Source organism: Lissotriton helveticus, chromosome 1_1 (assembly GCF_964261635.1).
Source record: "Lissotriton helveticus chromosome 1_1, aLisHel1.1, whole genome shotgun sequence".
NCBI classification, from domain to species: Eukaryota; Metazoa; Chordata; class Amphibia; order Caudata; family Salamandridae; genus Lissotriton; species Lissotriton helveticus.
Window position 1 is genome coordinate 1,770,525,129 of NC_136057.1, and position 72,089 is coordinate 1,770,597,217.

At 43.7% G+C, this 72,089-nt stretch overlaps 1 protein-coding gene and 1 long non-coding RNA gene across 2 annotated transcripts; both read right to left on the minus strand.

Moving 5' to 3' along the window:
- Positions 1-478: 478 nt before the first annotated feature.
- On the minus strand, positions 479-31,131 carry MRPL4 (mitochondrial ribosomal protein L4). Its single transcript, XM_078640109.1, has 9 exons — positions 31,002-31,131; positions 25,236-25,317; positions 24,067-24,235; positions 23,277-23,328; positions 21,897-22,014; positions 6,029-6,135; positions 5,331-5,440; positions 2,204-2,277; positions 479-707 (listed from the first exon to the last, which is right to left on the minus strand). The coding sequence occupies exons 1-9, from the start codon at positions 31,047-31,049 to the stop codon at positions 562-564; spliced, it is 906 nt and encodes a 301-aa protein (XP_078496235.1). The 5' UTR covers positions 31,050-31,131; the 3' UTR covers positions 479-561.
- A 21,645-nt stretch (positions 31,132-52,776) lies between these two features.
- Positions 52,777-53,546, minus strand: LOC144774404 (uncharacterized). Its single transcript, XR_013600242.1, has 3 exons — positions 53,497-53,546; positions 52,986-53,046; positions 52,777-52,899 (listed from the first exon to the last, which is right to left on the minus strand). It is a non-coding gene; the product is annotated as an uncharacterized LOC144774404 (long non-coding RNA).
- Positions 53,547-72,089: the final 18,543 nt, after the last annotated feature.

Below are 72,089 nucleotides of genomic sequence, written 5' to 3' on the forward strand. Positions count from 1 at the left end.
AACTCAACACCGAATGGCAGAAAAAAACAGTCAATCTACAGTGAAGTCTTTGTCCTGGTGCATTGCGGATTTAGGAAGGAGTCACGAGAACTCGAGACTGAAGCCTTCGTTGAACAAAAGCAACTTGCAAACATCAGCACACAACACTAGATGGCAGGAGTAGGCAGAGCATGCGAACTACAACAGTGCATACTACAAACACAGTGAGATAACAACTGCTTTTGATTCTCTTATGATATGATAAAAGAAGCAGTCAATGATCAAAGTACAAAGTAATGAGATTTAAAAGCAATGTTGTCAGCAATAGAAAGAAGTGATTGCAATTATCTGTTGTCGTATCCAGTTTCTAGCCCCCTGGCCCTATGCAGAGTGGTCCCTACTGGTGAGCAGATTCCGGCTACTGCCACCTTCCTAAAAGCTCGACATTCCGATTTCTTTGCCCCAATTTCCCACCACAAATCTGCTTTAGAGACTATTATCTTTATTTAAACCTTTTTTTTTATTTTTTATTTATTTACAAAACATGATGCTGGAGCCTCCCCCTGGAGGAACAAGCTGCTCTTATGGAAAGTCACTGTAGGGGAGTTTGTAGGGATAGAGGGGGGTGTACCGGACGTCATGCCAAAGCAGCTTCTGCTCCAGAAACTCCACTGTCTGCAGAGTCAGCACTAAGGTTTCATGCTTGAGAATACTGTGGACGTTCAGGCCTAAGGAGGAGACAAAGAAGATCATGTTGAGGATGCGCACCCACATTGAACACTTGACCAGATGGCACTTTTACTGCACCCCATTGACAGTTTACAGCCCAAAACTGCAGAGCAGTTGTTGCCCTCATTGATTTTTCTGTTTAAGCAATGAAGCCATAGCCTATTCTCGAAGAACCAACCCGAGAACTTGAGCAGAGATTGTTACAAAACTTAAGTACAAAACCTGGGGTTCAGGACGTGCTCCCTCACCGCCTCCAAGTCTTGGTTCTGCAGACAGCTACCACTCAGTCTGTGACTGAGTAGCCGGTGTTACTGTAAAACCTGCAGGAAGCTCTCAGTCACACAATGTGCAGGAATAACGTAGGCAGTAGGTAGGTAGGTGACGCTTTGCCTTTTTTTCTGCCACGGTGCAGGTTTCAGTGGTCACTGTAAGATCTGCAGGAAACGCCCTCTCACTGTGTGTGCTTTACGACTCGTGTTAATTAGGCTACGACTCGGTGTGAAACTTGCCTCACAGGAAGCTCTGCAGGAAACACTTTAAGCCCAAGAGTCTGCACCACTTATATTACTAATGGCTCTGTACAGACCTCCCAATGCCCCATGAGCAAGGATAAGCTCTGCACGCAGTGCAGGGTGCTTTCACTCACCCTTTGCATGTGTGACTTGTGTTACTGAATGTCTGCAGGGTGCTTGCTACCTATCAGCTTGTGTGCTTCTAAGGACTGTATTAGTGCAAGCCCTGCAGTCAGTTCCCTATCCTAAGAGTGCCTGTGCGACTGATGCCACTGTAAGCCCTGTGAAAAGCTTTCCCGTCCTGTGTATGACTTGTGTTTCTGGAAGCTCTACACTTACCTATATGAGTTGTGTTACTCTTGGCTCTACTGTGCACTCACTCTCCTGAGAGTGCCTGTGTGACTAGTGTTACTGTGAGCCCTATATAGGGGACTCTACCCCGTACAACTTGTTTAACTGAAATCTCTGCGGGATGCCGCCCCTTAGCTCGTGTGCCTGTAAGAATGACGTTACTCTTATGTCTACAGTGAACCTTTTCTCCTGAATGTGCCTGTATGACGGATATTACTATGAGCCCTGCAGAGAGCTCACGCACACTGCACGTGTGTCGCGGGTTAGTGAAAGCTCTATTGGGAGCTCCTGAAACTTGTGTGCCTTAAGAATTGTGTCACTCTTTCGTCTGCTTAGAGCTACCTCTGCCCTGCATGCCCACACAGAGCTACTGTAAGCCCAGGAACTCCTCCTTGCCTCCTCTGCCTAGAAGACTGGAGCTACGGTACCTTCTGCCTGTAAACTTGTGTCATTACGTTTTAAATGATTTTGTTTCTAGACGAATTTCCAACAATAAATGTATATTTGGATTAATATCCTATAACAAACTGCCTGTGAAGGGTGCACTGTCAGTGTCCCATAGCCTGCTGAAGATATGGAGACCTCAAAGCATATTGGTAGATGCTGTTGCCAGTAAAGCAGTTTTTGGTTACCTATAGCGGGCACCAGGTTGATGGTTTTCAATGTGTCAGTCGCTTGGAGAATATTTTCAGGCATTTGTTCATCGCTGCAAGAAAAGCGCAGGTGGCAGAAGATTAGCAATACATAAGAGACTATTCGGAAAAACGAAAAAGCAGGACCAAGAGTTTACATGCTACGCGTATCTTACTTTACGACAAACTCAAACTTCCTTAATCATTAGCCATTTGGACAGTTAAAACAGTAAGACACTGCAGTTACCTTTTACAACTTAAGAGAAACATTGTGACACACAAAACATATGCATTGCAAACACCCGATTAACACTAGATATGTAAACCAATTGAGTTGTAAGGATTACATTTCTAATGGAGCTGGTAATTAACCTGTTGTCTTGGGATGGTAATCCTTTGTGTAGTCCTCTAAAGTTTGCCTCAAAGCACTGTAGGAGGGTCAGGAGAGATGACAATTTGGAACTAGTAAAGGAGGTTTTTTAGGTTAGTATCTCATATGAAGCACTGATATTATGCTGTGGGTAGCTACCCAAAGGCATCTGGTCGGCAGGCAGGGAGCTTGTGCTTAATTTGTTAAAAATAAAATAAGTGCAAGGACCCAACCTTTTTCTTACAGACAAGCACCAAGGCTCTCTAATACCAAGGGTGTCTTCTCTTGGGTCCACCTCATGCCTTTTTCTTCACCACCCTAGACTTCTTGGTTCAATTTTACCACTGCTGTGTTTCCATCTTTGCTTTCTTTGCTCCACCTTTATTTTTTGCCTTTCTCCAACTTGCTGTCGATTCAAGTTTGATAATGAAAGATAACTCCTGATCCTCAAAAATTAATGCAGGTACCCCCCCCCCCCCCACCTGCAACAAGGCACACAAATTAAGCATTATTGGAGCTGTAAAGGCGAGGTGAAACAAGGTAGCAGTTATATGAACTGTGGGAGGGTGAAAGAGCCTGACGTGGAGACAGAATTCATGGAACTCTATTCAAGTCATCTCAGATCTGGCCATTGACAGCTTCTGCGAGTCAGGAGTCAGCCTTAATCCCCTACCTACAGTGTTTGAGGTCAGACCTAATGCAGTCTCTCTGTAAGGTGCTCACTGAAGAGGAGCTTACAGGAGAAGGGACTGGTGAGTTATACTAGGTTTAATATTTTTCCCCTTAGAATTACTGCTGCATGCACATCTAGGCAAAGCACATATGCAAATTGACAGATTTTAAAGGTTAAAATTATTAATGATAAGAGTGATTTTAGTTTTTAATGGGCACTTTAAACAAGCACTGGCGTTGCCAATAGGTCTCGCATTAGGAAAGTTTAACCTATTGGTATTGTAAATGACAAACTTTCCTAATGCGAGACCTATTGGCAACGCCAGTGCTTGTTTTTATTCCATTCTCTCACTGCCTGGACGAGCCCAGAAGTGCTGGGGTCGGAGGCAGAAAATCAAGGAGTGTGGCAAATGGCCGGAGGGGAGGAGAAGCCGCAGAGCGCACGCTGGGCGAAGCCCTTTGATGTGCTGTGCGGCCTGGGGCAGGAGAGCTGAGATAGCGTGTTAGGGGAGGAGAAGCCGCAGAGCGCACGCTGGGCGAAGCCCTTTGATGTGCTGTGCGGCCGTGAATGCGCGTGCTTGTTTGCTCACGTGATTCACGTGAACTTAAAGAAAACCGCACTCGTGAAAGAGTTTTTTGAGCACTTGAATTCTCGCTCCCTCAATGCGCTTGCGCGCATTGATAGGTCGCGAGACCTAAAAAACATCAATACATTTACAATTTGTATAACAGGCATCGAGAACAAAGAGGTTCCCGAAAATGTCACGGTTTGTATGTCAGTGGTTAGCTCTACAGGCAAGGCAATAAAACAGCAGAACACAACTCACCTTAGTTGCTTAATTTGAGTCGGTGGTTTCCTGTGCTCAGCACCGGCACTCAATTGTCAACGCTGGCACTTGTGACAGTCTGCCACATGGTGGCTCTGTATGTCTAATTTAGAAATGAGCAACACAACCGTTGTTTATTAACCCGTTTACCGCGGCGGCAATTGCGCCGCGGTGCGGGCGCTCTCTTACGCAGGCGGGGCCACGTCGGCCAAAGGACGTGCGCAGCACTACCAAGGTAGTGCTTGCGACGGCCGTTGGCCGACAGCAGCACGCAAGGGGTTAATTCAATATACATTAAAAATGACTATTAACTACTGCCCAAGTCATTCTTAAAGGTTTAGGGGCCTGGAATAATCTGAATTGTCACACTTGGAGTGTGATGGTTAGTAATTGTGTTGGTACTATCATTGGCATTACTGGCAAGGACAGTATGTGGTGCAAGCTGTAGTGGCATCCTAACGAGGGCCCTGGAACTTATTATAATTGATTTAACAAATTAAGCACCGATTACGTGTAGCAAATTTGAGATATTAAGGGAAAACAACGAACTCAAAATGTTTCATATATTATTGCACAACTCAACAGGGAACAACCTTATGCAAACACATGACAAATCAAACTGGCAGAGAATACAGTGACCAATAATTTGTAAAGACCTCGAAAGAGATATTCTGTTGTGAAGAATATGCTAGAATCCACGACCCTGGTTTGTGTAGGAATTTTTGACAGTAGAATATATTTGCTGCAAAGCACTGCCACCTTGTGGACTTAGCTAGAACAGTAGTTTGAATTTTAACTTCTATCAATAACCCTTAGTGGGCCGCAACTTTCCTTTCCACAAAACACGCATATTAAAAATGCAGGTTTCTTCCAGAACGAAAGATAAATAAATATGTTATGCAAAAATAAAAGCTGCTAGTTGGATATATTTAATACAAATCAATGAGATCAGTAAGGTATCCAGATTCGCATAATATTTTTCAGGAATTTGGAGATTACTCAAATAATTATGAACAAATATACAGAATAAAAATAATGGAGTTTAAAGAGGTGACAAGTATGTATTTAGGATACGGACCCCTGCTCTTTTAAAGCCCCTGGGATTCCAAATACACTAGGCATGAGGGATTTTAAAATAATCAAAGTTCAATGCAGAATGAGTATGTGTGGCAATGGGACGCACTGAGATGCAGCCGTGAGACTGAGGACGGCAATACTGCAATCTAAAAGTCATTCTGGGATATTGCCGCATACTCACACATCTGCAATCAGCACAGAGTTCCCCCAGTGCCGGTATCTGGCCAGCTCCACAAGGTACTGGGGGTCATCGGTGGGAATGTCCAGAGAGTCGATGACATGGAGATCCCCCTAAATGTGAAGAGAGAGCACGAGGTCACGACCTTTGAGGTCTACAAAGACATTTTCACTGTCTTCTGCTGGGGTTGGCGTCTAGAATGCTTCAGTGGCACTTTAAGCTTACTGCATCTTCTTTGCTCAATGAGGCATTTCACAGCTCTGGAAACCTCAATATGTTAGCTAGCGCGGGAAAATATGTCTGCAAGGAGCGTACCAAGTTTTTAAACAATCTAAAAGTAAACTTCACCCTTAACTCAGCTTTGAATGTAGTCAAAGATGGTCACCCCTTTATCATAAACACATTAAATAAATCCATAGTACTGCCTTTTATACAGATATGAATAACCTGGCTCTTACATCAATAGCGCCCCCCAGCGCCTTGAGACCCTCACGGGTATGTAGCCCGCTTTAGAAATGCAGTGATTGATTGAATGTCATGGCAATATCTTCTGGGGAAAAAGTCAGCTTGTTGTAGAGAGTGCTTCGGTCTCCCTGCGTCTTTTAGAACACATCCTTTATGGCAAATGGTCAGATTCTGACTTTTTTTATTGTGCCTCGAAAGCTTGGGCAGCCAGACCCAGCAACAAGCACAGTACCCACCTGTGCCAGTTTTGTAGTCAACGCCACCTTCAAACCCAGCACGCGCACTTTCATCGGAAGCATGTAGAAGTAACTGGTGGGGCCCCGGGGCCCGTGGGCCAGACCACCTGAAAAAGACAACAACCAATCAAACGTGAAGGGAGGTTCCCAAGGCTGTGAAACCTTCTCATTTTGTCAAAATAGAAATCTGTTTAATTACAAACCTCGGACACGGCTGCAAGGCGCTGGAAAGGGCGGAGGCAATGATAGTGCACCTTATTTATATTAACACTGAATTACAGAATGATCGTAGGTGCGTAACCAATGATCCGCATCTGGGGTGTATTTTCTATTTTGTTAAGCTATGATTATAGCCACAGAGCGAATGCTAAGATGTCAGCCACGGTCCCACAGTTTGAAGCGAAAACAAACTGGCTCTGACTAAAAATGTCACACCTGAATCCTCATTGCCCTGTTTAGTCAGCTTCTTTAACACGGTCAGCAGCCAGTGCATTTATTAGGTTCAAAATTAAGCTGCAGACAATCTATGTTAAATTCCTTAAATACTAAATATTAGCTGTACACTTCATGTTAAAAGTTAGAGATTGATACAGTTTGTAAAACAGTTTTTATATATACCTGCCTTTTTTTTTTTATAAACAAACGTGTTGTAATAAATGCTGATTTACTAATCACATGCAACTATCACAATGTTTTTTTTATTCTTTCACGTTTTATAAGTTTCATTTATATGCACAAATATACAAAAAAAATTAAAGCTGCATAAAGGGCAAATACGTATTTGTTGCTTCATTAAATGTCAGAAAAGTAGATTTCTCCCACCTGTAAATCTCATCTAAGGTACAATGCATAAGTCCTCATCACTTGAATACCAAGACCTGAGTATCACCATGGTGTTCAACATCTTCCAAACAGTTGCTGTGATCCAAGCGGTCAGCTCCAGGCCAGTCTCAAGAGAATCTTTTTTTCTCTTTCAGACAGTAGGCTTCCATTTCATTACCTCAGCTATTAACTTCTGATTTAATCTGTACTGGTTAAATGTGAACCAATGAGTGTGTGTACTGTCAACTTGACAAAGCCTATGAAGGTGGGAGAAACGGTGAGTGGATGATTGCCGTCACGCACTTTTAAAATGTGTGTTTGTGAGATACACTTTAAGCTTTATCTGAACGTACACAACATTCTGCAGCATCCTGTGTATTTGGTACAGCTATATATTGAGCCGATCATTTGAACCCATCATCTCAGAATCACAGGATACTTGAGTTACCACTATTAACCTGTAGTCCAGGCCCTTGTCACCTCTCGCATGGACTACGGGAACATTCTGCTTCTGGGTGCTTGTAAGGAGGTAACAAGGAAATTTCAGGTGGTCCAGAATATGGCAGTCCGCCTCCTCTGTAACTTGCCGGCCAGGGCATCGGCCTCTATCCATCTGCGCAAGTTGCACTGGTTGCGCATTGAGAACCGAGTAAAATTTAAAGCTCTATGCATAATGCACCACATTAAAATGGGCAAAGCTCCCAAATATCTTTCCTCTTTAGTCCAGCACTATGTCCCCTCCCGTACACTGAGATCCTCCACTCAAAACAAATTTCTGATCCCTCGGGTCAATAGAGCTAAAATGGGCGGCCGCTCGTTTGCTCTATTGGCACTGTCCCTATGGAACTCCATGCCTCAATCTTTACGATCTGAGTGCTGCTACCTTACATTCCGCAAAGGAATTAAGACCTGGCTTTTTAATACTTAGTTGTGTCCTGATCTTTCTTTTAAACTTACTCACTCTCTGTCTTTCTTTAGCGCCGGGAAACCTTCGGGTAGCTGCGCGCTTAACAAATGTAATTATAATAATAATAATAATAACCTATACAAAGATCCTATCGCAGAAGCCACATGTTACTTTCATCGTTCACGGATACAATAAGCTGTCATCACAAAGTATTAACTAACCTACTCTGTTTTGTCAGAACCAGAGGAACTAATATTGAAATGGATACAGTGGGTTAGATCTTTTGCAAATTATTTAGTCACAAAATAAAATAAAAAACTGGTGCAGAAAGATTTTTTAAAAACAACAACAAAAACAGCGCTGTTCAACCACTTTGGGGATAATGGGCATTTCGATTATTATAACTTACTGAGTAGTGGATTTGCCATGTAGGATATGTACTGAGCATTAGTGGCAAGGTTGGAAACAGATTTTACTGAGGAACCAAGTAACATTTTAGAAAGAGCCATTTCTTTAAAACTAAACAAGTACATTATGATATTGAAATATCCACCACGTTAGCATCAACGTGCCAATCTGAAAAAGATAATTATTTATACTGGAGAGACTCATTTGAGTTTAGCTATTGCTCAAATACAAGAAAGTTTGTTAAGTTACCCATACCTAACACTAGAAGTGTTGGCCATTGCTAAGGGCTTCGAAAAGAAAAGACTCACAGTAACTGAGGAGAGCGGATCGGTGTGCGCAGAAGAAAGTTAGGACAAAGGGATATACACAGTTTAGCAAAAAGGGGACCCTGTGTGTTCCATTATGTTGCTCAAAAAAAAAACCAGTGGTGATTGTCCAGCGAAGGCCTAGAGCTATAAAAAGTGCAAGAAAATCAGACATCATTATAGTACGGTAAGAGTTATTTTTAACCATAATACTGATACAATTCTGAATAATTTAGCACAAAGGATGATGGCTTAATAATTTAATTTTAACTGTGGAAAATAAGGTAATAAAACCAAAGATCAAAGGACTATGGTGTTGGGTGTGTACTGGCCGAATGGAATTTAACGTCATTGATGATTCTGAATCACCCAAAATGTATTCTCTAATGCCATATTCACCAAGTTTTGGAAAGGCAAGTTTTAATTAAATCTAATGCCGGCTATAAGGCTTTTGGTGACTTAGAAATATTGGTTATCTCAATGCTGCACTGGAGTTTTAGGTAGGATGAGTGGGAGAAAAATGTTAACATACCAGGTAACTGCAGAAATATCACGGGGTGGCAGGATCAAGTAGATTTATACATAATTTTGAAACTGGGTGGTTCTTGTCCAGCAGGTTTGTGCAAATTTTCTAAATCTCCAGTTGGGCATGAAAAGTGTTTAAATGTGGATGATGATTTGAAGATCACATTATATTGAAAACCACTGCTATCAGAGTAGTCCCCAAATTGAGACCAGCACCCTGTAGTGTGCATCACAATCTTTAAAAAAAAACTACTTGGTCCACTGTGTAACAAAAACGTTATTGTTCCTACAAATGTATCAGAATTGGTTTCTACTGTAGTCATTGGACGCAAAAAGTTGATCGATATCAGGCTGAGTGGATTTGCATCTTTAGACAAGAAGATTGTGATCATCTACTTAGAATATATGATATGTTAGCAGCGATAGGCAATGCCAAGTGTTTTTCATTTATAGATTGGAAATCTGCATACCATCGAGAAAAATTATCTTCTGAATCTCAAAATCTAACCACTTTTGTTCCATCATTTGATGCATCCAGGTTCTTGAGATTACCTTTGTGGTTAGCCTTAGCTGCCAAGATGTTTCAAAAGTTAATGGACGTGTTTTTCAAAAAAGAGGATTATATACTGGTCTGCACTGACATGAGTTTTAAACTCAACGTGAGGCTGTCCTGAATAGTAGCAATACTAAAAGAAAATAGCTTAATGATAAGGGAAACATTCAAGTTCATGGCAGAAACTGTAGATTATTTACAGTAATGGGCAGTATTAATCCTAAAATAAAATTTCTAGAAGCTATTAAAAATACTCTGCTATCAATGGCTAAAGAAACACAAGGTCATTTTTTTGGACTGAGTAAATACTATGCTAAGTTTATTTTACGATATGCCACTATAGTGAAGTCATTGAGAGATGTGTTGGGTACGAGAGAGTTGTTTATCTGGGGAGGCACTGGCATGTGCTTGGGCAGTCCACTGACTGAAAACTGTGGGATTCACAATTTGATCTTTATACTGATCACAAGTCACTGACTCACATGATAAATGGGAGAGAAATAAGTAAAGTCTCAGCTAGATTGGTACAGTGTATTTCAGAGTTGCACTAGTATAACATTCACATAAAATATGTGACCGAGAGAAAGAATATAGGTGAGGGGTAAGCGTATTGGTCGATGGAACCTATTTTGAGTCCGAAAATGCGGGTTTTTTTGTTTTAAGTATGATGGATTAAACATTTAAGCATTGCTTTGCACAGTCCTTCCAATGACCTAGTCCAAAGGACTAACCGTTTTTAAAAGGAAGGCATTCAAACTGCTATGAGTTCCGCTTAAACTTTAGGTAATAGTGAAAAGATAATGAATGGTCTTATTTAAACATACCACATTACACCATTGAGAGTAGCTCTTTTTTATTTTGTGAGAGGTTGTGAAGCCAGAACCAGGTTGGTTACTGGGTGCATAAATAACAAGCAGGGTGTTGGGGCAGGTTAAACCTCAAAGTTGTTATGAATTATGAAGAACAATATTGCAGCATATTAAAGCAATAGTGTGAACAGCAGAACACCACTAAAGTGCATCCACTGGAGGATATGCGATGGTGTGATTCTTGGGAAACTGAAGGGTTATTAAAGAGGAATCTAAATTTAAAGGACCAGCCAAAATCGTGACAAGCGATTCTGTTTCCCTGAGAGACAAGGGATGGTGGAACAAAAGAAGTGTAGAACATTACAAGGAAACCAATTGAAGTTTTTAAATTCTGATTTGTTGGTATCATCTTATGTTTGGACAGATTTTGGGAAAGATCTGAGAACAAGAAGGTTAAAACTGTTGAAGATAAAGATTGTTCCAGTAGTAAACTAGTGGAGGAATGTTATAGTTAAAGAAGTTCCATCTCGATCCCTTTAGGTAGGTCATCTAATGTTGCCTATATTCTACAAGTCTATCTAGCTCCAGAACTAAAGAGTCTCACACAGTCATCATTACATGCCTCCATTCTTGAGTTGTCGTCAGGCTTCCATTCCACGGCTGCACACCTATACTATACTTCAGCCAAATGTTTCTGTCAGTGGCAATTGATTTCCAGGACATGGCTACATGCACTTTGCTACAGGAAGAGCCAAGTCTGCAAACCTGCATTCCTACTATAGTGCTTTGAGTCTGGGCACAAGTCCCAGTAGACATGTATCGAGTGACAGTCCACTGTTTTGTGTCAGAGTATATTCAATGTGTCTGCCACCCACAACTAATATGGGAGAAACACGTAAATGTAATAAAAAAAATATAGAAAAATATAAATACATTTCACTATATATTATCACTTTAATAAAGTAGTAATAGGTAGGGAACAACACCCAAACCTACTAATTACCTATATCTAAGGCTCTAACCCAGAACACAGCGAAAGTTTGCTAAAAACTTCATGGCTGCCTTTTATGTTTGGTAAACACAGCCTTTAGCCTAGTAGCATATACTGCCTTGTCATCGGCATGTACTGCAACGTTACTAAGGCACAATATCTAACTATGTATTTTCACACTTATAGGTGTACCACACTACTTAAACTATTTACACGTACTACAAAATATTTCCATTTACGACCCATAATCTATATTTATGCCACATTACATCTATATCCGTTCACTTGCTTTCACTCTATGTATTTAAACTACTGCACTCCAAGCCACTGTAAGCAACTGCACTTTACAACACTAATCTCAAAGTTATTCCACTCTACTTTACGCCACTACACTGTAGGCTATTCCACTCTGTTCCACTCCACAGTACACCACTCCAGTCTAAACCTTTCCAAATTACGCCCCTCCTCTCTATGCTATTCTACTCTACAGGACTCCACTCTAAACTATTACACTGTATGCCACTACACTCTACGCCACACCACTGTAAGCGACTCCAGTGTACGGTACTCCACTGTACACTCTTTCACTGTACAGCACTCCATTATATGCCGCTCCAGCCCCTACACTCTTTGCTATTCGACTGTACGCAACCCACCTCTATACTATTCCACTCTATGCCACACCACTCCACTGTACAACACTCTAGTCTATGCCACTCCAATGTACACCCCTCTATGCTATTCCACTGTATGCTACTCCACTGTACGCTTCTTCACTCTACAACACTCCAGTTTGCGCCACCTGTGCGCTATTCAACCGGTACCACACTCCACGCTATTCCACTGTATGCCTCTCCTCTCTACCCACTCCACTGTACATCGCCCACACTTAATGCTATTCCACTCTACACCACTCCACTTTACTCCACTACATGCCACTCCACTCTAGGCCACTAAACTCTATGCTATTCCCCTCAACGCCATTCCACACTATAACACTGTACGCCACTACACTGCATCCCACTCCCCAACTCTCCACTCTACGCTATGCCATTTTACACCTCCATACTCTATGCTATTCGACTGTACGCAACTGAACTCTATATTATTCCACTCTATGCCACTGCAATGTACACTACTCTATATTTTTCCACTGTACGCAACTCCTCTCTACACTATTCCACTGTAAGCAATTCCACTGTAAGCCTTTCCACTGTAAGCCTTTCCACTGCACGCCATTCCACTCTTGAACACTTCAGTGTGCTATTCCACTATACTCTACTCCACTTGATGCCACTTCATGCAATTTCACTGTATGCCACTACACCCTACCCATTCAACTGTACGCCACCAAACTCAATGCTACTCCACTCTACTCCACTCCACTTTACGCCACTAAACTCTAAGCTATTCCACTCAACACCGATCCACACTATGCCACTCCACTGTACCCTACTGCATTCAACGGCCACTGCCCTCTAGGCACGTCAGTGTTTGCCACTCCGGTCTACACCACTCCATAATATTCCACTTTACGGAACTCCACACCATTCCACTCCACTCCACACAACTACATGCTATTCCACTCCACGCTACTCTACTCCACACAACCACAGTCTAAGATATTCCACTGTATGCCACTACACGCAACTCGACTCTACACCACTCAAAGCTATTCCACTTTACTGTACCTCACTCCACTGTATCTATTGCACTGTACGCCACACCCTTCTACACCACTTCACTGTACGCTATTCCACTGTACCAAACTTCACTGTTCTACCCTACAAAACTACACTCTGTGACACAACAATGTGTGACACTCTCCTCCACTCTACGGTACAACACTCCACTCGACACTAAACTCTACAATTTGGAACACATTTTTACTTGAGAAAAAAAACCATTACATTTCAATGACAAAAACAAAGGTTGAACCGTTGTTATAGTTAGGAAAACGTTATTCTTTCTATACAATCCAAACCATACAAACATTACAAAGTCTAAAGTTAGTTACACCTTACATCTACAATTATCCACCACCTTTAAATTACTTTAACTTTATTTAATCTTTAAATACAAACCAAACTTAAGCTACATAAAAATCATACATTCTAAAGGTATACTTACACCTTTAAATTACAATTTATGCAACACCTTCAAGTTATTATAACTTGCACACGTCCAGACACAGTGTATTGAACCAGGCCTTGAGAAATCTACTCGCACACTGGCTATAGCAAGTCAGATTTTATCAGGGCAAGCTTTGTTTGCAACATACTTGCCCGTTTATGCTAGCTCATGAAGAACAGGTGTTCCGTTTTCTCAAACAGTGAACAAGCAATAAAGATGCCTTTAAATTTTACTTTCATCTTGTCACATGTGCTCTGTATTCAGAGATCGAGGTCAAATGTCGACCTGTCTTACAATTTGCAGTCTGAGAAAAAAAAAAGTAAACATAATCTTCAGGATGAAATAAGAAGCAGCAGTTGAGGATTTTGTAAAGTGAACTGTTTGACATCTGTTCTGTACAAATGGCTTGAAATGAAAGGATGTAGGATGCCAGGTTTTTGTCTAACACACAACATTTAAATAGCTTGTAAATGAACTGTTCAAACACTGTATTTATATATTTTAGTAGTTATGAAAGCACTTTTTTGTAATTATTTGTAAAGAAGTTTTAATGGAATGAAATACGTTCAAATGATGAACATTTTTCTGACACACAATTTCCACAGATTGTTTTATATGCTATATAGTTTTATCAGTAAAACTGCTTGTAATTGGGAACGCGTTTGCCAGTTTTAATGGAAAATATGCTGTTTGAAAATGACAGTGCACTACCAAATCGTGCTTTAGTAATACATTCATTAAAAGTGAGTTTTTAAAACTTGAACTGAGAAACATTCCTGCCTCTGGCCTGATGACAATGCTATTAGTGAACTAAAAGGCACGTCAGGGGTTATTTGTACCCTATATATGGGATAAATTCTTATTAAACATGGAGCAAAAGTTTAGTCCATTAAATCAAACAAAATAGTTTTTTTTGTATGGCATATGAACCTGCATACTTGAAGGTGCTCTCATATGTGATAATGAAGAAAAAGGCGGCTTGTAAAAAAAAATATTTGCTAAGATCACACAATTTGAGACCAAATTACGGATCAAGTACATTACAGTTAGGTTGAGTACTCACTAGTCACTAGACATGCATGTTTTTATTGAGGCCTGTGAACTCAGTAGCCACACAATATTAACTATAACTCGCGCCTACCCTGTGCAATGATTATACCCTTTTATACTTGTATCACTTATAACATCTAAAATAATAGCATTTACAACAACACTTATGACCTCACAAATCACATCAATTGTGAGAACAGAATGCATAGTGGGGAGTTATATTTAATATTGTGTAGCTACTGAATTCAATACACTGTGCATGGAGGTGCAGGAGTTATGATAATTTGAAGGTGTTGTGTATATTATATTTTAAGGGTATAAGTAGAACTTTCGAGGCAGCATGGCGTGCAGCCAAGCATGGTGGCTGATTTCTAAAGGAACACAGACCCCGCAGTATAATCGCCCTTCAGGGCGGCCTGGACGATGGACGTGTCCAAACTGGCAGGGAGCTTGGTGGCCGAGAGGTGTGCCGGCAGACTTTGGACTCGGACTCATTGGTTGTGAGGAAGAAAGGATGACTCGAGACTGCTGAACAAGAATGGACCACACTGGGCAGACTTTGGACTCGGACTCATTGGTTGTGAGGAAGAAAGGATGACTCGAGACTGCTGAACAAGAATGGACCACACTGGTAGACTTCTGTGCTTTGTTGGCGGGGTGGTGAGTGCGACACCGGCCACGGGGACATACTGTGGCCCAAGGGAGGGATGGCTCCGAACAATTAGACCAGACGTGAAGGAAGGCGGGGCAGAGGCGCCCCCCAGGGCCAGTGGTACATGCCTAGACTGTATTTCTACCCAAGGGGGCCCCATAACCATCTGAGTGTTGCCTAACAGTCGATGTGAAGAGGTTGACCATGCGTAACGAGCTGACTAGGTCTGACCTCGTGGTGAAGAGCCAGCTCCGGCGTCACCCCCGGGGGAGCTGTGGCTGACAGTGCAATGGCGGCCATCCCGCTGTGGCAAACAGGGGACGTGCCACATCGTAGGATATGACCCTCATCGATTTGGAAGAGCGACGGTGGGCCCCCAAAAAGAATGCATGCTGGACTGTAAAGCCTGCCCTTGGAGCGAGAAGGGCCACCGGATTGACTGGGCTGTAAGCCTGTGCCGCGGTGCCAGTGAACGCATGAACACCAAAAGGCTGCAGAACCCCCCCAATACCAAGTAGCAGTGACTAGCGTGGCTTCGCACACGACCACCAGGCCCGTGCGAAGAATTTCGAAATTGGGGCCCGGGGAGCGTCTCTCTGGTTCATGCAAGTAAGCAACTGGGATCGCATACTTGTCCACTTTATTCTGTTTAATAAAATGGACAAGTATGCGATCCTGGTTGCTTACTTGCATGAACCAGAGAGACGCTCCCCGGGCCCCAATTCAAATTCCAAACCTGCTATACCGAAGAACACACTCAAAGAAACAATGACAGCCGTCTAGGGGATAAAGGGAACCCTGAAACCTAAAACAGACTCCTTTGTGGTGGAAATGTCCCCATTGCGGACTAAAGTTAACACCTCAGGGATCGCTAACCCAGAAACCAAGTGACAGAGATCGAGGGCTCCACTGTTAATCTCCGGAAACAGGTGGATCGCCTGCAAAGACAATGTCACACTACAAGCCAAGCTGGATGCCATGGAGGGGAGGCGAAGTGAAACAACCTGCGCCTGGTGGGAGTGCCGAAGAAGGCAAAGTGCCCCAGTGTAGACCTTTTTGTTGAACATTTATTTCATCCTTAACACCTTGCAGCCTCAAAGCCTATCAAAATTCTTTGCCATGGAGAGAGCCAATATAGAGCGGGTGCCTTTGCCCAAACCAAGTGTACCCCTGAGAACAATAATCACACTTATTTTCAACTATAGAGACTGCGAGGTTATCCTCCAGGTGGCCCGTCAGAAACCACCTTTGAAATTCTAGAACACTACAGTCAGCCTCTATCCAGACTTTACATTCAAAGTCCAGCAACAAAGATGGAGCTTCACGGAGGTAAAGAAGACTCTTGGGGCCAGTACATTGAAATACATGATGATCTTTCTGGCCAAGTTGAGTGTTGTTGCAGAAGGTAAAACCTGCCACTTCACTGGCCCCCAAGAGGCTTGGGAGTGGTTGGAGGGCTGGCACCAGGCACCCACAAACAGAAACATAAGGATACTATGGGGCAGAAAAGAGCAACAATCAAGATGTTATGCGCCAAAGATGCCATCTTCCCTGTGAAAATGGAATGGGGCTGCACCGAGGACGACCAAGGCATGACTCTGGGAACAGTGGCAATTAGGAGGTCTGTAGGCAGTTGCACATTCATCTGTGTCTGTTGTGTCACTATTAGGGGTGGCTGGCCTCTTCGAACTGTACTAATGACTGCATGGTTTGCCTCAAGCGCTGTAAGGTACGGAAATGCACATTATTGGCTGGGCTTTCCCTCAGTAAAGAGTTACACTAACATGTCAGGGGTGACAGGCGGTCTGCAAGTTGGAAGGTGGTGGGCAGTTCTGAGCTCACCATGCAGGGTTTAGGGGACTTTGTTCTTAGGGTATGTTCGATGTTTATGTTTACAGGCAGGCTTGTGTCATATTACATGAGTTTCATTCAGAGAACACGGGTTTGCGCACAAACTGAGATCAAGGATTTACACAATGCATGAGACTCAGGTGCCCACAGGCTCCAATTGCCGCCTTAAAATAATGTACTGGAAAGTGAATGGGTTGGGGGACAGACTGAAGAGAGGGATGATTATGCAATATATAAAGCGACAAAACACTGACATTGTACTACTCCAGGAAACCCATCTCCTGGGTAACTCATGTAAAGCCCTGGCTAGAGGTAGCTATAAGATGTCCACCCACATGCGCTCAATTCCGATTCTTAGGGGTAGGTATACTAATAAAAATCAATGTCCCATTCACACACCATAAGACCTGGGTGGACCCTTGGGGAACGCATGTGACCCAATCTGATTCCTGAAGTGGCATAGCTATTAATATCTGCTCTGTATATATTCCGGGACACCAGTGGATGACTTTCCTGGCATGGAGTGCTTGGATACTGCAATGGCCAGTAGGCCTCTTGCTTATGGGGGGGTGACTATAACACGGTAATGTAGGAAGACATGAACAGACACTTGACTGTTCAGTGGTCTGGGGCTGAGAGCACTCTTGCCACTTTTGCAATGGCTCTTGGCCTCACCGACGGAGGGTGGCTCCGTCATCCAGAGGAAAGTCAGTATACTTTGCTGTCTGGGGCACATTATAGCTTTTTTGACTTGACTACATATTCACACAACGCTCTCATGTGACCAGAGTATTTGCCGTCAAACACTTGGCCTGGGGCATATCTGAACATTCGTCGGTGTGGCTAGAGCTTCAGGGTGACTCGGGGGAGCGTACTGGAAGAAGCGACTGACATATATTTTGAAACAAATGTTGTGTCGGTCTGCTCTGAGATAACGCTTTGGGAGGCCTACAAAACAGTAGTCAAGGGCCATGCATACTCCCCCATTGCAGGGAAGCAAAATAAGGCAAGGGAAAAACTAGAACGGTTAGAGAGTGAAATTGTGGACCTGGACCAGATAATCCCTAGTAGCAAAACTGACGCCAACACGAACACTAAGATTAATGCAAAGGGAATAGAGAGACCTAGCCTAAGAGTGCAAAAGGACACCCTACATAATGTCCCAGAGACAACTATATGAAATAGGGAAAAAGGCTGGGAAATTATTCACATGCCTGACCAAGCCCAGAACTCGGTGCTCCAAATAACAGATGATGAGGTGAAAAAACTAACCAGATGCAATAGCAGAGGTATTTGCAAATTACCATATGGATCTATATTCAGTGAGGGGGCGATATGATCTACAAGACAGTCAAGATTTCCTCCATGATATCAAGACTCCTAAGTTCGCTGGAGAACACAGATCAATGCTGGATGACGACTTCCAGCTCAGTGAGATTGATCAGGCCCTTCGATCTCTCAGCTCTGGAAAGGCAATGGGACCTAGCAGGCTTCGCATCGAGCTTTTCAAAGGACTTTCGACCAGATAGGAGCCTAGACTACTAAATATGTGGCAAGAGGCCAAGTCCTCAGGTCAACTTCAGGTTGACCAAAAACAAGGCCGGATTGTGGCAATTTACAAGGATGGTAAGCCCCCTCACTGTTGAAGGTCTAACCGACCGATATCACTGCTGTACGCAGAGATCAAATTCGCTGCCAAGTTTACTAGCAAACAGACTCAGACAGGTGATTACATCTCTGATCCATCTAGATCAAGTCTGGCTTTATGCCCAACAGGGGGACCAGGCTCAACCTCCGAAAGCTTTTTACGGTAAAGGAGGGAACTACAGACGACAATGGATCTACGATAGTCTTGGCCATGGGATACTTCCATGCCAATTGATACGCTTGAATGGCATTACATGTTTGCTGTGTTCAGGAGGTTGGGATTTGATTTGGCCCCAGCTTCATGGGGTGGATCCGTCTTCTCTACCAGGGCCCAAAGGTCTGGGTCAGGGTGAAAGGCATGCTGTTGCATGCATTTGGCCTGCATAGAGGGACTAGACAAGGCCAACCAATTTCCCCACTGATTTTCACCGTGCCCCTCGAGCCGCGTAGGATATGGGTTGGTGGTAGTGGTGCATGGTATTAGCTGGGGGGAGGGGGGAGGGGTATGGGAGCGTCCTGGGAGGAGCGTATTTCTTTATATGCAGATGATATTCTGTTCTACATTACAGACACCGCACTCCCCAGCTATATTCAGACTGATGCAGAGCAAGCCTCCAAATGTTATAGAAATACTCAGGATACACAATTAATTGGAATAAGTCTCTCGTGCACTTAATTATGGGCCCCAGACTCCGCCTGCAGGGAGGCGTACCCATGCCGATGGTCCACGAGGGGTTTAAATATTTGGGAATGCAACAAACAAAACCCTAGCTTATTACTAGAAGAACCTTACCCCTATCGTAGACCGTTTTGCAGTTGATGTTCAGCATTAGCGATCCTTGCTGCCCCTACTGTTAGGCAGAGCAGCATTAATCAAAATGATGACAGTACCCAGGATGATCTATGCCCTCCAGAATACTCCTTATTTGGGCCCCAAAGAATTCTTCCTTAAGAAGGAGGCATTGCTAGTTTTGAACATTTTTCTAGTTGTCTTTGTAGTAAGTAACAAAGTCCTCTTATAAGTAGTTAAATAATAAAACTGTCTCTTTTAAACTTCTATCAAAGGACTCTGGTTCAGGTATGTACACAATTATCCTTTTTAATGAACTAGTAGCTGCACAGTAAATTATATTGGGTGATAACCAGTCCATTTCTCTTAACAAATACCAAGCTACATTGACAATCCAGCTCAAGACCTCAGACAGAAGCAATTGACTTGCCTCACCACTCAGAAGATTCATCAGTCAGTTATGTAAATGTAAATGTGACCAAATGCCACATGAAATGCTCTCTAGTCCTACTCACAATCAAATATAAGGTTGGCACTCATATTGGCAGTGACATGTCAGAGTAGAGAAGATTATATAAAATAGGATTATACATTAATAATTAGAACATTAATCAATAAATGTAATCCAAAGTAAAAAATAAAATTATAATTAGGGTTCCCGGTTTTATGCTATTTATTTTTTCAACATTTCTGTCTGTATTTATCCATATTTCTTTTTTTGCTAATTTTGTCTGCATTTGTCCATTTTTATATTGTGTTTTCTGTATAAATGAAGGTTGAATGGGTATTTTTCCATATTTAATTGACTGATAAATGTATATTTGCATTTGAATGTTTAAATGGTTGCAGCAGTATACAGTGCAATATCGTTATCTGAAAATCCTTGCATTGTGAATAGCATAAATAACTGTAGATCTGCGCTTAATTAGGCTTAAGTAGGAAACCTATTGTCTTTTTTCATCTCCCCTACCTCTCAATCTGTACATCTACTGAACTGGCACTCGTGATTAACAACCGGAAAAAATATCCAAAGAAAACCATTTTTTCTGTATTTAAAAATAAATACAGACAGGAAAAAATACTTTTTGGTCTGTATTTATCTGTAAAAACTGAAAAATGGGAGCCCTAATTATAATATAATGTAATGGCTCTTCCTTAATATGACATACAACCACATCAAACATAAAATTGATTGCCTGTATCCTCTTCACACAGTTTTGAGAGCTATGATGACACACTAGCCATGGTTGTGTGCACTACAAATGATAGATCATAACTTGATTAGTGGACAGTAGTTACAGTCCGGGCCATCCCAGATTATTTACAGTAGATCCACACAGGAAAAGCATACATTCATGTATACATTAATGGCAGATCACATATTGTCAAGAGGGGGAAAAACACATTAATGTCTAAGCCGTTCTAGCGCGGTAAAGTGCTGGACTCCAGGAGTTGGAATCTTAGAAAATAAATGTATCAGTGGAGTACCGTCAAGTTTGATAATAAACGAAACAGTAATTTGAGTGCCAAGAGAAATTCAGCTTGTGAGATGCGCAACATGAATGAAATGAAAATACAATTTATATTTAAAATACAATTTTATTTAAAACTAGAGGACATTTCTCCAAAACTAAGTTTTGTCAGGCTGACATTCTTCATTTTGGGTATTTGCCACAAAGACAGAATTCCGATCAATATGTGTCGCAAATTAGAGGATAGCAATATATGTAAGTAAATTCAGCAATATGTTTTGAAAACGTGAACCAGTGGTCAACAGTGAAAGGCAATGTAACTATACATTTCTCGTTCATGGTTTTATTTAGTGATTAAACAACTAAGATACTGGGATACAATGACAAAGAATGACCAAGCCACCCTGCGCATGCAAACCAGGAGTCACCTATCATCTGTGGACACAGTATTACATCATTCTGTCCATCTAACAAGGGCAATGGAGCAGAAGAGAAATGGACTCATTCTGGGTCAATGCTCATGGAGGTTGTGAGGCCCCCAGATGTAATTTACTCTTAGCTTCTTCGGACACTCTTTAGATATTTAGATATTTTGAATGCTCTCCCACTTGTACAATTCATCAAATACAACCTACACAACATTTAAGTAGTTCTCTTGAAACGGTGTGCTTACTCGAAAAGGAACCCTTAAAAGACTGATATTATATGACTGTTCTCCTTTGTAGTTTTCTGCTGGTAATCTGCTCAGCGAGGCAAAGGACAGAACGAACATTGTTTTCAAACTACCTGTTCACCCTCATGAACCGAGTGATCCAACACGAAGGGTAGTGTTTGGATTTCCCAATGTGGCTTCAGTATCTGGTGCATAAGATCCAGTGCCTGTATTCTCATCAACACCCAGAGGTGCACTGTGCAATAACACTAACTCAATTACAGAGATCGAGCCTCCTTACCGCCTCTCCAAAGCGGGGAACGAATGCTGCCTTGACGAGCACGACCACTGCCCTTTTGTTGCCAAGGTTTCCTTCCCCCACCTCGCACCTCAGCTCTCGACTTTGTTTTCGCATGGCTCTAGAAAACAAAAAGATATGTCTGGATAACTGCTACAGAAATTGTGAAAAAATGTCATATAGCACCTAAATCGAATACGTGCCATTGTGGATGGTGGAAATACCTGCTGTCACCCTTTGATATCAAATCATACAGCGGTGCTCATTATCACCAGGAGGAAGAAGTGAGAATGCTTGCATAAGTATATGAATTAATTTGGTTAATGGCTGCAATTTTGTTGTTAATATGTCTATGGTAGCTATTTTTTTCGATCAGTTAAAACAGCCTTAATTTCCATTTTAAAAACTGTGTGATATTTGCAGATAGACTTCGGTACATTGCTTAACTCCTGTAACTCACAAACCCCTGAGTTTGGCTAAGACCTCAGAAATGCTAAGACAATTCAAATGTAGAGGTGGCCAAAATGTGCTCTTCCATGGCTGGATGGGACTCAGAGGAGTAACCCTGCACAAGAACGACTTGTTTGTAAAGACGCTAAGGGGATCTTGGTTAATCAGAATCAACAGAGGGGCTTAAAAATCTGGTGAAGTGCTTAGGAGAACATGACGCAGTGGAGGGCTAGCATAAGGCAACACCCCGGAGCAACTAAGAGCCCAGCTCAGGAGAGGGGCGAAGAGGCCCTTGCTCAGAGGAGGAACATTGAAACTCCAGCAAAGAGAAGAGACTTAGATATGGGATCAAGGCAAGGAATGGAAGGAATATCCTCAGGAGAAGGGTTATCAGCTCTGGAACAATGAGGACCTCTTGTTAGGGAATAGGGTAGGAAACTTTGACTCGGGCTAACACATCCATAGGTTTCTTGAGATTTAAAAGCATGTGGCACAGTTCTTCCATCTGCAGGGGAGCAGGTTTATACAGGCAGGGAATGGCACAGCTATTAAGTTGGACAGGTGGGGACTGTTCTTCCTTTTACAGGGTGAGGGCTGTTGCATCATCAGGAGGTTGAGGTGCAGTTGATCCAACAACTGGGTCAGAGACAGTTCTAATATTACCAGGATGGATAGTGTATGCAGCTCAAAAGTCACATACACTGAATTGTCCTGTCCTAGCTTTAGAATGCTCACAAGCCCTATCGTGAATGATAAACAGTGCGAACTCTAGAATTGGAAGGACCATGCTTCTAGTCTGTGGATATTCTAAATAACCTGAAATACTTTGCTGCCGGCATCGATTATGCCTCTTTATGATGAACACTGGATGAAGGAACCAGAGAAATGATCACCATCCTGGGACCTGAATTCTATCGAACAAACACAACTTACTATTCGCTTAAAGTTTCTCTGCCACACTGCCACTTGATGAAGAACATCAATCCTGAAAAAGGGCAAAACATGGGATTAAACATCAGAAAAAAGGTTATCAATTTTTCCTTTAATCTTATTTGCCAATAACAATATTTAGAGCCATAGCCTGTGCAGAAAGAGCCTAGTGTCATAGGGATTCATCGTTTATACTAATTATGAATCTTGGCAACGAAGAATCAATGTGGGACAAATGTAGGGTGCTTACAGAAAACTACTAGAAAAAGTAAATAGCTTCACTTATATGCTGACTCCAATAGAGGTGCCGAAGTCGTCAATGCAGGAGAATGCTCTCTACAAAATGTTTACGTTGAATGCTGAAGGACTTTCTTCATTCACCTGGGTTATACAGGCTTTTTTTTGCATTTGTGTTATAGTGGCAATTTCTATTACTTGGTTTCTATCGAATAGATGTTGCATTTGTATGAAGCATCTGCAACTAGATAGTTACTTAGCATCTTTAATTTTTATGATGGTGTGGCTTTCATACCCACCTGCTCATATTCCATGACAGCTTGGCCCGTAGCCAGTGTCCAAATTCTCTTGCCCTCTCCCAGATTACATTAGCACCAAGTCTTGTTAAATATTTATGAGTGAATGTTCCGTTTGAACTTCCTCAGCCCTCTGCAGCTGCTTTGGGCTGCATTTCAGAAACAAATGATCAGAGTGAATCTGTCAAGTGAAAGGTGTGTTGTGTCCCCTTTAAGCCTTTATGGTATCTTCAGTCCTCTCTGCAAACCTACAGACTAACCTGGGCATGACAGTGAAGACATCTGGGTGGAGGTCGACCAGGCCTAAACGTTCATCCTCATAGCTCCTCAGAGACTCCAACCAGGCCTGCCCTGGCTTTAGGTGAGAAGGAACATTTATGCTGCATTTTCTGATGACTGGTAGATTTGAGCCAGCTGGAGATGGTTTCACTAACAAAACAAAAGGATCATTAATTGTAATCACATCACAAACCGCTGGTTTTCTTCACAACGTTTAAGCACTATTACTATTCACACCTTGTCTTGCATCACTAACTCTACTGTAGCTTAATGACAAACACTAAAAGTTCTAAAGGTCAGGCAATGATTAGGTTATTAAAGTTGCTTTCCCAGGATCTCAAGCCATTTTGCGCGAAGAAGCAGTGTCTTCAACAGATGGCCGGTAGGCCCTATTATAGTTGCTCATATCTAAAGCGTGCAGACACATATGGTGGTGGAATATGTGCTTTAGCAAAAAGGTGGAATAAATACAGAAATATTAAGCAGAAAGGAAGGCTGTAAGAATGAATCTACAACAGGGAGGCCTTCATGGGGCTTGTTCACAAATAAATGGAGAACAAAGAGAAAATGTCATTAGAAAAATAGTACCACAAAAGCCTGGCCTTATACAAAAGAGGGAGATCCGATAAGCAAAAATTCCTGTACCAGCAATGGAGCCACTTGATGGCCTGATGCACAAAGAATCGCACATTCAACAGAAGCGGTTGTTCCATACATCTTAAAAAGTATGCTGCATACATGTAGTATAGAACAGATTGCTGTTAATATTCCGAGACCAGACGTTATCTCACACAGGTATGCCAGGAAGGACATTAACTAGTATACCCTGATTCAGTGAAGCAGTCAGATGCATACCGGCGTCACCAACAACAATCTCCTTTTTTGAACAAGCACGTAAGGCTCAATTGAAAAAGGGAAGTCTAAATAGTGGAAAACGCTGGTATGACTTCGACTGCCCCACTGAATCAGAGTATACGAGTTAATGTCCTTATTGAAGGTACACTTGTGTTAAATAATGACACGTTGTATCAGGGCTGCAACACTCTAAAATGCATGACGTTTTGAAGCACAAAGAATAAAGGACCAGCAATCATCATAAACAGCAAAACATAAATGTTCCCGGGACTACTTAATTGATTAAGCCACTTACCAATGGAAGATGGGTCTACAGTATCAGGAGGTATGCTGAGGTTCGGTGGCAGTGTTGTTTCCGAGGACAGGGTCGACAGCAGCTGTTTACAGAATATAAACATTAAGAAATTAGTGTTTCAAACACACCCAAGTATTCAAAATTGTTTTCCATTCATCTGCTCACTTTTTATGAGGATTGTGTTTCATATGCAAATCAGTCTGACCCTGTGCCTCATGGGAACAGTCCAGCATATGGCCATGTCTGAACTGGGGTGGCGGAGTGAGCTAAAGAATGGTGATGGATTAAACCCAGATCAGTTGACTGGGGGTGAGTGTTTGATTTGCTCAAGCGCTCCGTCCATCATTCCCTTTTGTATCGCTTTGTTCGCCCTAAGTTGGCAGGGTATGCTCAGACGTGAGTCCCTTGCTCACTTTGCCACTGGATTCAAGCTAGCCTGGCTGATGACGGCTGAAATGCCAGAAACCGGTCCCAGGATGCTTGTTTCCGGTCCAGAGAAGACATGGCTTTGGCAGTTTGGGCTGGACTGTTCCCATGAGGCACAGGGTCAGACTGATTTGCATATAGCCATGTCTGAACTGGGGTGGCAGAGTTAACTAAAGAATGGTGATGGATTAAACACAGATCACTTGACTGGGGGTGAGTGTTTGATTTGCTCAAGCGCTCCGTCCATCATCCTCTTTTGTATCGGTTTACAAAAAGGAAGGCAGACCTACCAGTTTACCCAGTGCAGTGGTGTGACACAATGTTGCTTCGTGCAGCACACGGCAACATGGTTAAGAGCCACTAACGCACTGTGAGCTGCTGCAAACCCTTGCAGAGAAAAGGTTACCAGCTGAGGCATGCACGCTCTGCACAGCTGGACCACAGTCATCAGGACATGTGGGGTGGCTCCAGATGATGTCATTCTTGCGGGAGTGGGGAGGTTCAGAAGGCTGTGTGACTCCTTGGGCAGTGCAGGGGTGCACAACCCCTCTCTCCATGATCCAGCCCCCTGTACGATCACATGGTGAACATTATACTACAGTTGGAAGGTATGTAAAGGAGTATATGCAGTTTGCATAGTCAAAGGGTACCCCCGGGCTAGATTCCCAAATTTTGCTTATACAATCCCCCAAAAAACAGTGCAACCTGCAATATGTAAAGGGAAGTCGGTACTAGTTTATGGTGACCGGACGTCACGGATTTCCTCGGACAGTCCTGGTTTTCAAAGGACTGTCCGGGTGTCCTGGCGCTTTCCTTAATTTAAATACATGTCCCGTTTTTTGGGACAAGGTCAATTCCTCCTGCAAACTTGAATTAGTTTTGTTCAGGCAGCACAGGAACAAATCGACTACATGCATGCTGCAGCAGTAGTAGTGGGAAGACAGAGTGGGGCTCAGGTTAGAGGTTCTGCCACAGCTGATGGGATATATATAATAAATATTTTCGAATTACAACTCCTACCACTTCCACACGCAGGCGGCGAAGAAGGAGGAGAGACGGACCACTGAATCCAGGCAAGATGTTTATTTCACCATTACAACCAGCACGGTCTGATGACGTGTTTCAGACTTACGAAGCCCTTGATCAAAAAAAAAATATATATATTTTTTTTATTTTTTTTTTAATCTGAGGTTCATTAGCAACATCAGTGATACCTCAGTGAACTATCTGGACCTAGAGGTCTATGTGGTAGGTAATCCACTCCACACGAAACTCGACAGAAAGCCCACGGCAGGCAATGCTGTACTACATGCGGCAAGCCACCATCCCAAGAGCTTAATTAGAAATATTCCATTTGGAGAATTACTTCGCCTGAAACGCAACTGTTCAGACAATGGAGAATTTGTGAAAGCCCGGGAGGATGCCACTAGGAGATTCAAAGAAAGGGGCTATTCCGAAACAATACTAGGGAATGCAGCAAGTAGAGTAGACCTGATTGACAGGTAGAGTAGACCTACTGTTAGACAAGAGCAAAACAGAGCCACAAAAGGAGCTAACTTCCAAATCAACACACTGAGGAAAATTAAACCCTTCCTCCCTGCCGAAGACTTCCAAACTGCTGTACAAGCCTTAGTCATCCCGCGAATAGACTACGGAATTGTGGCCCTCAGCGGACTCCCGTTATCCACAACGGCACCCCTAAGAGCCTCCCTGATTCGCTGCTGCGAGACTCATTACTGGCTCAAGAAAACACTCGCATATATCCCCAGATTTAAAGTCTCTAAAATGGCTGCCTTTTGAAGCCAGAATACAGCTAAAAATTGCAGTTATGACACGCAGCCGTGCACCACAATGCACCCAACTACCTCGCTCAAAAGTTGTCTATATCAGGAGGTTCGAGATCCAATAGAAGTACAAAAAATCTACTCCTGAAACCTCGTAGATTCCGGAAAGAGAAAACATACAAGCGCTCCTTCTCAGGAATGGCACCTAGGATCTGGAATGCGCTCCCTCCTGAAACCAGGCTTATCTCCTCCACTGCACTCTTCAAGAAAGAGGTGAAAACCATCCTTCTGGCCAAGATCTCCTGAACTTTATAGATACTGGATCAGAGACTCTGCCTCGCTTTGTATCACTGTTCACCTTGTCCATTGGCACTATACTTCTACTTGATGATGACACTACTACGCTACCCTCTTACTACCGACCAACATATGATACACTTTGGTCCACTGAACCACCCTCCCGATGCCCCACTCAGTGTTCTCTCTAGCCTAAGAATTTGGTATAAGCCATCCACACATCCAAGGTTTACCTGAAAACTTCTGTAGTGAGATTAATGATTTGTGCCGTCTTATATTACTTGTCTACCTGATTGTATATTGATGTTTTCTGTACGTTATTATTATCCTACTATGTTAGTGTCTATTATACTGCTCCCATTATCCCTGTTCTTTCCTGCTGCCCCTACCCCTGTCTCTGTGAAGCGCTCTGATATCTGTAAGGATCTTGTTCGCGCTATACAAAACTTTGAATAAATAAATAAGGTATAACACGGATGATCACTAATTTTAGGAGACTTGGTCCAGGTATTTAACAAGAATTGGCACATTCTGCAAACAGACGCCACTCTGAAGAGAATCATACCTGTACATCCATCCATAACCTACAGACGCTGTCAATCTCTAAATGACCACCTGATACACAGTCACTTCGAGGTCCCACCCAAAATAACAACTATGAAGCCCATCAAATGCTTCTTCCCGTGCATGCGTTGCAAGGCCTGCAAACACAGTAAGAAGAGAACAAAATATGAAGGGAGACCCAACGATTCGCGCCCAACAAGAGAGATTGTAAAATTCCTCAATTGCAATTCGGACTTCACGATATACTGCTTGGAATGTCCCTGTTCCAAGAGGTATATCGGAAGCACAATTCACCCCGCTAAAAACGCGTATTGGAGCACATGCGTGCAATAACAAATCGGGATAAGACCTACCCCGTGGCACGCCACTTTGAAACGCATCATAACAGTAACAGAGATCTACTCACCTTCTTCTGCATAGACCAGGTAGATAGAAAGGAGAGAGGAGGTGATCGTGTAAAAGCTCTAAGGATGTTGGAGTCTAAATACATCATTGACCGGCAAAGCAAATGGCTAACAGGGCTGAATAACGATGAAGAACTATGGGAAAACCTATAAATGAATCTTGACAGTAGGTGCACAAAGTATAAATAGCTGGAAAGGAGTAGAGGGAGGTAAGATCATTGGATATGTGAGATCACATAGAAAATGAAAATTAACTGAACAGAATAACATCGTTTCTCCCCCGGTTTAAACATCACCATGACTAATACCATCCGACCTAATCAATCTGCCAATTGCTCTCCCCCCAGTCTAGGGACAAATAAAAATGCATAAAGGCCCATACAGGGCGGAACAACAACAGAGCAAGCCCATACAGGGCATGATAAAATAACAAATAGGGGAATAATGGAATCATTGATATACATTTTGAGGGACGGCAGTTGCCTACTTATAAGCATTAACAACCACTTCCATACCAAGTGATAGGTGAAATTGTTTTCAAATTAATTGAACAACTTGAATAAGAGAATATTTGTTCTATGAAAATCTGAAATACTGCTGTTACAGAATGAAAAGATATTTCTTCTTTTTTGTATATTTTCTCCTCCCCTTTTAGATTTTGTATAATCACATATATCATGAATTGTACTGAGAATCTGTTTTTAAACACTCCACTTGCACTTTTGAAACCGTTGTAATTAAGACAAAAAAGATACTATGTTCCAAACTGTAACACACTAGAAGATGGGCACTGCTTTGGAACTTAGAGGTGAAGTCCGCTTTCACGGTCTATTAGAACGACATGGGAATGGTGGACAATATAATGGTTTTCTTTAGTCACATTCATCGACACTGACGAAGCTGTGAGGCGAAACGCATCTGTTGGAGGGGCGGGGGGTCTGCCAATAAATCACTTTTAAAACGGATGACCTGAGTGCTTTCTATTTTCGGCTCACGAAGAAAAGGCGGAATTGTTGTTGAATATATATATATATATATATATATATATATATATATATATATATACACACACACTTTTATCTCTGGCTTGTCCCGGTTTTTGCTTCTCAAAAGCAAGCCACCCTATACCAGTTATATGGCAAACTGACACCACCGTACATATGGACAACAAGCATGTAAAACAGTCAATCCTGTATTAATGTTGACCAGTCAGTACTCAAGCATGTCACATCACAAACCAGGTGCAAAGCAGAAGGTGATGGAGCACCCTACTGCAACATCAAACCAGACGTTTCGTACATATTTGGTACCACACCAAAAGTAGCAAAAGCAGCTAGGATATTAAAAATGCATGAAATGCCATATCTCCATTTTTTTTAATATTTACAAAATAGCACAGATTTCAAAATAAGATATATGCAGTAGTAAAGACAGCTGTATATTAAAACATCCAATAAAATGGTATAAAATCTATGTCTCGTTAACAAAACGGGTTGAGGAAACATCACTAGTAGAACGCTGAATAAAAACCTAGTAAAGCAGCGCAAATTAATGTCGACATGATGACTTCAACCCGGAGATCAGAAAGATATTACAGATTGCGATTACATTAATTTCAAAGTCGTGAAATGTAAACATTTGGGAGAGGGGAAATAAAAGCACATCTTAAACACAAATTACAGTAAGCAATTGTACTTTTTATACATTCAATTTACAAACACTTGTGTAAGTCTTCAAATTTGACACAATAAATATCTCTACAAGCTATGAAATGTTTTTAGTGTTTATTTTAATATAATCTTGCGTTGCTCGCTTTAATGATTTTAAAGGACGTTTTATGAAAAGGTGCATATCTTTTATTCTCCTGAAGTTTGATTCTTAGTAATTATCCCAATAAAATATATGGACACAGGCAAAATAAGCATGGACGTCATTTCACCAAAGAGGTTGCGGAAGTAACATCATGATGCACCCTTGACCACTGAAGACAAGGGGGTGAACTCTTTTCTCACCCTTAGAGAATCAGCAGTCACCTGTTTCCTTCTGGGGGTAACGAGTCACGAAGGAACTATTACAACTATTATTTTATATTCATGCCTTCATGTTTACTGGGGCTTTGTTTACCAACACGCAAGCCACGGGTGTCACAACTGGCTACTGTTAACAGACGTCCGTGAAAATAATTCAGTCTCGAGCATTATGGCGATGTTGTAAGGTTCACATTGAATGCCTTGTTCGACCAATACTATAGTTTTTTCTCCTCCCACTTCCATTCACTACTTGTCCCTTACCCGACATCCCTGTCTGCAGACCCCCACTAGGCTCCTCAGCCCAATCATCCTCCCTCAGGATGGAGAAGGTCAGCTTGAGTTTCCCTCTGCCATGTTTCGTGCAGCACTGAGGCGCGTTGATATGACGTCATCCCTGAGTCAAAGGCGGATCACGAACACCAGGAAGACGATGATAAAGCGAACGGCCATCTTGGAATGGCTCGTATCCTTTCAAGCAAATGTACACCAAACAACCACGCCACAAACTAGAAATCTTTTATCTAAATAAAATACATCGCACCGATTAGAGTTTTTTATAAGCGACATTTATACTTTTAGTTAGTATGTTCAAAGAGAAAAATAGTATTGTCAAAAAAGTCGACCGCTGCTTTTATATTATGGTTTTCTAATAAAAAAAAGTATGTTAATCTAGACGAACCCTTTGATAATAAGCTTGTTGACTGCCGAGTCAAAGCGAAACTGGTGGTAGCCTTCTTGAAATTAAAATGTGTGTGTTCTCTTATTCATAGCTGCCAAGGTTTCAGATGGCTATGAGTGACATTTTCATAATTTCAGTGTAATTATGAGTGACATTTCAACGACTATGAGTGACACTGTCTCGCTAGCAAAATCAAGCAGTAAAAGACGAGGGAATCATATAAATGTCAGAAATTACATTTATTTGGGCATAGCTGCTAATGCTCAGATTGCTTATGTGTAACATTTTCATAGATTCGGTGGATTTACAAAAGACATTTAACAACTAAATGCATGACAGTTAGAGCTACACTTCTTGTGGCCAAATCATGCAATGAAGTCCATGCAAACAGACACATTTCAGAAATCACACACATTTCACCAATAAGAAAGTCAAACTCAGTAGCAGGTGCTTTTAAAGCAATTATTTATTTTTTAAATAATCAGCACCCTCCAGCCCAACCTCAGCTTCAGGTGTGGCTGAACCACAACAATCAACGGGTTCTCTGTGACAAAAGCAGCAACCCACCGAGCTATCTACATATAATACAGTTCATTACAATACAATATGCTGTTAGACTTTCTTTGCAGTATGCATATAAACTTTCTGCTCTACTAAATAGTGAATGAAAACAGCCATGAGACAAAACTCTGACAGCTCTCTAGCAGGGATATTAATTATCTGCCTTACTCTGACTAAGGAAGTCTCACAGTGCTGGAAAAAATAAAGGCTGCTGCTTGTAGTACCACTGTCAATTAAGGATATTAAACCATTTAACTAAACTAGCAGTTTTGGTGATTTATTAGTGCAGACTAAACTTTGAGATGGCCTGCATTTACAGCACAAACAGACAACTTCAGTGTACCCATTTACAATGCGATATGCTGTGCTGGAGGACCCCCTCCCCATTCTCTTAATAAACATTTTGAATTTCACCAGTGAATTATTAAATTAGTATCTAACTTACCTTGTGTGGTCTCTTGATAGTCAAAATGAGCCGCTGAGAGGAGCTGCCTGAGTGTCACAGCGGAGAGCATTAGCCTGTCTCTTCTTAAGAGAGTCAGACAGACAGCCGTGCTGCAGTCTACATCTGTGCCACCTGCTCTCACTATGAGTTGGGCTCTGACTGGCTGGGCAGGGCACAGCAACAGTATGTGCCCAGGTCATGAGGAGGTGAACAGGTGATCGATTGTTGAACACCGGCTTCCTCCTTTAACTCTGGGCCATGCAGCAAAGCGTGCAGGGGAACAGCAATTAATTCATCTGTGTCTTGGGGCCCATGGCAGGCAGGAAACGAAACATCCCGTCACACAGACTGGGACAACCGAAGGAGGACCTGAGAAGGCCCGGAAACATCTACTAACAGTAGTTGTGGCGCTAGTTTATTTGGCATAGAAAGTGTTCGTTCCCTCCATGAGCAATTATTGCATCTGGTAAGTATGCGCCCCAGCAGAGTTTAAGACGAGCAGCTGTGTCTCTCCTTGATCCTTTGTCCTTGCACGGACCCTCCCCTCCCGTAGAGAGAAGTTGTCACACCAACATTGGGGGGGGGGGGGGAACGGGAAATGATTCCTCTCGGCTTTTTTTCTTCCTCTCTGCCCCATGCTTGCTGAGCCGGCCCGGAGTGCCTCTCAACGGTCCGCGCTCTCCTGACTGCTGCAGCAGGGCCCTCTCCCTCAGTGCCCTCGACTTGGCCGGCCCCGGCTGCTCTGAAATAAAATGCCGGCGGGCGTGAGTTCTTGGGCCTGTCCTGTGACCTGCCTGCAGGGCAGGACAGGTCTGAGGTGCGAATAGCAGTGTGGTGTGAGCGAGCGCGGCCAGGCCCGTAAAACTCACACTGTGCAAGGTGACGATGAACCACTTAACTGCAGCTCATCAAACATTAATTCACGCGATGTTAGCAGGACGTGTGACGTCACATCCTTGCGGCGCTACGGCCAATCTGAGACTTTCACTCTGCCCTGCGGCGCCTCGGAACATTGTAGCAGCATTTACTGAGTGCCACTGTGAGTCGAAGAGAGTCGGCTCAGCTGCTGGAACTGCTCAAAGCATGTGAGAGCAGCCAGCCAGGCACTGGAGCACGCAGCTACTACTGTGTGTGGTGTGCTTTGTGTGACAGCTGAAACTACGGCATTATGCGTAACAATGCATTTCAGTGCGGTGATGCGGATCGCCGCACTGAAATGCGTGACTGTCACACCTGTTGCGTGACGCTTGGCAGCACTGTTTTATGTTTGGCTTTTATAAGTCTGCACCCCTCTGTCATGCTATGTTTAGGGTGACCAACTGGCATGTGTTTAAATTCAGGACAGTGAGAGTAAAAATTCAGGACAAAGGATCAAAATTCAGGACAAAATTCAGTACAGAAGGTCAGAATTCAGGACAAAAATTCTGGACAAAACGTACGTTTAACAGACACATCAGTGGAAGTCGCACAGTATGAGTAAATACACAACCAACACAAGTGCAAGTCAAAATAAGTTTATATTAGGTTGAGACAACCTTGAACTGCATCTAATGTTTGTGAGTGAAACTTAAACACCTACAATTGCATATTCCCCCCAAAAACTTGAAAAAAATATCAAAAGCTGAAGGCTTCGCAGAACTTACACGCCCCCTCTCCCCCATTGAAAAAAACACCCGATCAATCATCCAAAGGGGGTGGGGGGATGGGGGCGCAAGGTAAACATGAAAATAATATCAGCACAAATGAAGAAACTTTGCACTATTGGAGCAAAAGAAATAAATAATAAAGGACAATTTTATTTGTACCATAATCACTGCTTGTGTGACAGTTTAAGAGGATAATTTTTGAAAAAGCGATGAACATGCAATTATCCAACTTCATAGACAAAAATAACTTATTAGATGAGACCCAATTTGGTTTCAGACAGGGTCACGGAACTGAGACCGCGCTACTAAAAGCAGCAGACGAAATCAGAATGACCCTGGATAATGGAGGAGCCGCAGTATTGATACTATTGGATCTTTCTGCAGCTTTCGACACGGTCGATCATGCTATCTTGATCGACCGTGTCTCAGCCATAGGAGTCAAAAACAAGGGGAAAGAACTCCTCGCATCCTTCCTAGCTGATCGTCCCCAAACAGTCAAAATGGCCCACTTCACTTCCCAGACTTTCACCCTCCCTTGTGGCGTCCCACAGGGCTCCTCGCTAAGTCCGACACTATTCAACATTTACGTTTCGGACTTAGCGAGAGTAATAAAATCTTATGGAATTGCCCTGACAACCTACGCTGATGATACTCAACTTGTGCTTTCTGTACATAACAACGGTACATCAGTGGCAGCAAACTTTCAATCTGGAATGAGGGCTATCAGCTCCTGGATGTCATCTAACTGTCTCAAACTTAACTCTGACAAAACAGAGGTGATGACATTTGGGAAGCTGGACCCTATTTGGTCCCCTCACTGGTGGCCATCGGAGTTAGGAGACCCCCCCAACCTGTCACCAAGGTTCGCAACCTAGGAGTCATTTTTGATGACAAATTGACATTTCATCATCATGTCAATTCAGTGGTCTCCTCATCTTTTTACATCCTAAAAAGAATAAAAAAACTGCTCCCTTACCTTCCATCATCAGCCGGTAGAACATTAGTCAGCACCTTGGTTTTTTCCAAAACTGATTACTGTAATGCCCTTCTCTTGAACGCTCAGAAAAAAGTCATTAACCAACTCCAACTAGTCCAGAACGCCTCGGCCAGAGTCCTCTTAAGCGTCCCCAAATTCACATCCATCTCTTCCTACATCCGCCAACTTCACTGGCTCCCTGTCAGGAGCCGGACAATATTCAAGGCCCTGTGTATCACCGACAAAGCAGTCAACAACGTGGGCCCACAGTTCCTCAGAGCAGCCTTCTGTCCGCACGAGCATTCAAGAACACTCCGCTCCTCCTCTGCACATCTGCTAAAAGTCCCTCGAACAAAAAAGGTTAACTGGGGTGACATCTAAACTTTGGAACACTCTGCCCCTTCACATCAAAACTGCCCGACCCTCCTCAGTTTTAGGAAAAAACTAAAAACATGGCTCTTCCCAGCATAACTTATCACCTCAGCGATGGTTCTGTATTCGAGCGCCGAGACACCACCGGGTATTTGCGCGCTTTAAAAATGGCATAAACATAAACATAATAGTGGCTGTACCTGGGTAACACACGCCAAAATGAAACTTCCACCTCCCCAGAGCTTGGCCCCTGGTGAGGTGACAGGAGCCCATAAACAAAAGCAGTTTGCTATGCCCTGTGCTCTGGCAGGAGTAGCCCCAGCAAATGCTGTCACTGAGCAAGGGGCCCATCATAATTATGTATGTGATAATTAGGCCAACATACAGAATGATAATGGCTGATAGCAGTCTGTGCCACATCGGGGAGGGATTTTGCAGGCCACAGATCACAGCAGGAGTGCAAGCTGGTCCCTGCTGTGAGAGTTACAGAACTCTCAGGCTGCTTGCAGGGGGAAGCTCGCTCCAATGCCTGGAATTATGGACAAAAGGCGTCCATGAAAGAAATCCTCACGGACAACGCACAAGAGGCCCAAATAATGGACAATCCTTGAAATTTATGGATGGTTGGTCATCTTAGTTACATCCTCCCCCCAAGACTCCTGTGTGTGAGGAGTGCAGTCCTGTACTTACAGGCTCCGCTCTGAGGCTCCTGTGTGTGAGGAGTACAGTACTGTAGTTACAACCCCCCAGAGGCTCCTGTGTGTGAGGAGTACAGTCCTGTAGTTACAAGCTCCCCCAGGCTTCTGTGTGTAAAGAGGACATTCCTGTAGTTACAACCTCCCCCCAGGCTCCTGTGTGTGAGGCGTACAGTGCTTTAGTTAGAACCTCTCCCCAGGCACCTGTGTGTAAGGATTAACGTCCAGTAGTTACAACCTCCCCCCAGGCTCCTGTGCGTAAGGATTAAAGTCCTGTAGTTACAAGCTCCCCTAGGCTCCAGAGTTTGAGGGGTTCAGTCCTGTAGTTACAACCTCCCCCCAGGCACCTGTGTGTAAGGATTAACGTCCTGCAGTTACAACCTCCCCCCAGGCACCTGTGTGTAAGGATTAATGTCCTGTAGTTACAACCTCCGCCCAGGCTCCTGGGTGTAAGGATTAACGTCCTGTAGTTACAACCTCCTCCCAGGCACCTGTGTGTAAGGATTAACGTCCTGTAGTTACAACCTCCCCCCAGGCACCTGTGTGTAAGGATTAATGTCCTGTAGTTACAAATCTCCCCCCAGGCTCCTGTGTGTAAGGATTAACGTCCTGTAGTTACAACCTCCCCCCAGGCTTCTGTGTGTAAGGATTAACGTCCTGTATTTACAACCTCCCCCCAGGCTCCCGTGTGTAAGGATTAAAGTCCTGTAGTTACAAGCTCCCCTAGGCTCCAGTGTTTGAGGGGTGCAGTCCTGTAGCTACAAGTGCCGCCCAGTGGCTCCAGTGTATTCTGTCAGTGTCTTCAGTTTATCAATTTAAAGATGCTGGCCTATAGGAAAGCCTATATACTTAAAAAAAATGGAAAATATAAAAAAATAATGCTTTCATTGAATCTTTACCTGGTTCAAAAAGTCTTTATGAATCTGTGGTCCATTTGGAGGTTTTGCAACTGTAGTGTTTCGTGAATTTTGATACTCCGTACCAGACAGTAACGGCCCATTCTAAGCACTGATCGTATTACACCTATTTGTTGTCTTTGGACATGAGAAAACTTAAGTACAAAGTTTTCATGAAAATTAAATGTGGCTGTTTACGGTACTTCTCGGGGAGCCAAATTCCATACCTCACCTACCTCACCTCACCAGGACATTCCAGTCTGTCTACTTCATCTCAATATTCGAGTCTCTATCTCTGAGGGATTATTTTAATCCCTGTCACTTGGGAGAGATCTTGAGAGACTGTATTATTTTCTGATATAATGATATGATCTCCATTTACGGTAAGGTAGCTCAGTAGTTGGAGCCCCTGCAGCCAAGACCCGTACCTAACATAAAGGTCAAAGTTTAAAAATGGTGACAGGGACTTGCTCAACCCTTCAATCTGAAGAGAACTATGGCCATTGATTATGAGTCCCCTTTCGTGGTTCCTGCAAAATGGTTGGAGCAGTCCAAAGTAGTCATTCAAAAACATAATTAATTCTGGGAATTGGAGTTTTGGTTCACTTCAATCGTTTTATAAACATACTTGAATGTGGTGGATTCGCTAATAATACAATTATGTTTACAGGCCCTGCACTTTTCCAAACTATACTAAGAAGAACACTTTGCAAATATTTGAGAGAGGAGAGAGTGTGTGTGTGGGGCCGCGCAGGAAACGTGATGGTAAAGGGAAAGCTGTAACGTTTTTTTTTATACAAGCTCACGTTGCATCATGAGCAACTTCCAAACCATTGTATTTTTCCAAGTGTTCAGTTATCTTGCTTCATTGGTAGAACAGTTTAGCTCTTTTCCTGATAAAGTGTCACAATGACGACATTAAAATAGCACCAATAAGCGCCCTATTGGTTCAAACACTTTAAGGCTATTTTAAAATGAGCTTACTACAATTACATTCTGGGCTATTTTCTCCCTAATATATATTGCCAAAATAGACAGACACATCATTCGGGAATAGTTGTGCTTGCAGCAAAAATAATCGCAAATTCTCTAACTTTGCACTTACCTCTTCCTAGTGAATAAACGTAGATGGTGCCTTCGTAATGTTTTTAATCAATATGGCATTACAACGTGTCACCAAGGAATTATTTTGGGTATGAGGGGAGAATTCGCTTCTGTGACTGTAAGATTTTTTACTTTTATGAACAGAACAGATAGGTTATTAATGACAAAGAATCGTAAAATAATGAGGATACTTATATAACGTGAGAGAAGGCCCAGAGATCAAAGCGATTATTTTTCAGGGGTTGGCTGGTAGCAAAATAAACCTTTGATGCTCTTCTAAATGCTCTCACAGAAGGAGCACAAGCTGGTCCCTGCTGTGAAAGTTACAGAACTCTCAGGCTGCTTGCAGGGCGCAGCTCGCGGTAATGGCTGAAATTACAGACAAAAGGCGTCCGTGAAAGACTTGTTCCCGGACAATGGACAAGAGGCCCAAATTACGGGCAGTCTGTGAAATTTACGGACGGTTGGTCACCCTAGCTATGTTATACACCTATGTGTGTAAAGCGCTCTGATACCCCCGGGTCTAGCTAGTGCTATTTAAAACGTATAAAATAAATAAATAAAAAGTCCCTGGACAATGTACAGCAGCCCTATTAATGTCAGGAGAAACATAGCTTCAGTGCATGGCCGGTAACAATAAAAGGCACCAAATGGCCATGTTAGGGTTAAGCATGAAGTTTCAGAAACCTCAGTCTGTACATTATAATTTTTTGGGGAGATTTTTTATATTGGGCGAATTTGATCCGAAGGTATCAGAGCGCTTTACATGAGCACTAAATGAGTTACACAAGGACACATTCATTTTTGTTAGGGCTGGGGAGATTACGTGATTTGCCCAGGTTCTCTCGATGTTGAGCGTCATTGCGAATCTCGAATCCCGTTCCCCAGATTTGAGGTTGACTGCTGTAATATCTGTGCATCTATGGATGCATGCACAGATCAACCAGTGTCGGGCACTTCACTGGATAATCACCGCGCAGCCGGGGACCTTCCCCCCCGTGGCACTCATGCAGCACCCAGCCTACGCTGGTCAGAATGAATCTCTTCCTTCACAGGATGCACATGGTCTGGGCAACTCTGCAGCACGAGCACTGCACACTCTGTCTCTGTACTGTCGGTGTGCTCCAGCCGCTAAAAGCCCCTTGACCTCCAAGCACCCTCGTCGCCAATGTAATGTCTGTGCATCTATGAATGCATGCACAGATCAACCAGGTGGCCCATTGGGGATTACCTACTTAATCAGACCCCCCAGGATATAGCGGCATGGATTAGCAAATTTAGCAGCACAAAAATGGAAATTTAGCGGCATTTTTGCAGCACTTTATTTTACTCATAATCAAGCATGACTCACAAGCAGGACAGATTTTACTTGATTAGACTACTCTTCCAAATAATCCATCACATTGTTGTATTTCCCAAATCAAAGGTTTGGTCATCAAATTTACCTAAGTGCCCATGTGATGAAAAAGCTAGACAATCTAAAATGCACTTTATGCTGTTCGGCAAATGTTATAAAGATATCCGATTAAGAGTATTCCATCCTTTATTTTGCACCATTCCCTCCTGTGATGGCTAGAATAGCCATTACACAAACAACCAACATTTCTGAGACCAGCATAAAAAAATGAGTCGTCTTTTGCTGTTTACGTTTAAAATCCTTTAGCTCCTCCACCTCATCATCGAACGTACACATTTTATGTGCATGTACAAAATCCTCATCTCTTACAAGTCCAATAGAGAGGGGAAGTCGAACATGTGCTCCTCATGCTCAGCAAATAAGATACACAGCAGAATATGCTCAGGCCTCGCTATCAGTACATAAAGCTCTGAGCATAGTTGGTAGGCATAAAAGAAAAATAAGGAGAAAAACAACAATAATTATATTTTTTTAAAGCATAAACAATGTAAAAAACAACCATTCCAAACCGTGTATGCATGTGTGCTGAGGCGCAACAAGTGTGTTCATGGTGGATGTTCATCGAAACCCACGTCTAACTTCTGTAAGTATGCATCCTAGAGGCTCAGTGCCCTGTACACAGCTGACTCAGCCACAGCCCTGCATAATTTCTCAAGAATCAGAGACAGGTTGTGAAATCGCATGAGGGCTATTGTTTTTCTAGAAATATAACCCGTGTCTAGACTAGATTCACATCAAAAGGCTTTAGACCCGGTTACAAAATAAAAGTCTAATTTATGACAGGTCCAACTTATACAAAAAGGGCATCGATGCAAGTTACAACTGTTTAGGTATTCAGGAAGAGTTTCTACTAAAAGAGGTGTAACATTCTCCTTATCAGAAGAGTCAGACATAAGTGAATGGTGCTTACAAATAAAATGCACCGCCTTTCTTTGTGAGAAAACTGCACATTTACGATTTGGAAATATGCAACATTTTTACATCAACTTATGAAATTGTTTTTAAAAAGTGCCGATTTTGCGGGCACTTTTGTAAAGATCGCAGCATTTTTACAAAAGTGCCGATTTCGCGGGCACTTTTGCAAAAATCGCAGCATTTTTACAGAAGTGCCGATTTTGCGGCAAACCGCGAAACCGCAAAATCCTGGAGGGTCTACTTAATTGCGCCAGCAGATCTAAGCAGATCGCGCTGACTGCGTAGCGCAGGCCGCAATGAATACAGGCACACGGAGTGTGATGTTAAACTCTGCTCCTATGTCTCGGCTCTGACGCCAGACGCACGCGCACACAGCTTTATTAACAGGGCTCGGCGCTACGCAGGCCAAACCATTTACCACACGTAGGCGGGGAAAGCATACGGCTTACCACAGCGTAAGCGATACAACATGGCCACGCCCTCTGCCAAACACAATCGCGAGGAGCGATACAACAACTGCCAAATCCTTTAGACCACATCCTCTCCTCAATTGCATTTGTATAACGCTTACCATCCCTGAGAGGCGTCAAAGCGCTTTTTGAGGAGTAGCACGCTACTCCAGAATCCCAAAAAGGATTAGTGGCGAGTTAGTATAGGGAAATATGAAATTAATTTGAGCGGTGGATATGTGAGTCTGTTAGTTAGATTGAAAAGGATAGTGAAGGGATAGAAAAGGGATGGGGAACACTAGAAAGTGTTTATTTGGAGATCATAGCAGCAGGTTTGGGATGAGTAGAGGGGGAGGGAAGAGTCAGAGGCAAGAGATGCGAATGTCACTGTGTCATACACGGACCTGCTAATAGAATTCCGTTTTCGGTTTGCATAAATGCCAGCTTCGCCGAGAGGATTCTATCCCACCTTCAGATCTCTTTCATACCACTAACTTCAATATGGCACTGGCACAAAGAAGGCCAACAATACGAAGAGCAGCAAAGTTTCCCTGGAGCAGGAAGCCTGGTGGAGCTATGTGAACATTAGGCAAATCTTGCGCCTTCAAGCGAAAAGAGAGTGGACATCCAATGCACTTTACAAGACAGCCACCACCTTGAAGTGTGATAGCCTCTCCTAGAAAATAGTGCAGCTTGGCATGGGCAACCGATGGAATTAAAAATCATGTCATCAATCTTTTACACACTTAACCACAGCCTGAGGATGGACGGCATCATGGCAGCCAACAGAACAGTGTTAACCATAGGAAGAGGCAGAGACAACTGCAATGCCCCTCACTTTGCAGCAGCCAGACTTGCAAGCCAGTGTGCAGTTAGACAGACAGATGAGAACGCAGGGCTCACAGCTTGGCATACTGCAGTACAAAGACTATTGCTACTCGGAACTGATCTTACCAAAATGCTAAAGGGCATCAGTGCCAGGACCTTGAAGATGCGTGCTTGTCAAGAAAGACGCTCAGGATGCTATTATGGAAAACATGACTGATTTTAACAGTAAAAAAGACTGCATTGAAAAGAGGCTGTACTCTGCCCTGTTGCAATAAATGCACACTCCTTCACTTCACCCACTCCCTTATCAGGGCATGGGTCCCGTGTCTCATCATTGCTAGGTACAGCACTCTGTGACAGAGACCATAATCACCAGATAATAATTAACCTATTTTAAGCATGCATTCCAGTGCCCGCTGGGTCTCCATCATCTCTGAAGAGAAGTCAGAATTAAGATTTGGAATAGTTAATTATTCTGTCGACATTTAGGTACACGTCATATGGAATGCAGATTAAGAAGGGAGTTGATGTTTGGGAGACTAGGTGACCATCTGGATTATGTGAATAACAGCAGCAGATAACAATTTAAATAAATAATTAAAGAAAGGCCTTTGTGATACAGGCCAGGATATCATTTCCCTAGCAAGGCATGTATTGACGGATGTCCACACGCACAAAAACAGAGTATCCATTCATTCCATACTTGTCTGTCAGGAAAAACATCTTTACTGTCACTTCAAGAGGAAACCTTCCCTGCATTTGGAGACCTGCAGGAAAATATACAATTTTAGGAAGGGATGTCAACTGTTCTGCCAACTGCAATTTTGTACAAATTTATAATGGAATTCCATAACCATATAAACTCCTCAATGACTTGCAATATCCTTATAATGTATGGTAGGGAGTACTTTATCCCTTATATTACGAACAGTTATCAGTTCAGTTCAGTTCAGTTCAACTTCATTCGGATACAATAGTATCCATAAAAGCACACGAAACAAATACATCAGATCAATTGACACAAAGGATTAAAAATAATTTAAGAATATCCGGTATACAGGTACTAAAGTGACTTGTGCGAAGCTATACATCATATCAATACATGTAATTACTAAAAGGGAGTAACATTGCAGAATCTATTTGTAATAATGGGTAATTGGGTACTCTGCCCAACCTGGTCACCAAGGTTAGGAACTTAGGAATTATGTTTTATGATGGTCTGAATTTTGTCTCCCATGCCAATCAAGTGGCCTCGACAGCGTTTCATAAACTTAGATTGATTAAGAAAATTCTTCCATATCTCCCCGAAATGGCAGGAAAAACTTTGGTCAGCACGCTGGTAATGTCATCTTTGGATTATTGCAATGGGTTGTTTGCTAACGCACAAAGCAGGGTAATCAACAAACTGCAAACGGTTCAAAATGCAGCCGCCAGAATGTGGTCAGGGACCCCTAAATTTAAATCGGTATCTCACGTGATCAAAAACTACCATTGGCTGGCAGTAAGGAATCGCATAAAATTTAAGGCGTTATGCATTGCCTTTAAAGCCTCACGTAAATTAGGCCCCCAGTTCCTGATCAACCAGTTATCCACATACTGCCCCAATAGACAACTTTGTTCTTCTACCGCATGGGTACTCACAAACTTTCTCTCAGGGGCCAAATTTACAGTGTGGTTTGTGTCTTAGGGCCGCACCGGTGGGGGCGGGGTCAGTGGGGGAGGGGGCGGGCTAGATCAACAAAAAAAAACTATGACCATGAGGTTGATCACAGGTCCCTGCAGCAGATGCCTTCATCCACTGAGCCACCAGACCCGGCATACACACATCTCTCTCCCTCCCTCCCTCGCTCCCTCTCTCCCTCCCTCCCTCTCTCCCTCATTCCCTCGCTCCCTCCCTCCCTCGCTCCTTCCCTCTCCCTCCCTCTGTCTCTCTCACTCCCTCTCTCTCACTCCTCTCTCTCAGTCCCTCTCTCTCTCCCTCGCTCCCTCTCTCCCTTGCTCCCTTTCTCCCTCTCTCACTCCCTCTCTCGCTCCCTCTCTCGCTCCCTCTCTTGCTCCCTCTCACTCCCTCTCTCGCTCCCTCTCTTGCTCCCTCTCTTTCTCCCTTCCCTCTCTCGCTCCCTCTCCCTCTCTCCCTCCCTCTCTCCCTCCCTCTCCCTCTCTCCCTCCCTCTCCCTCCTTCTCTCGCTCCCTCTCCCTATCTCGCTCCCTCTCCCTCTCTCCCTCCCTCTCTCCCTCTCTCCATCCATCCCTCCCTCTCTCGCTCCCTCTCCCTCCCTCGCTCCCTCTCTTGCTCCCTCTCCCTCTCTCCCTCCCTCTCTCCCTCGCTCCCTCTCTCCATCCCTCCCTCTGTCGGTCTCTCTGTCTCCTTTCCTCTGTCTGTCTCTCTCTCACTCACTCTCCCCTCTCTCGCTCCCTCCCTCTCTTGCTCCCTCCCTCTCCCACTCCCTCTCTCCCTCCCTCTCTCGCTCCCTCTCCCTCTCTCGCTCCCGCTCCCTCTCCCTCTCCCTCTCCCGCTCCCTCTCTCCTTCCCTCTCTCGCTCCCTCTCCCTCTCTCCCCCTCCCTCACTCCCTCTCCATCCCTCACTCTCTGTCTCTCTCTCTCCTTCCCTCCGTCTGTCTCTCTCTCATCCCTCCCCTTCTCACTCCCCCTCCCTCTCACTCCCCGTCTCCCTCTCTCTCTCTCTCCCCCTACCTGACTCCCTCTCTCCCTCCCTCCCTTCCTCTCTCTACCTCCCTCTGTCATCTCACCCTTCCTGCGTGTCAGCTGGGGCTGAGACAGCTTCCAGGTGCACACACACACACACACACACACGCACAGCCACACCCAAGCACTTCACAGGTCGTTAAAGGCCATTTGCATGCTAATGAGGCTTTGTTTTATTTCACCTCATTTTAGTCCCCTGCAGCTCCACTCTGGCTATGTGAGAATCACCCGGCACCCACAGAGCAGCAGAGACTCTCTGAGTCGCGCTGCAACAGACACTCTTTTAAAAAAAAAAAGAAAATACATGGGTACGATGTTTGCAAGGTCCGCGGACCGCCGAGGAAGGCTTGCCGGGCCGCTACTATGAGTACCCATGTTCTACCGCATACTAGCTACATGTACCACGTACAAAGACTGTGTCCTGGGGAGACAGGCGTTTTGTTGTGACAGCTGCAAGATTGTGGAACACTCTGCCGTTGCAGATTCGTTCCTGCCAGTCATTGCTACACTTCCGCAAAATGATAAAAACATGGTTGTTTAACCAATAAGCTGGCCTCTGATTCTGCTTAGTCCACAGCGCCGAGATGCCCAAGGGCATTTGTTGCGCTTTACAAATTTCAAAAATAAATAAATAAATAAATAATATCAAGGGTTCATCATGGATCTTTGCGCCCTTACTGCAGATTTTAAGAAAGTGCTAGTGCGGAAAATAACATCAACATCATTTAGTTCTAACATGGATTGATATGCTACCTCTAAACAAATTGGTCTTCTTTTGTTAAAATATGGGCGTAAAAACTGTTTAAAATATTTGATATAGTATTTGCAGAAAAATATAAAGTGCGTGATAGTTTGCTTACTCTTCCCGTCACACGAGCACAAGTTCAAATTAAAATTTGGGCTATAACCAAGTGGAAAGCAGAGTACAAAACAAATTGTGCCGGCTCTTAGACGAAACAGTAGACTTGTCTCCCAGCGGCTCATTGGTAAGGACAAATACATGTGGAGTGGGTGACTGTACCGTCCGATGACCATATAGTTGCGCACAGTTATTTTCCTAGCCTCAGCTGCCTCCCGCTCGATCTTATATAGGGAGAACAGAGTATTCTGCAAAACTTTTTTGTCGACTGAGGCAGCAAGTGTAGGGTCCCGAAAAATGCTTTCCATATTTATACTGCGCAAACTACTCAGCACACCGCTCAACCATGGAATTTCTAGGTGCTTAGCACAGCGTAAACAGTCCTTAATGATCAACTGTGCCTGGGAAGCTGCTTCGTTCTGCCATACTGCAATCCACATTAGTGCCGGACGTGCCCGGATAAAATCAGTTATAAAATTAATATTAAGCTCTTTGTGACATATATATTGGGGGGTTGAGATTGGAACATTCAATAGTTTCCTACAAAACCTGTTCTCTTCCTGCAGTATAGATGAGCAGTGGGCCATTCCCCAGACCTTGGCGCCATATATGGCCACCGGGGTGCACTGAAGTTTGTAGATTTTCTGTACAGCTAATAGTGCACCCATGGTCTTAGGGCGAGGTATGCTTAAGATCGAATTGGTGGCCTTTGAGAACTTGCTCCTGGCGTGAGCTACATGCTCACTCCAGGAGCTGTTCACAGCAAAGGCCAATCCCAAATAGACAAAGGATTTTACCGAAGTCATCTTATGGCCGTCTATTATAATCGGGCGCATGTCATGCTTGCCCGGGCCAATACTCATTAAAAATGATTTTTTTAAAACTAGTAAAATTTTGGACAAGGAGACGCAGTGAATTTGGTGTGAGGCCTATAAGAACTGCATTGTCTGCATAAAGCAGCACAGGGATGGGTTCTTTATTAATGTATGGGATGTCTTGGGTGGCCAGTTTCAGAGAGGCGTTTAGGCCATTTATATATATAATAAAAAGCAGGGGGGCCAACACGCATCCTTGTCTGACCCCCCCTGCCAATATTAATAGTGCCCGAGACCTCTCCACCCGCCCCAATTCTTACTTGGGCCTTAAGGTCTCTGTGCAAAAAGTTCCAAAAATTCACCAGGGTTTCATCCAGGCCCCCCGCCAAAAGGATTGCCCACAGCTTGAAACTATTTACTAGGTGAAAAGCTGTGGACAAATCCATAAAAGCCCTATAGCCTGGGGATTTTTTAGCAATAGCATATTTACCAATAATTAGGTTCAGGTTGAGGCATTGTTCCTTAGTGCCCACCTTTCCCCTGAAACCCAACTGACAGGGGTCTAGGATGTTATTTGCTTCTGTCCAATCCGTAATTTTATTATAAAGGACTCTGCCTAAAATTTTAAGCGTATTATCTATTAGGGAGATGGGACGGTAGTTACACGGAAGTGATCTATCTCCCTTCTTAAAAATCGGGACTATTATACTTCTAGCCCATGTGTTGGGTATCTTTGCCAACGTCAAGTTATTAAAAATATTCAGAAGCAGGGGGGACCAAAAGGCCGGGTTCCACTTGATTAAATCTATGGGCAAACCGTCAGGGCCTGGCGCTTTGTTGCCTAGACTTTGATTAATAGCTTCAATTACTTCTGAAATACTAATATCTATAGGTGTTGGATTACCTGGAATAGGAATTGAATCGCATTGGGATGGAATGGAGTAAATAGTTGAGAAATGATCCACCCAAGCGTCGCCAGCTATATTGCAGCTAATTGGCGTCAGTGACTGGCCCATTGAGCTCACTTCCCTCACTGCCGCCCAAAAGATGTTACCATTTTTTAAGTTAGCTGCATCGGACAATTTGTCCCAGCGTTCCTTCAGAACTTCGTTCTTCCTATTTTTAGTGGCCACCTTATATTCATCCCTGGCCCGTTTAACTATCATGGGGCATCTCGGGGTTGTAGTTAATGCCCTACGAAGGTTCCTGTTTGCTTCGGAGCAATCATGATTGAACCATCTGGGGGTAGATGCCACCTTTTGAGGAGGTTTGGATAGAATAGTTTTAATCGTCTGGCAAATTTTCCCGAAATCAGCAATTACCTGTGCTGGTTGGGATTCAAGAGAAAGGCAGGAATCGATAAGTGGCATGTTGCCCTTTACCAGTGTCCTGAAAGTTTCCAAGTTGTCTGCCCCCTTCCAGCATAGTCTTAGGTTATCAGTTGAAACCAATAAATTTGCCGCCCCACATTCAGTCTGAAAAATAGGCAGTCGGGTTGTATATAATGTTACCTTAATGGGATTATGGTCCCCGAAGTCGGAAGGTACGACTACAGCAGAAGCCAACTGTTTTTCAATTAGAGGGCATATAAAAATATAATCTATTGTAGAACTACACCCCCTTCCCCTATATGTTGGATGATTAATCATATCAGGGTCTGCAATCAGGTCCATAACATTAGATAGATTATAAGAATTGATCAGCCTTTTAAGTTCTCTCCCTCTGCCGAATGAGGGTTCTACATAGTAGGCTATCCCCTTATCAGGACCTAAACCGTTAATTTCACCGCCTACTAAAATACCCAAGGGATCTCCCTTATCCGATTGGTTATCTAAATCCAAAATAAAATCAAAAAGCTTTATAAAACTTTTATTTGGAACTGACTGAAAATCCTTATTGTAAAAATTTAGTAAATAGAGTTGAATACCTCTTTTACACAATACGGCCTGAAAATCTAGGCTATGGGTTAAGATTATTTTAAAGCTTCCCCCAGCTGCCACGTTAATACCCATGAATAATCCCCCCGATGGCCTTCCCATCCTGGGTACTTCTGATGGAATACTGAAACAATGGAAACCTTCAATATATAGATCTTCGGTGGCCCAAGTTTCCTGGAACATGAGAAAAGCATATTCCCTTATTGAATTTACCCATTCGATATTATCAAGTTTTGTTCGGAGACCTGCCACATTCCAGCTCAATATACTCAAGCTAGCGCCATTGTCTCTATTTGCTAGTTCTATCATCCCTTGGGCACAGTTTGGAACCGTCAGTGTGTCTTCAGCTGGCATGATACTTTCGGCCACTGAGTCTAAGGGCTTTGGTGGTCAGTCTTGCTGGTCTAAACTACAAAGAACTTGGTAATTATTTGAAAGGGGCATGGCTATTCTAGGGTCTCTATTAAGGATGGGTTGTCGTTTATAAAAATAACCTAAGGGTAGTGCACTAATATCAGTGGGAGGATTAAAAGTTTCATCAATTACAGACAAAATATGGCGAACCTGCTGGGGCCTTCTAAAATTTAAGACAACACAGTCTCCCTGAATGCATTTGTTTGACGGGCCTACCCACCCTACTCTTCTGGCTATAATTAGATCCTCCATTCTTTGTGGATCGAAATTTTTATGCTTGTGGAGCCAGTCCACTAACTTTCTTTGCAAGTCAAACCAGGACTCCCTCTGTCCTTCTTTCAATGCCGGAACACCACTTAGAACCAGCGGATGCCGGTGGGAGATGTAAAACATCCGGATTGTTGATAGCACTTGGGTCACTAGAGGCTCAAATTGCTTCATTACTACTGTGGTATTGGGTTTCAACAGACCTACATACTCTGCAAAAACTTTTGATACCTTAGAATGGAAGTTGGCACGGAAACTGAAAATGCAAAAGACAAGTTTATTAAGACCCCATGGGGTGGTGGTACAATCCTGCACCACCCTTCGGCAATGCAAGAAGTATCACACCGAACATCGGTGCGTGGCTTCTTTTATACAGTTTAACAGGAATTAGAAAAGTAGGCGGTATACACTTTACACACTTTAGGTACATATAAGGGCATTTTTGGAACACAGCCAACTTGTGGGAGGAGTCTAGCACCACTGGTCAGTTTGAAGAACATTCCTAAGCAGTGACCGATCATTAACCTTAAAGGCTCAAATACGCATGCGCAAGCTTGACCATAACTAAAAATAGCCAGTTGCTGGGCAGACTAAATGGTCATTCGAAAGAGAGAAAGAACAAAAGGGCATGCTGACCACGAGGCAGCGCATTCACTGAAAATGGAAGCCAGGAATACAAAATGGCCTCCAGAATATAGTCAAGTTAACAGACGGAAAGTTCGTGTAGCTGAAGCAAATGCTAACCCGATCGCTGCCAAATTACGACAGATGGCCCTTTTAGCATTTAGCTGAAGCTACCTCATATCTGAAGTAATCAGGATATTCGTCATCAGTGTTAATTAGCATCATGTTCGTTATTTCTTTGCTAATCATTTGCTTATTTTTGGCAATAGCTCGTACACACGGAATGCAAGCAGTGATACATACGGAGCATAGTGTAGGGCCACATTGGATACATAAACATAGGAGGAACAGTATTCCAATAAAAATACAGTGAATAGTTAATAGTTTCCAACCCCAGGTACTAACCAAGGTCCAAAACCAATTTGAGAATGTCCATGTACCATTTTCAGGGTGGATTTCAGCAGCAATTTTGTGTAATTTAGAAATAGCATCATATACAGAAGGCGAATTATCTGGGACGTATACACAGCAACTACTACCGATAATGCGACATGCACCGCCACGATCAGCTAATACTACATCCAGAACCATCCTGTTCTGGAGCATTACAATTCTCGTAATCTGGAGTTCTTCAGTTAAGTTCCCTAAAGCAGAGGCAGTTTCGTTAGCAACAGCTTCCACAACACGTGTTAGCCGTCTTATTTTTCTACTGTTTAAGGCAGCACCTACAAATGAAAACAAGCCTAAATTGAAGTCAACATATTGCTGCAAAGAGGTGTCGGTTTGGTCGATGTCATCAATATCTAATGTCCTTTTTACTCTATTCAATATAAAATCATGATATAGCACAAAATCGTTATGATACATGGGCGGAGCGATAAATATAGGGGGCAATACAAAAGATATTGAGCAGGTTCCTAGCCACCCAATGGGAAGACGGTGGTAGCCCTTATTTCCACAAAAAAAAAAAGTATTTCGTGATGCTACAAAGGCGATACCATTTGGTGTGTCAAATATTAGAGTAGTAGTACACTCACTTTTCCCTACCGGAATAATACCTTTATTTCTTACACATAGGTCCGCTTTGGTATCAATAACCATAATCACAGATAAACTAGACATATTTGCAGTTCTTTGATTAGTAAAAATACGAGGTGAAGATACATTGTCCGGTCGATATTCTTCCCACTCAAATTTAGTTCCTTCTGCTTGTGGGTAACCATCCCTGTCATTGTAACAAACTTTATTAAGTCGGAAAAGTAGTCCACCTTTTGTTGGCCATCTCAGGGTAAAAAGAAGAGTGTACCAAGCATTACAAGAACCATTATGAGAGAAGGGAAGAGGAATAAGTGGAGTTCCCCCTTTCTTTTGATGTCCAGGAAACATTCCACATACCCAACAGTTTGTGGTGTTCGTCATGTTATGGGTGTGATGTAGAATCTGAATGAAGCTGTTATTTAAATAAGTCTGTCTATGTCTCTCTTCATGATAAGGCAAAGTAAAATGAAAATGCTCAGATGGGACTGGAGTGGTAGGCAGCAAATATTCTCTCGCCGGGATCAGTCGTTCTACGATCCAAGCTATTACTGCTATTACCACTATTGTAGAAACAAAAATCACAGCACCAAGAATTCTCTTATTTCTCATTATACCAGGTGCCATAGTCTCAAAACAAAATAATCAAAATAAAGCTAAAAAAAAAATATGAGTGCTGAGCTCTGAGGTAACCGCTGATTTCTTCTCCGAGATTCAAGACGGGTGTCACTACACTGGGCAGAACGGATCCCCCCCCTTGATATTCTCGGCTTCCGTTTTCACAAACCTCAGAGCGGTAACTCAACCAGTCTCGCACAAAACAACTGCTTTTCTCGATCGTAGATTATACTTCGCTGCACCAGAAACAGTGTGGTCCGGGAAGGCTCCCTCTGATTCGCTGGGCGTAGTGGCTGGGCTCTTCTCTGCATCCAAGATATCTCGATAATCAGACAGCACAGCAGGATTCACCAGATCCGGAGAGACACGGCGACAATGAGTGGAATGCACCCACCGCTTCTTGTTCGTAACCCGCACAGCCGTTCGAGTCGCCAGCAACACTTGTTCAGGGCCACGCCACCTCGGCTCTAAACTGCTGGACCTCTCAAACGATCGGATCATCACGTGGTCCCCAGGACGGAGATCATGAGCCTCTCCAATAGAGTTATCTGGGAGCGCTTCTCGAACCTGTTGATGAATAGAAAGTAAATCATTTGTTAATCGTGCCAAATAATCGTTCATCATTATACAAGGCACATCATGTATCAGACGAGGCTTAGGAACTCCCCAAATATTCATTGGCCTTCCAAACACCACTTCATAAGGGGTGAGGCCAGATCGGGAATGTGGTTCTGATCTAATAGACAATAATGCTAAGGGCAAGGCATCCGGCCATTTCAAAGACGTTGATGCCACGATCTTTGCTAGCTTCAGCTTCAAAGTGGCGTTATATCTCTCCACCAAACCTGCTGACTGCGGGTGAAACACAGCATGGAATTTTTGCTTTATCCCCAATCCTTTCAGGACGTACTCCACAATTTTCCCAACAAAGTGGGGACCATTGTCATTCCACAAAAATCTACAAACAACATTTCTCGGGAAGTACTCCTTGAGTAACACTTTAGCTGTTGTCAAAGCTGTATTGTCCTTCGTGGGGTAGGCCTCTATCCATTTACTGAAGGCACACACCACCACTAAGACATACTTGAGATTGTTACAGCGCTCAAGCTGGATGTAATCCATCTGTAGTACTTCGAATGGTGCAGTAGGTGGAACGAACCCTCCTTTAGGAGTATAAGTCCCTTTGGCAGGATTGTACTGTAAGCATATCAGACAGGTCTGCACTACTCTCTTAGCCGTGCTGGCAATCTCAGGATGCTCCCAAACTCGTGTAAGCAATTTAGTAATTGCAAGAGCTCCAACATGTGCCAGCCCATGTGTCATTTGAACCATTGCTTGCAAATAAGCGGCAGGCAATTTCCATCTCTCCATATCTTTACTGCAGTTAAAGCAAAGGGGTAACCCTGTGTCCCTCAGAACCTGGGCAGTAGTGCTTTAAGTGAAAAGTGGTTCTGTTGGGTCAGAACAATTACTTTGAAAGAAAGTCATTAAATGCAAACAAACAAACTCTCTGATACAAGTCCGACATTAGAGAAATGAATGCTCTAAGACTTAGGATTGTGTAATCAATTGATTATATTATAAAATTCAAACATTTAGTATCCGAATTGTACTCATTCATGGATAACATTCAATGCATGTTGTGACTGTCAGAATAAAGTGACTTTTTTGGTGAAGGGTGCTTAGTGAATCACAAAATATACAGTGCAATCGATGTCTTATGTACAGATATATACACGTATTTGCAATGGCCAGATAAGTGATTTTAAAACCAAGGATTCCTAATGTTCCTATCGGGATCCTGGCATTTCTGGACCTATGATGTTCGTCGACGTTTCGACCCTGTTGCGCCCCTGTTGGTGGTCGCGGCGGGTCTTTATCAAGACAGGAGGGAGACAGTCTGGGAAGTAAAAGAGGCTATGTATCAGAGAGAAACTGGTGCTGTGGTCAATTACACCAGACTTAGGTAATAAATAAGATACTCACTTAGAGACAGGCCAGGTGAGTTTCAGCCTGTATCAATGGGTAGCTCAATGGCCGATCAATTCTGTGGAATGAGAGGAGGGAGGGTGATTGAAGCATTTTAACCTTTAGAGGACCTGCGAATGGGGGGGTGGGGTGGGCGGGGGGAAGGCGGGAGGAGGGGGGGGAGGGGAGGACCCACACAGCAAGTTGAAGTAGAAACAGCGGTGTGCACCCAACACATGGAAAAAGTTAAAGCCTTAATTAAGAGTGTGCTGTAGTGGGGTGAATTATATCTCAATTCATAGTGAATTGGGTGCTACTGACATTAATCATCAGGTGATACAACTGGCCACTATGTCGGGTTGAAGCAGTGAGCCTTCGTGATCCCTAAAACAGATTGCGTGACCTGTTGCATCTATTTAAACCAACAACAGCACGGGGTAAAGTCGTATTAAGTGACTTGTCAGTGATTCTGTCCAAGAGTCGGGAATGGGAGTCGGGACTGGCGGGCTGCCGGTGCACGGCAGCTTACCTTGTGAAACGAAGGGCTGCTTGCAAGGAACAGAGGCGCTTACTTCCTCTTGTCCTGGCGCGGCTGCTAGAGGCGCGTAGTACACAAGCCGTTTTGAGGATCCGGCTGTGGCGTGCACGTTGAACGCGTGCGTTGCGTAGCAACGGCGTTCAGCCTCTCACTGTATCACGCAGCGTGCGTGATTAAGAGAGGTTGAGACCCACGGCAGTGGTGACGTTCTTGGGTATAGTGGGAAGGAAGTCTGGATGTCTAGGGGATTCGGTGTAATTAATCCAAGCTTAATGGAGCGTAGGCCTTCGAATCGATTTTGCAGTGGATAAAAACGTCATCTGTTGAGATTGAAGTAAAACAATTGGCTAAGTCTTACATCTATACAAGTTGCCGTTTAAAGCATCATAACAAGCAGTGTGAAAGAAATTAGCTTAGCGCGTGAAAATGAAGTCATTATAAAGAAATTGTCATGATCTCAATAACAACAGCGTCACCAGGGGAGATTCCATTTGAGACCAGAATGTTTAAAACGTTCAGTGCTCTAATATGCATTAAGGGACACAATAGCTTAGTGCGTAACAATGGGGACATAGATGTTTCAGATGTAATAGTATCGTCATGTGCAAATTTGTAAACTAATAACATTGTGCAACAACGTTCATGACAGTTGGGGCTACGTGCTCAATGGTTAGTGTGGAGCTTACGATGGACTAATACAGTTGAGGGTATACGTAGCAAGAATGATGAGTACAGCAATGTTTACAATAGACCTATTTGTTTAGCTATCTCCTCATGCTCGTTTAGACCAACCATTACAGAGTTCAGAATGTGGATCCATTTGCATTCCTTCCTATTGAGGATAGACGTTAATGATCCACCCCTGGGGTTGGCATTGATTTTCTCAACAACCCTCCAGCGTATACTCTCTGGACAGTGGCCTTTGTCCGTGAAGTGTTCCACTAGGGGTGCACCTTGTGTCTTACATCTGATTTTACTCATATGTTGAAGGATCCTCACTTTCACCTTTTGCGTGGTCTGCCCAATGTATGGCATGTTACAAGGGCACAGAATTATGTAGATGACATTAGTGGTGTTGCAGTTTGTAAGGGAAGGTAGCTTATATGTTTTATTTTCATGTTCAAAAGCTTGACCCTCTATGCAATGAGGGCATGCCTTACATGTTCCACATTTGAAGTGTCCCACAATGGGCGGAAGACCAAGTAGATCTCGTAGGTCCGGTGCTTGGTGAGGTTCCAGGAAAGCTTTAACTACATTGTCCTTGATGTTGCGTCCTCTCTTGAAGGCAAACAGGGGGTTTTCCTTCATGTTCAATTCAGATGCAGCCAAATTCCAATATTTCATTGCTGTTTTCTTGACCATGTTACTTTTTGTGTGGAAGGTGGTGACACATACAAGGTTATTGGTTGCTGGTTGTTTGTCCTTGGGGTCTAGAAGTTGGTCTCTCGGGCAGTACCAAGCTCTTTTTTTGGCACGTTTAAGAAGTCCTAGGGGATAGCCCCTTCCACGTAAGCGTTCAGTTAACACTTCGCATTCCTTGAAGAAATCACATCTTCTGGTGCAGTTCCTTCTCATCCGCAAGTATTGGCCGTATGGCAGGTTATCACGAAGGTTTCGTGGATGGTGTGAGTTGTATTTGAGTAGGGTGTTCCTCTCTGTGGCCTTTCTGTATAGATTACAATAAAGCATGTCATTCTCCACCTGAAATGAGAGGTCCGAAAATGCGATGCTGTTGTGGTCACAGGTTATGGTGAATTGAATGTCCCTGTTTCTTTCATTGAGCCACACAAAGAATTGTTGTAGGTCGTTTTCAGTGCCGGTCCAGATCATGATGACGTCGTCAATATATCTCTTCCGGATGGTAATTGAGTCAATGTATGGGTTCTCATGTGTGTATAGGAACTCCTCCTCATAGTTGTCCATATATATATTCGCCAAGCTGGGGGCATAAGTTGCGCCCATGGCTACTCCTTTGCATTGAAAATAGAATTGCCTTTTGAAGATGAAGTAGTTCCTTTTCATGGCAATTTCTAGAAGGTTGATCAAAAAGTCTGTTGGTATCCAGTGGGGGGCTGGACGTCTGTCCAGTGTGGAGCGGATCACCTCTATGGCCTTGGCTTGGGGTATGGAGGTATAGAGTGATGAAACATCCAATGTTACCATGAATTGGGTAGTGTTGTTGTAGGGTTGATTTTCCAGTAGTTGAATGATATGCATGGAATCACGAACATATGATTTTGTTTCAGGGACCATGGGTTGCAAGAAATAGTCTATAAACTGATTCACTGGTTCCAGCACTGAACCGCAGCCAGATATGATCGGTCTGCCGGGCGGGTTAACCAACCGCTTGTGCACTTTTGGCAATGTGTATATGGTAGGGAAACGTGGTTCTTTGTTGATCAGGAAATCCTTTTCTGGAATGCTTAAAAATCCTTTGTTAACACCTTCCTCTGCCGGATTCTCAATGAGTGACTTTATGCTTGCAGTTGGGTCCCTTGGGGTCGGTTGGTAACTTTCTCTCGACCCCAGCTGCTGTTCAATTTCCATGACGTAGTCTCGAGTGTTCTGTAACACCACAGCTCCCCCCTTATCAGCTGCCTTCACCACGATGGATTGATTTTCGCTCAGTTCACGTAAGTCAATCTTTTCCTCTTTGGTGACATTGTGTTTGATGTAATGCTTCTCTTCCAACGAGGCCATTATTTCTTGCATCACAACCTGTTCAAATGCCAATATACGCTGGCTCATGCAATATGATCCAGGCGTGAAAGATGATGGTGGTTTGAATGGGGTTGCTGATTGCTTGGGCGTGTATTCATTCTTCCCAAAGTAGTATCTCAATCTCACCTTCCGAAAGAATTTCTGTAGTTCCAACTTCATGGTGAACAAATCCGGTCTACTTGTTGGGACAAAGGACAGTCCCTTACTCAGGACATCTCTTTCTGCCTGCGTGATGACGTGGTCCGAGAGATTGATGATGGGGTCTGATAGATCTACATCAGGTGTAGTTTGTGGGGCCAGACTTGTCACAGCCCCATCCATGGCTGGTTGTAGAGGTAGCCCCTGCGTCAAGGTTGTGTGGTTGTCATCCGGAATATTGGTAGGCATTGCAGGGGTCAGCATGGTGGATGCTTCTAGAGCTATGTTATTCAGATCTTTGTTCAAAGGAGGAGAAGTGGTTAAGTTAGGTGTGGGGCCATCAGTGAATCCAACCATTGGCATTTCAGTAGGTACTTCTGATGTCGTAGGTTCAGTAGCTGTCATCACCATCAGTATGTTTGTTTCCGTGTGGAGATTTCTCCATGCCCCTCCTGCTGGAAGAACCTCACCCGTGTATTTCCTCTCGAGTTCCCTCTGCCCCTGTTCCATCTTCTCTGGGGAGGCCAGCCTTGCTCGGCGTTTCCCTTGACGTTAACCTTGGTCCAAAAAATTCTGCTGCTGTTGTGCTTGCGGGCCCTGTCTGCTTGTTGATGGTCCTTCTTGTTCAGAGTCTGAGCCGCTGCCAACAGAAGAGTTCGAAAAGGTACAGAAGCGCCTTGGCCCTTGACGGCTTCTGTTTGTGAAGAAGCCTTGTTCGTCTTGTTGGTAGTATTCGTCCGCTAGATATGGGTAGGTGTACTTTTTGTCGTAATTGCGGATGTCCTTCGCAAGTTTGTCCAATTTCCTGTTGAGTGTTACTGTGTTGAATTCACAAAGCGCCTTTTCAGCCCTTTCCAGGGCTTCCTTGGCATTAGTTAGCGCGCTGCCCTCTAGGATCTCTCTTTTAAGGTCAGCTATTTCTTGTGTTAGCTTTTTGACGTATTCTATGGCCGTCTCCACCCCTAGCACCATCCAGTGCCTGGAGCAGTTGTTTGCCACGAAACTAAAGCCTTCTCTGAATTTTGGTACATCAATGAAAATTGCAGGTTCATTCCTAACCTGTAGGCCTTTAGGTATGATGTTGGCTGATAGGTATTTTGTCAGCACATGCCCATGTAGTCGAGACCTTATCAATTTCTTTTCCAGGCGTTCTATTTTCAGTAATTTTTCATTTAGTGTAACATCAACTGAGCTGCGCTCAGCACCCAAGAGGAAGTTGGATGCTGCCTGGTCGTGTATTAGTTTGGCGATGTAGTCTTCGCTGTATGAGAGGGTGTCTTTCTCTGACATATTCAGCGTGATTTCACATTCAAATTTAGCTAGTACAAAAGAAAATAATTTCTCTTAAAGAACCCTCGCAGGTAGACACCTGCGCAAGTGTAGTTAAAGCAAAGGGGTAACCCTGTGTCCCTCAGAACCTGGGCAGTAGTGGTGTAAGTGAAAAGTGGTTCTGTTGGGTCAGAACAATTACTTTGAAAGAAAGTCATTAAATACAAACAAGAAGACACTGTACATAAGACATCGATTGCACTGTATATTTTGTGATTCACTAAGCACCCTTCACCAAAAAAGTCACTTTATTCTGACAGTCACAACATGCATTGAATGTTATCCATGAATGAGTACAATTCGGACACTAAATGTTTGAATTTTATAATATAATCGATTGATTATACAATCCTAAGTCTTAGAGCATTAATTTCTCTAATGTCGGACTTGTATCAGAGAGTTTGTTTATTTGCATTTAATGACTTTCTTTCAAAGTAATTGTTCTGACCCAACAGAACCACTTTTCACTTAAACCCATATCTTTACTGCGCCAACAGCCCTCATCATCCAACACTCCCTCTGTTGCCCAGTTTGCAAGTTCTGCTTCAGAAGCTGATTTCTGTATGTCTAATATTTCCTCTCTAGCATCATGCCATCGCTCATCCTGTGATTTCACCACATACGTGGGAGAGACATTCTTTAACATTGCAGTCTCTCGCGTTGTGCGATCTGCAAAAGCATTTCCTTGTCCTATTTTGTCTGTCACCTTCTTGTGTGCACTACATTGGTCTATCGCTACTTTCTTTGGACATAATAGTGCATTCAGGAGATCGTGTACTAGCTCTCCATGCATGATTTGCACTCCATGCGATGTCAAAAACCCTTGTTCCTTCCAGAGTAGGCCGAAATCGTGCACTACTCCAAAAGCGTAACGACTATCAGTGTAAATATTCACACATAATCCAGCACTTAGCTCACATGCTTTCGTCAGAGCTATCAATTCAGCTGCTTGGGCCGATTTTTGCGGTATTCGTGCTGTTTCTACCACTGTCTTGACAGTCGTGATTGCATAGGCTGCGGAAGTCGTACCATCTGGCAACTTTAAACATGATCCATCAACCCACAGTTCCCATCTACGTCTGGAAGTGGCGTATCCTGTAAGTCGATACGACCCTTTGTTTGTTCTTCGGTCAGAAAAACACGATCATGTTGTTCTTCCTTTCGGGGCTCAGAAACAGGATATGGCAATAAAGTAGCAGGGTTCAAAGTGGCGCACCTCTTCAGTGTAATATGTGGCGCCAACAGCGTTAACTCGTATCCTTTTAAACGAGCGCTAGTTAAATGCTGTGTTTTCGTTTGGTTCTATAAAGCATCTACCGCATGGGGCCCTAATACCAACAATTTATGAGACAAAACTATTCCCTCACTCTGTCGTATAGACACTGCTGTTGCTGCAACTGCTCGAAAACACCCAGGTAATCCTCGTGCTACAGGATCAAGTACTGCATAAAAGTACGCACAAGGTCGCTGTTTATCTCCGTGTGTCTGCACTAAGACTGACATTGCGCACCCATCCTTCTCATATACATTCAATGTAAAAATCTTTGTATAATCTGGTGTACACTGGTGCAGAGCAAAGGGCCTGTCTCAATTGTTCAAAAGCATTCTGACATTCGTCTGTCCATTCAAGAGGAGTTGGTGTAGTTTTGGACAACAACGCTAACAAAGGTTTTATAATGTGTGAAAATCCTAATATCCACTGCCTACAAAAGGACGTCAGACCTATGAAAGCTCGAACATCTTTCTGAGTGCAAGGGACTGGCGTATCTAAAATTACTTGAATTCGATCTGATGTCAATGCACGTCCCTCCTTAGACAGAAGATGACCGAGGTAGGTCACCTTCGGTCTACAATATTGCAACTTCTTCCTCGAAACCTTGTGATTATTCTTGGCAAGAAAAGAAAGCAGGGAAAGAGTACTCTCCTCACATTGTTCCTGCGTGTCTGCTGCTAACAAAATATCATCAACATATTGAATAAGAGCCACTCCAGACTGTAGCTCAAAAGAATCGAGCTGTCTATTCAAAGCCTGACTATAAATGCTAGGACTTTCTGTGTAGCCTTGAGGAACTCGACAAAATCTATTTGATCTGTTATTTAAAGTAAAGCCGAAGAGATACCGGCTATCGGGATGAATGGGAATCGAGAAGAAAGCGTTCTTCAAATCGATAACAGAGAAGGTGGTAGCTGTGGGTGGAACCAAAGTAAGTAAGGTAGTAATATCAGACACCACGTGATATTGGGGCACCACTATCTTATTGACTTCCCTCAAATCAATAATGAAACGGTAAATCTTAGTATCTGTATCTTTCTTTAAAATCGTAAGAATAGGGCTGTTGCAAACATTATAGGGAACTTCCTCCACCACTCCTACAGTAATCAAATCCTTTATAATATGTGTCAAAGCAACTTCACCTTCTCTAGAGATTTTGTACTGCGGTACATGAGGCAAAGACACTCCCTCCTTTACAGTGATGTGTACGGGAGGGATAATCATCTGTCCTACATTAGTATCAGAAGTGGCCCATAAGGTGCTTGGAAGGGAGGCTAACGCATCATCTTCCTGAAGGAGGCACGATCTCTCAATTTCTGGGTAATTCTCATTTAAAATAACCCGCACCCCTTCAGGGGCGCAGCGTATGGTTGCTCGAAAATGTTTAAGCATATCAAGTCCCACAATATTATCTGGTGTATTTGGAGACAATAAAAATGGACATGGGGCAGTAGACTTATCAATGTGAAATGGAAGGGGCTGAGACAATGGGCTAAGGGAAGGTGTTCCATCGAACCCTATTGATGTAATCGTTTCGCCAGACAGGGGAGCCCTTGGAACCAAGTGTTTGGACACAGCGCTACGAGTAGCTCCCGTATCAACCAGAAACTGATCAGTAGAACCCAAAACATGCGCTAAAATATATGGACCCCTTTGATCTACTGGTACTTCAACCAATTCCACACCCCATCCTACGCAATCCTATGCATACGTATTATCCTGCAACTCAGAAGACTCACCCTCAGCTATCTGATACTGATTCCGTCAATCAAAAGTATTATGATCAGCCTGACCACGACCCCTAGCTTCAAACCTACCACGATCATTCGCTCCACCCCTCGAACCTGAATAACTATTCCGAAGCCTTCCATTTCCTCGACCACGCTGATTACGCTGTTCTCGAAGCACCGGACAATCTGAAGCCCAATGTCCAAACTGTTTACAGTATGCACACTGGTCTTCAGAAATATCGGAGCGAGCAGAAGACGTGCCATACGACCCACGTCTACCCCTATCATTTCCTCTCGACTGCGTAGCGTAAACCTGAGCCAACATCACCTTCGTCTTCAAATCCTTCGCTTTCTTATCACTACTTTCTTTAGCCTCCAATTCCTGTCGTTCATAATACTGAGCCATAGTTAATAAAGAAGCAGGAGTTGCAGTGGTCCATGAACTTTCGCTAGTCTTTAAACGCTTTGCAATCTCCGGTAGGAGATTAGCCACATACTTATCAACAAACAAATGCCTGCCCGTGTCCTCTGTTAATGATTGACCACTGTAATCATGAAACGCTTCCTCTAAACGCGAAAAGAAATCAGAGACCGATTCGTCTAGTTTCTGTTTACAAGAAGCCAACATCGTCCAATCAATCTTTTTAGGGGGGACGAGCGTTTTTAATTTATTCAAAATAGCCACCGGGAGATCTAAAATTAGTTAACATGGTTTTAAATGCAGGTTCTCTATCCAAATCAGCTTGTACTAATTCCTTCCAATCTGCACCTAAAAGTGGTCGATCATCAAACTTACGAATCGCCCTCCACATATCAGGAGGCAATATTAACCCAAAGAAAAGATCAATATCAACTAATGTCATGACACATGAAGAAATAGCTCCTTCCACTCCCTCATAGAAAGCTGCCGGATTTTTGCGCGGGTCAGGCAAAGCATTTTTAAGCGCCATAACAGCCGCTCTATTCCAAGGAGTATAAACCCAATTGTATATAAAATAACCCTTCGCATCCACAGACGACTTATCATCATCTGTACCTTTCCCTTTAGGAGGGACATACAAAGGCGCAGCTGCTCGCATGGGCGTAATATGAACTGTATCGCTCTTATCTGCTCCAAAGATAGGACACTCTTTGGACTCAGCCGTCGATCCAGACGTAGTTTAACCCGATGCCTTTTTCTCTGCCCGTAGTCGTAACGTCTCATCCCGTAGCTGAACCAAACGCTGGAAGAAACTATCTGCATCTGCAAGAACAAAAACACCTTTACGTAATTTATCACAACCAACTGATATATCCTTAGGTTCCAACTCAGGTGAATACTTTCTAAACCGTTCAACAACTTCTTCTCCAAAATGTTCCAGAAAATACAATTGCTCTTTTTCAGACCACTTTCGCATAAGACCATCAATCTCTGAAATAGAAATAACATTAACATTAAGTTTACGAGTCAACCCGCGTAATTCCGCGGATCGAGCAACGCTGATCTTAGAACGAGTATCCCTTTGATTATCCTCATCGGAGTCCTCATCCGGGGCCATAGGCAGAACATACGGAGGCGAACAACGATCTAGCAATGAAAAATCATCAGATTTATTAGTAAGGACAGGATAAAGAGGGCGCCGAATAGGAAACTGACCATTAATTTGCAAATTACGTTCTCGTATCTCCCTCTCTTTCTGTTCCTGCAATTCTTTTTCCTGCAGCTGTAAAGCTTTAACATGAGCAGCCTTTCGCTGTTCCTTGTCCGCCAAGGCTTGTTCACGCTTCATGCGTTCACGCACCGCTTTCTCCCACATACGCACACAATCAAACATATCCTGTCTAGACCTGTGCTGAAACAAACACTGCTCCACATACTGAACCTTTCGTAAATCAAACGACCCATGTAGTGGCCATTGCAGTTCATGATCAGTTTTTGTGTATTTGTGCCATAATGTACTATACATAATAGGGGGAAGGCCAAATTTTATGTACATTTCACAATTAGGTGTGCCCTCTGGGGGAGCCGGCTGAGATTCACTTAATCGATAACTGGTACCCTTTCCAAAACAGCACATTCCTCGGAGTGTGCTGAAAACAGGCATGTCAAATATATCACGAAAATGCGATATTACATAAAATGGCACTTAATATGTTTTACACATGGTGTGCCGTTCAAACAAATACAAAGTCAGAGAAATATCGCCGCATTACCTGCCTATGTGAGGTGCACTCCACATATAGTCCAAATCTTAGATCCAAATGCTAGCTAACTCAAACAAATCCAAAAAACCACAGTAAGTGTCAGTAGACTACCTTACCAATCAAAAGCTTACCAAATATTCTCAAATGTCCAGGTTCCAACTGCCAAGTTCTCAAATCGAATCGGCCAAACGGTCACTGCACGACAACCCAACGATCAGGATCTCAGTCGAGGACCGGCGCCACCTGGAAGGTCAGGTCGGAAGGAAAGGAAAAAACACCATGGGTGCCAAGACTCGGGTCACTCAGTGGCAGCGTATGCGTCCAGGGCGAGTTTCCACTCGTTCGTCGCGACCACTCCTTCGGGCATCCGAGTCGCCGATGAGTGCCTATTCGGGCGCCAATTTGTGGTATTGGGTTTCAACAGGCCTACATACTCTGCAAAAACTCTCGATACCGTAGAATGGAAGTTGGCACGGAAACTGAAAATGCAAAAGAAAAGTTTATTAAGACCCCATGGGGTGGTGGTACAATCCTGCAGCACCCTTCGGCAATGCAAGAAGTATCACACCGAACATCGGTGCGTGGCTTCTTTTATACAGTTTAACAGGAATTAGAAAAGTAGGCGGTATACACTTTACACAATTTAGGTACATATAAGGGCATTTTTGGAACACAGCCAACTTGTGGGAGGAGTCTAGCACCACTGGTCAGTTTGAAGAACATTCCTAAGCAATGACCGATCATTAACCTTAAAGGCTCAAATACGCATGCGCAAGCTTGACCATTACTAAAAATAGCCAGTTGCTGGGCAGACTAAATGGTCATTCGGAAGAGAGAAAGGACAAAAGGGCATGCTGACCACGAGGCAGCGCATTCACTGAAAATGGAAGCCAGGAATACAAAATGGCCTCCAGAATATAGTCAAGTTAACAGAGGAAAGTTCGTGTAGCTGAAGCAAATGCTAACCCGATCGCTGCCAAATTACGACACTACCATTGGTTGACCTTATGGACTGCTTGGGGGATCTGCTTTGGTTTGCGTTTCCCTTATACATACTTTTGTTAACATTCCCTGGTAACAACCTTTCGCTTCTACTGCTATTAGTGGCATCTTTGTCAGGTAATAGTATGGCCCCCCCATCGCCGCCTGCGTCGCCCGGCACTATTTGAGGTGGTATCATAGTAGCGGCTGCGCATTGGAGGTGCGGGACCTAATCACAAGTTATACAACCAGACAGCGTGGGTTGCAAAGCAATTATACCTTCTCCCACCCTTTTTATATTTGCTGCTACATCATTTATTTTAGACATTTCTTTCCATAGGCCATCAAGTTTCTTTGCGAAGACCCCCATTAGATCACCTAATCTGCATTCAAAGCCTTCCATTAGGGTGTCCAGGATTTCAATGCCCATGTCAGTTGCATTAGTGCCCATAGCAGGGAGGAATTCAGTCTGGGTAGAGATGGAGTTAGTGAGCCTGGTCTCAAGTAAACCATTGCCAGCCCCTCCTTCGTTGTTACTCGAGACGTCTGTGTTTGAGTCAGTTAACTTTCTTCTGCGTTCCACCTGATTGAGTTTAGGTGCGTTTTTCTTACTGCCCGGGTCTGATTACCCTGCCACGTGTGTTACTGGCTGGAACATGTGAGTCCAGGATATTTGGAGAGGAGATAGGTGGCAGGTTTATTACCTCTATATCGGGGCTCAAAGGGGCGGGGGTAACTTTTAAATTGTCAGAGGAAGGAAAATCATTAGTGCCCCCGATTGACAAACATGATTGGGGCGTGGCAAAGTCTAGGGATAGCCATCTCTCAGTTGGCTGGATCTCATGGATGAGCACCGATTCAGCCCTTACGATGAAGTCGTCCAGTGTGCTGGCTACCCCCTTCCGTTTACTCATTATTGACATGTAGCACTGAATGGTCTTTGTGTAATAGTAATTAGGCACCAATGTTTTGAATGGATGGCAATTTTACCTTACTTTCTGGGTCGTCGTTGGTCTTTGAACGAAACGCCTAGAGAGATGGCCCAGCCCGGCCTCTTCTGGCCCCTGACGGCCACAGACGGCCTGCCCTTTGCCCGGGCTTCGCCCAGAGTCCGCCCGCGTGCGTCCCGCGTTGCGTGAGGACTCGTTGATTAAATGCACCCCGGTGCAATGGGGAGGGGCTGGCAGTCCAGTCCTGGCCCCGTGGCAGTCTGGGCGGTGTAGGCGATCTTCAAAAAGCCCCCCGCGCTGGCTTGCCGCTCTCTGTACCAGCGCTGCGTCTCCGTCGAAGCGGGAGGCGCGAGAAGTTCTTCTAACCCCCGGTGCTTGGGTGAGGGGCCGGCAGTCCGGTACTGGCCCCGTCGCAGTCTGGCCGGTGTAGGCGCTCTTCAATAAGCCCCCCATGCTGACTCGCCGTTCTCTGTACCAGCGCTGCGTCTCCCCACGAACAGTTATGACAAAAGCAATTTACCTGACTCAATTATTGTGAGAAGCACTTGTTAAAGCCAATAGACCTTTATGGGTGAATTGTTACTGTACTTTGGTAAGGTCTATAAAAAGGCATTGTGCTAAATGATTTTCATAGATCACCACGAAAGACAAATGGGGCTAGAATTGCCTACCTACTTGGAAATTTGCGTTGTGAGAATCCTTGTTACGACCACTTCAGTGGGGTTTATATATTGTTTTTCCAACTCTCATTTTTGTATAGATTTCTAATATTATGAGTGCATACTTGAAGGTTACATTGCAGGAAAGCTTAGACTTAAAGTAGGCAAGAGTTGGTAATTATGTTATGTTATTGCCATTTGTAGAGTGCACATATCACCCCGGGGGTCTCATGGTGCTGTTGTGGGGCCATCTAAGAAGTGAGTACTACAAGGCCATAGTTGCGATCGGTTTACCACGAAAAGTTTTATCACTTTATATATGTAAAATCTGTTTATTATGAAAAATGACAATAACACTTCAACATTTTAGAACAGTAAAAAGAGAGACTTTGAAAAAAGAGAGAATATATTTCCCCATTGACTTCTATTGAAGAAGAGGCAATATTAGACGGAAGGCAGCTAATATTAAGCCATTGTTCACATAAAAAATTGGGAAACTCACGCTTTAATCGGGTTGTGTATGAACTCGAATTCAGCTGGTTTCGTTTTAACTAGTTAATAGGAAATGGCTGGTCATGCCCTGGCCTTTGGGTTTACATGTCAGTGCATCCCAAGAGTTGTAACTAGGGTTGCCACTTGACCCGTTTACTCATGCCAGTTACTGGTATTTTAATGTCCCAGTTGGTACAAAAATAAGCAACATTGCCTAAAGCTGGTATTATAGCCCTTAACTGTATGTACTTCAAAAAGCAAATATAAATTATAGCTGCCAAAGATTCAAATTACTTATGTGTGACATTTTAATAATTTCAGTGTAATTGCGAGTGACACTCAACGACTAACTATGAGTAACACTTACCCGCAAGCAAAACCAAGCAATAAAGACAAGGGAAACATATAAATATCAGAAATGACACCCATTACAGCAATGAGAAACTCTAAAAAAATCTTAAAACTGCTGCGAAGCACCACAAATAGAAGATACATCAGTGCCTGATCTGACGGGCCATTATATACTGCAGGAAACAATGGGGCAAGCGTTTTGCTAAAAAATAACAGCAAGGTGCAGCCATCAGGATCCACATGAGGGCACAGTCTCAGCCGGTGCCACGGATCCAGATAAATGTTTACATTTATTAAGTGCTTCACTGAGAGAAACAAAGAGGGCACCTGATTCCTCAATCTGAGCCACAAGGGGTGACTCTGGTTTATTGAGCAACTTAAAAATGCACAGTACAATATACTCCAAAATGTTTGTGGACAACATTAGCGGTGAGTTGGGCTCCACCCCACTACAGCAGCTGCTAAGATTAATTAACTTTATAAGGGACGGCCTCTGTATGCAAGAGCAGGCACACAGAGATGTGCAGAGTTGAGCAGCACAATTACACCGTCTGTGACAGTACTGTCGAAACTAGAGGTAGCTCTATAGCTAAATCTGGCAGTGCAGCGGCAGGGATCGGGTGGGTGGTGGGAGTGGCAGTGCTGGGGAAAGTACTACAGCTTTAAGTGACCGCCTGCGCAGTGAGATGACCATGACTGGCTTGCCAGTGAAAGGCTGCAGCTCCCGGGGCCGACTCCCCTCTGCTCGAATCACTGCAGTGTGACTCGAGCAGAGTCACACTGCAATCTGATGTACTGAGGTGCAAAGCTTCCGTGTTCAAGCATGCCTATGTATAAGAGCCCATGGTGCTTGTTCCCCCGTAAGAAATGCATTTTGTTCAATCAATCAATCAATCAAACAATTTGTATAGCGCACTACTCACCCGGAAGGGTCTCAAGGCGCTGGGAGGGAGGGGTCCGTTACTGCTCGAAAAGCCAGGTCTTGAGTTGCTTCCTGAAGGAGAGATGGTCGTGGGTCAGCCGTAGGTGGATGGGGAGGGAGTTCCATGTCTTGGCCGCCAGGTAGGAGAAGGATCTTCCTCCGGTGGTGGCTCTGCGAATGCGTGGTACTGTGGCAAGGGCGAGGCTGGTCGATCGCAGCTGGCGGGTGGGCGTGTAGAAAGTGAGGCGGTTGTTGAGGTACTTGGGGCCCAGGTCGTGGAGAGCCTTGTGTGCGTGGGTGAGGAGTCTGCACGTGATCCTCTTGCTGACGGGGAGCCAGTGCAGGTCTCTCAGGTGGACGGAGATGTGGTTGTGGCGGGGGATGTCCAGGATGAGTCATGCGGAGGCGTTCTGTATGCGCCTTTCACTTAATTTATAGCAAATTGTGTCTTCCAATTCAATCGCAATTATTACAGGTGAAATGACTGATCAGAGGGGGCTGACAGGCCAGGAATACTGCAAGCTCGGTGTTGACTACGACTGTGAGATGCTACGCACCGCTGATAGCAATGAGACCCCCAGCGCTAAACATCTGTAATTTAAAGTAACCCACGCTGTATCGCTGCCTTCGCTCTGCAACTGGCCGACCACATCAGTCTGTTTTGAAATTAGCGAACTGGAAACTGAACAGACACACTAACTACAATTGTGCGTTAACACTCTCGACATTAATGTTACTGAAGATAAGTCTGTTGAACACTAGGGGGCGACATGCATCTAAATAACACTGTGAAACAATCCAATACAAACAAGCATTAGAAATGCAATAGGTCTCGGATTTATTTGAGTTAGAGCTAATGGCATTTTATATGGCAATGTCTTTTAGCCATGTGTTATGGAGTGTATGCATGTGGTGTGTAGTGGAATTATGTGGGTTGGATTGGAATTGTAGCAATGGTGGCATGCTGCGCTTTAGATGAATATGTATAAAGGTAAAGTGCAATCAAAAATATGAGTTGCGAGTTGCACCCCTAATTTGTTGTACGTCCTCTTAATTTTACCAATTACACTTTGAAGGCGTGCATGCCAGGAAAGCGCTATGCCCAACTGCGCTGCAATATGAACCAAGACACACAGGAACCTTTTCAATTCCTAAACCGGCAGCACAGCCATATAACGCAATGATAATATATTACCACGAGGAGAAAGACGTGCGTTTGAGCACTTTTAAAATGTAAACCCGTCGAGATGGCATGTTTCATGCTTGACGAAATCAAGCTGGTTGTATGCGAGGTCGTGTCCTTTTTTTATCTTGAATGATGAACTACAGATGCCACGAGACCCCTGACGAAGGGATTCGTCCCGAAATGCATTGGGTTACTCAATAAAATACGTGGCATTTGGAAACCACCCTGCCTCCTGTGATCTATCACCGATTGAATGAGGATGAGTAAAATTAAGTGAAGATAAAGAAAAAAACGGAAAAAAGAAATGGATTCAAATAAGGAGTACATAAAGAATAACGATAACATGATTTAATTAGTTGGACTCATTGCGTTATATGGCTGTGCTGCCGGTTTAGGAATTGAAAAGGTTCCTGTGTGTAAAAGTAAAGTGCACCATACTGCGATTGCTATAATAGTTAATTGTGGATGCATTAACAATTGATGTGTGCACTGATGGCTGGTGGTGTGTGTGCCTGTAGAAATTGTGCACTGATGGCCAGGGGCGTAACACAGGCCCCCGCAGCCCCTGCGTTGCGGGTGGCCTCTGCACTCCAGGGCCCCCTCTGCAGCCGAGCAGCCAGCAAGCACCACACATTCATCTGGGATGTGAGGTGTTAACGTGCAGTAATTTAGATTAGGCTCCCCGGCCTTGCACCTCGCTGTGGCCTCTTTTGTAAATTAAATGGTGCGTCGTGCGTGGCGCGCAGACGTGACCTCTGCGTGGTCTTTCGTTTATTAAGGTGGGGCTAACCAGTGTCAAGCGCATGGCAGAAGTATTAAAAGTGCGCGGCGGCGAGGCATCCCGGAAAGGATTTAGAGGGACTGTGCGGCCGCCGGTAATAATTTAATTTTGCTTTGTCCTGTCTCTAATTCGCGCCTGCCACTGTTGCTGCAGGCAGGGCATCAGGTGGGTGTTGGTGGAGGAGCCCTGGAGGCAGGGGCGTAGGACACACTAAAATTCTGGGGGGGAGAGGGACAACCTTGTGAACTTTCCAGTGACCCTATACAAATCACCGCCCGTTAAACAAATACAATCGCATACTTTCGAAGTGAAATAATAAGAAAAGCAGGCATGTTGTCACAATTTTCATTTATGCTTTATTGTTATTTACATTCATATAGTAATCAGACCAAATGTTAAAAAAACATGTATATGAATCATCTTGATGCACCAAGCAAACATAGGTGGCTGACTTAGGGTGGGGGCGTTGTGTTTGCAAGTGCATTATGGTTTGAAGTACCTGCTGCTGCATTCCTGGTCTCCAGCAATTTTCAGACAACAATAAAAATGTTAAGATAACTTTGGTGATTAATGTTCTTTATTGAGAGAGATCGGAGGTTTGTCTAGTGGAAGTTTTGACTCTTGGTAAGGTAGACACAGTAGGTTAATATGCATGCTGCAAAGAATGTGTACCACGCAGATCACAAAATGCATATCATGTAAATTGGTCAGTGAGTTACTGCTTTTGTCTGAGAAATTCTGTTGGTATTTGCAGTTTATAAGTTAAAATCCTAACATTGAACAGTGAGCTATCAACCATCATCAAAGAGCTGCATGAAAACTTCAAGGTATAGATTAGAACATTATGATTTTTCCCCAGTATTTCCTTATCCTAATGTTGGAAAATGGGTTCATTAGGATAGAAATCAATTCTGATTATTAAACGGAACCCCCCAACCATGGTGTTATGTTTTAAATTCTGAGTGTGTGCTTCTTTAGTGTTGCAAAGCCATCCTGTGCCCTGGGCACTCCCCAACGTTTTGCTGACTGGTACTGGTGGTACCTGACTCTGACTGACCCTGACCTCTGCCTGTACAGGCACAGGGCCAGTGCTGTTCTGAAAGAGACACTTAAATATACTGTGAAAACACCTACATACACTAGGGTGCACTATGGGTTAGGGTACCCCTATGATTGGCATGACCTCTCCTATAAGGCCCTAGTTCATAAAAGGGCAGGGAGATTAGAACTACCTGTAAGTCACTAGAATATATTAGGGCATGCCAGTTTAGAGGCCAGCAGCCCTTTCTGCGTTTGCATGTGTGCACTTTTGAAGCCTGAGGTCAGTTTAAAAGTAGCCCTGTGTTGTAGGACTGCTTTTAAAATGCAAATTGTGCCCAAACTCGACTTTTGGGTTTGGGGAACTTATAAATTGATCAACTACAATGCTGGGGCAAAATTAAGTTAAGTGGAAAAAAAATTCCACTTAACTATGGCTGTATCATATTTGCCACATAATACATCATCTGCTGCATAATCTAACGATTTGACCCAAAACAATTTTGTAGCTCAAACGGTTCAAAAATTACTAAAAGAAATGTGACTTATGTTGCTGTGAAGTATAGGGCCCTTTGCAAAGGTTGACTGGTCACCTTTCCCTGTGCTGCATTTGTATGTTACACAGGTACTAATGAGGCAAAAGCTTTGCAGAGGCTGTTAGTATGTACAAATGTTAAAATAATACAGTATCATAAAGTGCCCCGCATTACGCTGCAGCCTTTTTATTGTTGCATCATTTAGTCAACACTGCAACATAATTTTGGCCTCCATTGCTGCATAACTCCAGTGGCCCGAAAGAAGGCTGCACATGTTAAAAGTGTTTGTGCATGAAGCAGAGACCATGAAGTTTGCAAACTTAGGGGCTGATTAAAAAGGCAGGCGGACTTCAGTCCATCTGCCATCGGATCGGGGAATGGGACCGCTGGCCTTCAAGGTGGCAGCCCGACAATAGGCATTACAATGCAACCGCCACTATGGCGTTTGCAGTGCCTATAATTTACATTGCAGCAGGTGCTGCTGGCTGCATCATCTGCCGCAATGTAAAAACTGACATGTCAATCAATCAATCATAGCATTTGTAAAGCGCACTACATACCTGTGAGGGTCTCAAGGCACTAGGGGGGGTTAACTGCTACTGTTCGAAGAGCCAGGTCTTGAGGAGTCTCTTGAAGGTTGGAAGGTCTTCGGTTTGTCGTAGGCGGATTGGGAGGGTGTTCCATGTCTTGGTGGCGAGGTGGGAGAATGATCTGCCACCGGTGGTCACTCTTCGGGTGCGGGGGACGATGGCGAGGGCGTGGTCTGCGGAGCGGAGCTGACGGGCGGGGGTGTAGAAGCTGAGTCTTCTGTTGAGGTACACCGGTCCGGTGTCGTGGAGTGCCTTGTGTGCTTGGGTGAGGAGCACGAAAGTTATCCTCTTGTTGATGGGGAGCCAGTGCAGGTCTTTCAGGTGGGGTGTGATGTGGTTGCGGCGGGGTATGTTGAGGATCAGTCGTGCGGAGGCATTCTGAATGCGTTGCAGTTGTGACAGGAGTTTGGCCGGGGCTCCTGCGTAGAGTGCGTTGCCGTAGTCCAGTCTACTGCTGACGAGGGCTTGGGTGACCGTCCTTCTAGTTTTGGTGGGGATCCACTTGAAGATCCTGCGAAGCATGCGGAGTGTGTTGAAGCAGGTGGAGGAGACGGCGTTGACCTGCTTTGTCATGGAGAGTGTGGGGTCGAGGATGATCTCTAGGTTTCGTGCATCATTGGTGGGTGCTCCTAGTGCCGTTGGCCACCAGGAGTCGTCCCAGGCCGATGAGGTTGAGGCGAAGATGAGGATCTCTGTCTTGTCCGAGTTCAGCTTCAGTCGGCT

What these genes read in the sequence shown, in the direction of transcription:
- MRPL4 (XM_078640109.1), bottom strand. Translation starts at nt 31,049, where the DNA reads ATGATTGGGCTGAGGAGCCTAGTGGGGGTCTGCAGACAGGGATGTCGG. An exon ending in GTCTTCACTGTCATGCCCAG is followed by an intron (nt 23,329 to 24,066) that starts GTTAGTCTGTAG and finishes GCCCTTTTTCAG; the next exon opens with GATTGATGTTCTTCATCAAG. An exon ending in AGAGAAACTTTAAGCGAATA is followed by an intron (nt 22,015 to 23,276) that starts GTAAGTTGTGTT and finishes TTTGTTTTCTAG; the next exon opens with AGCCATGCGAAAACAAAGTC.